The following is a 72,089-nucleotide window of genomic DNA, read 5'->3' on the forward strand; positions in this document are numbered from 1 at the left end:
ATCCATTTATCAGTTGATGGACACATAGGCTCTTTCCATGCTTTGGCTATCGTTGAGAGCCACTCTATCATGTTCTCAGGCCTTGGGACCAGGGGAGCTCAGAGGGGGAGACACGACCGCCTACTTCCTCAGGTGGACCCCCCTCAGCCCCTTCCCCCCGGTTCTCACCACACCCCCTGCTTTAATAAGGATTCTTAGGCGACAGAAAAGCCCCTTGGATCCCGGCTTCTCCCAGACTGTGCCCACTTCAAGGTATTTTTGTCCTCGGCCCACCTGCCCTGGTTTGAAAACCCAGCCTGCCCGCCCCCTCCCCCAAGCTCCCCACAGCTGGTGGCCTGAATTCGGGGTATGGCATCTCTGCCATCAGCCCATATTTAAGTAGCGCCCCTACCAGATATAAAGGCCTCGGGGCTTTATTTTAGTCCCCTTTCCAAAGGGACGCGAGGGAGGGGCTCTTGGTGCTACAGCCCTCCCCCCTCCCATCTAAAAAGGCCGCTCACGCCGGCCCCGCCTTTCTGTGCCTTCACCACACACTAGTGCTTGACCCTGGTGGGGGACCCCATGGGAAACATGGGTCGGCTGGCGTAGGTGGGGACGATGCCCCCCTCCAGGGTGCTCGCTGGGATTCCCACCCTCCCCGTCGCCCCCCACCCCATGCCTGGGAGGGGCCTGTGACCCGAACAGCGACCGGCGTCCCCACAGAGCAAATAAAGCCAAGGCTTCTTTCCACGAGGGTGTCAGGCTGTCTTGGGAAGAACTGGGGCGGGGGGCAGATCGCTCCCCACCCCCCGAGTCCCGTGGAAGGAGAGCCCTGGGTGGGACTTCAGCNCTCTGTGTCTTCAGTCTGTGCATTGGATGCCTCCATTTTATTATGTATCTAATTTATAGCATTTTTTGACACATCACAACTATTTTTTAAGCTCCATAGTCTGTAGCAATAGTTTCTCTGATGTCTTCCATGCCTTTTCCAAGCCCAGCGATTAATTTTCTGACTATTGTTCTAAATTCTTGTTCAGTTATGTTGCTTATATTTGTTTTGAGCAGTTCTTTAGCTGTCACTTCTTCCCAGAATTTCTTTGGAGGAGAGTTCTTCCATTTTGTCATTTTGGTTAGCTTTCTATCTCTTGCTAGTTTTAAAAGCTGTTATGCACTCTGTACCTGAGAGTTCTGCTGTACCAAAGAAGGCTCTTTGTCCAGGGTCTATCCATTCAGGAAGTGTTCTTTGAATGATGTTTCTTGGTCTCTCTTGTTGAGACTTGGTTATTTTATTTCCCTACTCATAGTTGTATTTGGGACTCTCCACCATGTGTACTTTGGCTTGTTTCTTGAGGTAGCCCTCTGGCTTCCAGAATGAGCTAGGTTTCAACTTGCAAGTCTCTAGAAAAGATAATCTTGTAAATCATTAAATAACTGTTTTTTTGAGAAATTCCATCATTTCAGGAAATTTCTAAAAATTCATCTGAGAATATACCTTAGCGAGGACCTAACTAATGAATCACAGTTCAATTAATAGGACTTGCTTTAAGACTATTGCTTTGTTTTGCCACAATCCTAAATGATTTAAACTAAATTATTAAATCCTATTAAAACCATTAAAAACTATTTTAAACTAAAATCCTAAATTTTTCCTACTTCAATCCAATCCCTCCCTTGAAAGGCATTGTTTATAGTACCTGAGTACAGATCACAAAACCCAATAAATAGCCCACTTCCAATAAGAATCTGTTAAGGTGGTGTTCTCCTAAATTTCATAAATTAAAATAAACTTAATTTTAATTTATTAATAAATTGTCTGCTGATATTTTGGCATACACACACACCATACCCATATTTATATCTGCACTAATTTATCTATTTCTGTTTAATTATATATTTATGTATCTGCATAGTTATATCTATATTTACACCTATATCTAAATCTCTATGTGTATATATATTAACGTACATATGTATATAGGTGTGTTATGCCTGTACACATATGTACAAGTACTTATAGTCATAGTAACACATGATTCCTCAGGATGTAGAAATAGAAATTTTCTAACCAAATTGCTGGGACTGCAGTAACTCCTGTATGAGATTTCTATATCCTCATTAAGTGCCAAGACAGTGAGGCACAGATGATGTATTCCTGAAGGTTCATCCAGTACCAGTACATCAGAAACACTTTGTCAAGCAAAGGAGATCAAAACACATATCTTGTTTTTAATTTTCATATTGAATTAAGAAATGGGAATTTCAAATAACATATTAAATGTATATAACTACACACTCATTTAAAAATATATAATTATAAAATACATAAAGTTATATAATTATTCATTTATTTAATGTGTACTAGTATATCCATTTATTCTTCGTACCTTGCTCTTCTTAGGACAAATTACGTCTCTATTCTGCAGATATGAAATCTAGGCTCTTGAATACTAATTGACTCTTACCTAGGAAGTGATGTAATTGGTAATTTATCTGTATCAAATGAGTTCTTTTCAGCCAAGCTATACTTTTCTATAATATTGGGCTGCAAACTTTATCATGCTTTTATGGTTGGGCACTCAAAGTTTATACTGTTTTGTTTGTTTTTGTTTAGATTCTAAGAATTACAAATGCCTAATCAAAGTTTAGGAGCATTTAAATTTTCATAAATTTTTCTGATGTATTTATATAACAATTATTTTAAACTTTTTTTCATAAATAAGTCATGAATATGAAGAAAATGATGACACATTCAAGTTCTTCAAAACTAAATGTTCACTGTATATTTTGTGCTTGTCAAGGGTTATGGGGTATAAAAATAATAAAATCAAGAACTCACTTCTCTAGAAAATTGCCTGTTAAATTAAGATTTAATATTTGCAAACATATGTTTAATTCATATTACAATTCTACAAATAATGAGTAAAAATGTAGGACAAAAGTGGTTTTCAAGAAGTTTCCTCAGCCAAGAGGTTTTGAAGGAGATGGGTTTTCAGCTACTTTTAGCAGGAGAAGAGGAGAAAGGACTGTTGGAAATCAGTCATAGGAAGATATTTTCTTGTTACCTGCCAGTTAAGATGGTACAAAATCCCACCAATTCTAAAACATATGTTCCTTGTTGGGGCACCTGGTTGACTCAGTCAGTTGAGTGTCCGACTTCAGCTCAGGTCATGATCTCACGGTTCGTGGGTTCGAGCCCCGCCTCGGGCTCTGTGCTGACAGCTAGTTCAGAGCCTGGAGCCTGCTTCCGATTCTGTGTCTCCCTCTCTCTCTGACACTCCCCTGCTCATGCTCTCTCTCTCTCTCTTTCAGAAATAAATTAAAAAATGTTAAAAATTAAAAAATATTTTCTTTGTATATATTTTCTCAACATTTATGAATATTTAATTTTTAAACGTTATTATTTATTACCATGGATCATTTCTTGCATGATTTTTGGGCAATGCTTTCATGGATAAATTTAACCATAGTTACAGTAGTTCTTTGTCCTAGGCTATATTTGGAGCTTCCACTCATTTGAAGCACATAATTTTTTATAAAAGATTGCAGCTATGAAATAGCCTCCTGTTATAAGCAAATCATAATGATGAAAAATATCACCTCTATTTTGGTACCTGTGTGAAATTGCCAGCAGTATTTCATCTAGATGAAAAAGTATACATGGACATTTAAATCTATTACATATTATGCCTCTTTCTGTATTTTTGATTTAGTGATGTAAATCTTCATATAACTTTGTTTTTTAACACTACATATTATGATTATAGAGAATAAATTTTGTAGAATCAATTGAGCGCTTAGGGAAATTATATTACTGGAAACATCTTCTGGGAGAGAATAAAGATTATATATTCTCATAACCACATAAAAAGATTCAAATTTTCAATCGCTCTCAGTTGTTTTTTTTTTTTTAAAAGAAAAGCCTCTCCAAAAAATAAATAATCATACTTGCCCTTTGGGCCAAACTAAGGTTATACTCTCAGAGGCTGTGGTTAAACTCAGGCTCTGAGTGTCATCTGTAGTTAAAACTCCCAGCAAGCCCTGTACTGCTGTTCTTCTGTTAAGTGTCCAGGTGAAAGAACTTACTGGTTCTCTACAGTTATCATGATAAAGAGGTCAACATCACCTTTAGATCTAACCCTCTGTTTGGCAGTACTTGTTATGTAGGCTTTGGGAATAGACTGGTTTCTCTGTAGAATGTTTGGAGTCTGCAACTGAATAAACGAAACAAACATGATCTTCAATAGGAGCTGTGCTTGTGTGTAGAATAAGATAGGAGTTGGCCTTCTTTGTGGTTGATTTCTTCAAGGCTTGTTTTAAAAAGCCTGAATCCTGTTCTGCTTTTTCAGGTAGTCCTGTGAAAGTTTAATAAGCAATTCATGGAATCCTTAAGGAATGTGAGCCTTTTTGTGTTCTGCTGTTGAATTATAGAACTGATTCTCACTTGATGTCAGAAGTGCTACCTCTATTAATAAGTTGACAACTGTTCCAAATACATCTTTGAAGAACATTTTTGAATTGGAGAAATAGACCAGAATAGAAATATAAACAAAAAGTAGGACATTAGCCATTTTCTAATTTTTCTACTTTTTGCCTGGTGGCAATATGACACTAGGCAGCAGGTTTTTTTTTTTTTTTTTCCTAATACCCTTCTCAAAATTCTTTTTTTTCTTCCATAAAGTTTATTTCTTGGGGCAGTTTCGGGTTTATAGAAAAACAGTAAGTACAGAGAGTTTTCATACATCCCTTCCTCCCTCCTGCCTGTTGCCTCTCCTCAACAGTTTTTTCTTTTATTAACATCTTGCATTGATGTGATACATTTACAATTGATGAACTGATATGATACCTCATATTTCACTAAAGTTGTAGTTTACATTAGGGTTCACTCTTTGTGTTGTAAATTTCAATAGGTTTTTTACAAAGAGCTAATGGTACATATTCAACAGGAAAGGACTGTACAGAGTAATTGGTTCTAAACATGAGATGTACTCCACCTATATATTCTTCTCTTCCCTTCCTAACTCCTGGCAACTACTAATTTTTTTTTACTATATAGTTTTTCCCTTTCTATTATCTCATATAGTTAAAATCATATTGTGTGCAGCTTTGTCAGACTGGCTTCTTTCACTGAACAATATATTTTTAAGTTTTCTCCATGTCTTTTTGTGGCTTGATAGGTCATTTGCTTTTATCATGGAATAATATTTCATTGTATGGATGTATCACAGATTATCCATTCACCTATTGAAAGACATCTTGGTTGCATACAATTTTGCATAAAATTTGCATACTTTTTTGGATATAGACACTTATGTAGAGGTTTTTATGTAGATGTAAGTTTTTAACCTGGGCAAATATTTATGAATGTAATTGTTGGAATATATGATAAAACTACATTTAGCTTTGTAAAACAAACAGACAAACAAAAATTCACCAAACTGTCTTTCAAGGCAGCAGTTCCATTTGTCATTACCACCAGTAGTGAATGAGAGTTCCTACTGGTCCATGTCCTTGCCATCATTTGGTGGTGTCAGCATTTGGGATTCTAGCCATTCTTATAGGTATGTACTGCCATCTTCTTTTAATTTGCAATTCCCTAATGATATATGAAGTTGCACACCTTTTTACATGCTCATTTGCCATCCGTATCTTCTTTAGTGAACTATTCTTTTGGATTTTCTTCCTACCTTGTTTTTTTTCTTTTTTGTATTGGGTTCTTTGAAAACTTAGTATTTAGTTTCAGGTGTTCTTGCATATTTGGGGGATACAAGTTCTTTACAGATATCTGTTCTGCAAATATTTATTTCCTAATCTGTGGTTTGTTTCTTCATGTTCTTATCAGTGTTCTTTGTAGAGTAGTTTTAAATTTTAATGAAATATACCTTATCAAGTTTTTCTTTCATATATCATGCTTTTGATGCTGTTATCTAGAAACTCATTGCCAAATTCAATGCCACCTCTATTTTTTTCTTCTATAAGTTTTTTGTTTTTTATATATAGATAATGATGTCATCTGTAAACAAAGACAGTATTATTTCTTATTTTTTCACAACATATCTGCTTTTAAATGTACTTTTCTTGTCTTATTGCATTAGGTAGGGCATCCAGTATGTAAACAGAAGATATAAGAAGATGTAAGAAGAAATATCTTTGCCTTATTCCTGGTCTTAGGAAAAGACCTAATTTCTTAGGAGAAAATATCTAATTTCTCACCATCAAGTGACTTTAGGGTATGTATGTATGTATGTATGTATGTATTTATGCTCTTTATCAAGTTGAGGAATTTCCCTTCTATTCCTTCTGGAGGCTTCAGGAAATGGGGATATATTTTCTTGCTTTTTCCAGCTTCAAAAGCCTTTTGCGTTTCTTTGATTTCCTCCATCTTTAAAGTCCATCACTCAAAACCCCTATGTTCATTGTTGCATCTACTTTTTCTGAATTTGACCCTCTCACCTTTCTCTTAATAAGGCCCTTGTAGTTACATTGGGCCCACGTAAATAATCTAGGTTAATCTACCTATCTCAAGATTGCTTCACTTAATCACACCTACAAATCCCCTTTTGCCATATTTACACATAACATATTTACTACTTTGGAGGATTAGAGCCTAAACATCTTTGGAGACCTTTATTCTGTCTACCATAGTAACATTCCTTCCTATTTTTTTTTCCATTTAAACACTTCACATTCCTTTAAACTTTTTTTTTTTTTTATGTTTTATTTATTTCTAGGGGAGAGAGAGAGAGACAGCGTGAGCAGGGGAGGGTCAGAAAGAGAGGGAGTCACAGACTGAAACAGGCTCCAGGATCTGAGCTGGCAGTCAGCACAGAGCCCGACGCAGACTACATTACCCCTGCCCCTGACCCCCATCCCAGACTTATTTATGATTTATATTTGCTTGGAATCACTAAAAAGTCTTTTAACTGTTTTTGTTGTCTTTAGTATCACTTCTTCTTAATCAAATTGCTTCTTTATTATCACTATAAGAGTTTGAAACTACTTATTCATTCAACAAATATTTATTGTGCCCTTATTAAATGTCAAGCACTGTGATAGACATTATAACTAATGTAAGCAAAAGAAACACTTTTCTTAATAAGTTTACCAAAAAAGTAATTAAAATATGGAATAAATTTAATGGAAGCAAGATTATATAGTGGAACTGAGCTGGTCTGGTGGAGACAGGAATAGTGGTAGTGATAATGATGGTGTAGGTTAAGGAGAGTTTGGATTTTTGCCAGGATATTAAGTGATACTTGAAGTTTGGGGAATATTCTAAGCAGAGAGAACAGCAGATGCAGAGACTTTGGGGCAGAACGAATACTAAAGGAACTGACAGAAAGTTGGAGTTAACAGCTATGGAGAAAGAGAGAAAGGCATGGAATGGGACTTTAGATGCAGGTAAGGGCTGGAATCTCAAAGGGCTTTCTAAACCATATTACCAGTTCTCACTAGTAACTGTGGGTTCTAAGCAGTGAATTACCATGATTACATCTGAGTTCTACAGGGATCATTGCGATGATTACATTTATTTAAAATTTTTTTTATGTTTTATTTATTTCTGAGAGAGAGAGAGAGAACAGGGGAGGGTCAGAGAGACAGGGAGACACAGAATCTGAAGCAGGCTCCAGGCTCTGAGCTAGCTGTCAGCACAGAGCCTGATGCTGGGCTCCAACCCACGCCCGTGAGATCATGACCTGAGTCAAAGCCGGATACCCAACCGACTAAGCCACCTAGGCGCCCCTACATTTGTTTTTTTAAAAATATGTGATAGTTTCTCATAGTCTGTTTATGTCTTAAAATAATTTTTCATAGTACCTTCTATGCATTCCTTTTGGTTAAGAAGATTTTGTCAAGATTTTCTTCTTACAGTTTACATTTTAGGAAAAATAGCATATATATCATAAATATGCTTTTTCATACTTGAAGAGCTTCTAAATCAGGAATATGACCCTAACCTCCCTTTCTCTTGTTCTACACATGTACACAGAGCCTCAGTTTCTCTCACTCTCACACACACGCGCCCACACACAATTGAGAGTCATTAGACTATACAGTAGTGTCTAACCTCATTAGGATTCCATTTCTGGAGATGTTGCTTTATCACTACTCACCTCACTGCACTATTTGCCATTTTCTTGATACATCATAAACCTCAGAATAAGTATTCATGAGTTTTCAACGACATTATGCTATCAGCCTACATTAAAGGTTAAATAACCTTACTAAATTCACTATTGTATAAATACTTGATTCCCATGCATCATCTTTATATTGAGAGTATATAAAAACATTTGTCTCATGATCTTCTGCTGAATAACTAGTTGTTGTTACCTCAGAGACTTTGTATTTATCATTACAGATTGTTCTTTCCTTTTTAACTTTGTCCTTAGGAAGCTTATACCTGTATTTAAAACCCAATTCAGGGGCACCTGGGTGGCTTAGTTTAGTGTTCAACTCCAGCTCAGGTCATGATCTTATGGTTCATGAGTTCGAGACCCACATGCGGCTCACTGCTGTCAGCCTATCAGTCCAGAGCCTGCTTCAGATCCTATTTCCCTCTGTCTCTGCCCTTCTGCAGCTTGTGGTTTCTCACAAATAAATTTAAAAAATAAAATAAAACCCAGTTCAAATACATTGATCTATCCACTAGGGAATATTATTACGTGAGCTACTCTTAACCACTGAAATTATTTTCCTATCCATTTTTTTTCTAGGATCACCTGAGCCATTATTTTAATCATCTTATATACTTCATACATATTTATGTTCATTTTTTTATTGTGAAGTATAAGATTAAGAGGAGTACATAAAGCAGCTAAATCAACAAATTGTTATATAAACACCAATATAACCACCTTATGAGAATAAAAACTACAGCATCAGACCACCAGTAACCCTTTACATGATATTTCTTAATGACAACTGTTCCTTTCCACCTAAAGATAAACAATATTCTCATAGTTAAGTAATAATCTCATCATTATGGTAATCATTCCATTGCTTTTACTTGTATTTTTCTTTTAATATTATGCTGTGTCTGTTTTTTTTATCCAAAGTATATTTTGTGACTTTTCCATGTTATTTTATTTAATATTTCTATAGTTTCTATAACAGTTTTCATTGCTAATGTGTTTTCTATTACTTTTGACAAACTATACCTTTAAATTTTATTGTGAAAGTTTCTTATATGTTCTTATCTTTTAATTTCTTAGGATATATAGTCATATTAACCTTGATCTGTTTCTAATACTGATTTTATATTTTACTTTCCTCTTTCTTTTGAAAGTCATTGTGCTAGAAATTTATCAATTTCATTTTTTCAAAGAAGCTATTGGCCTTTCTATTGCATGGTTACATTCCATTAAAACAATTTTCATTCTTATTTTGATTTCTTTCTGTTTTATAGTTTGTTTTGTAGTAACTTTAGGTTGATCCTTAGCTGCTTATTTTGCTGACATTTCAGTTTTCTCAAATGTTGTATTTAGGTGATAAATTTTCATATAGGCACTGTTCAATTTCTACTGTAATTTCGTCTTGTCGCATGGATTACTTAAGAGTGTTTTTCTTAATTTCCAAATATGTGAAGTTTATTAACTTCTAGCTTTATTGTCTAGTAAAATACATTCATTGGCTACACTATTTCAGTTTTATAAAACTTTTTTTTTTACATTTGCACCAGTATATTGTCAAATTTGCAAATAATCCTTATACAATGGAAGACAATGTAAATTCTGCAAAACTGGCAATACCCTATATATGTGCCTTTTGTTAAGTTTGTTCAGTGTTTTACAAAATCTCCTAAATCATTACTTTTTCTGTGAATATTGTGTTAAAGTTCTCTCATTGTAACTATACATTTGTCTATGTCTCTTCATAGTTCTGCCAATTCTTCCTTTTGTATTTTGAGGACGTGATTAGGTGAAAATTTATTTATTAAATGTTTCTAGAATTTTAAACCTTCAACTCCATTATAAAAATTCTCAAAATGGCTTAGAATGCTTCTGGACTTGAAGTGTATTTTCTCTACTACTTTACTATATTTGTATGCATTGCTTTTAGTAATTGTATGGGATATCTTCTTCCACTTTTTATTTTCAACTTTTCTGTATCATTAGTTTTTCAAAGTATACTTTATAAACAGCACACTTTTGTTTTATTCAGGAAAACAATCTTATCTTTTAATTGAGCATTCATTCCATTTAATGTAATTAATTACATGTTGAGTTTAAATCTACCATCTTAATATTTTCTATCTTTTTTCTTCTACTATCTTTCCATTCTTGCCTTATTTATGAATAATTATGTTATTTTAATTTGGTCCATTTGGAATTACATTAAGAAGTAGGATTTCTGGATCATATTGTAGTTCTATTTTAAAGGTTTTTTTTTTTTTAATGTTTTGCTTATTTCTTAGGAGAGAGAGAGAGACAGCATGAGCAGGGGAGGGTCAGAGAGAGAGGGAGTCACAGACTGAAACAGGCTCCAGGCTCTGAGCTGGCAGTCAGCACAGCGCCCGACGCGGGGCTCGAACCCGCGAACCGCGAGATCATGACCTAAGCGAAAGTCGGACGCCTAACCGACTCAGCCACCTAGGCGCCCCTGTAGTTCTATTTTACATATGAGTGAACTTCATACTACTTCTCCGTAGCAGCTGTACCAGTGTACATTTCCCATACACCAGTGGTATACAAAGTTTCCCTTTTCTGCATTTTTTTGTCTTTCTGATAATAGCTATGTAAACAATATGTGAAGTAATATCTCATCGTGGCCTCAATTTGCTTTTCTCTTGTTGATTTATGAGGTGCAGTATCTTTTCATATATCTGTTGACCATTTGTGTGTCTTCTTTGGAAAAATGTTCAGTTCTTTTGCCGATTATCTATCTATCTATCTATCTATCTATCTATCTATCTATCTATCTATCTATCTTTTATTTTTGCTATTGGCTTATATGAGTTACATAATTTAGTTAATATAATTTTAGATATTAGCCCCTTATCAGATATATAGTTTTCAAAGATTTTCTTCCTTTCTGTAGGATGCCTTTTCATTATGTTAATAGGTCCTTCCTATGCAGCAGTTTTTTGTTGATATGGTCCCACTTGTTTACACTGCTTTTGGTGCTTTTGCTTTAATGTTAAATAAAAAAATAATAATGATTACCCAGACCAATGTCCAGGACCCTATTCTCTATGTTTTCTTCTCTTTTCTTTATGGTTTCAGGTCCTAGGTTCAGGTTTCTAATTCATTTTGAGTTGATTTTGTGTATGGTACAATATCCACTTTTGCATGTGGATATCCAGTTTTCTCAACACCATTTACTGAAGAAACTATCCTTTCCCCATTGTATATTCTTGAGTTCTTTGTCAAAAATTAATTGGCCATATATGCATGGATTTAGTTCTGGGCTCTCTCTTTTTATCTGTTAACAGATGTCTATTTTATGCTAGTGCCATAGTGTTTTGATTCCTATAGTTCTATAGTATAGTTTGAAATTAGTAAGTGAGATGCATCCAGCTTTGTGCTTCTTTCTCAAGATTGTTTTGACTATATCGGACCTTTTGCAGTTTCATATAAATTTTAAGATTGTTTGTCCTACTTCTGTGAGACATGCCACTGGCATTGTAGACTATATGGAATCTATAGGTAATTTTGAGTAATATGGGCATTTTAACAATATTAATTCTTCTAATATATGAACACAAAAATTCTTTCCTTTTTTTTTTTTTGTTTGTATCTTATAGGACTATGGAGCCAAGAGGTTCAGGTTCAAATCCTATTTTTATTATTTACAGGTGATGTGACATTGGGCATGTTACTTAAATTTTGGGTGCTTCAAATGTCCTAACCTGTAAAATAGGGATGGTAATAAATCAGTCAACTTCATAGAACAATATGAATTAACACTGATACAGAACTTAGTGCCTAGCACAGTAGATAAACCATGTATATAATATGTCAAAGAAAATGTTTGTTAAAAACCTTAAAGTTCTTGTGATGGTTAATTTTTTTGTGTCTACTTAATGGGGCCATGTTCCTCAGATATTTGTTCAAACATTATTCATCATTCACACATTATTCTAAGCGTTTCTGTGAGGATTTCTGGGTAGGATTTACTAAAAAGTTATTAAAAATAATATTACAAAAAATTAGTGGCCTTTGAGTAAAGCAGATTGCTCTCATAATGTGAATAGGCCTTATCCAATTAATTGAAGATCTGAAAAGAGCACAAGTTGACCTCCTCCAAGCAAGAGGGGATTCTGATGGGACACTGCCTTAGAACTTCAGCTGCAACCTCTGCTCTTCCCCTGGTCTCTAGTCTGCAGGACCAGTCTATGGAGTTTGAACTTGCAGGCCCCAATAATCATGTGATCCAATTCTTTAATGCTTTCTTTTCTTCCTCTAAAAAAATGTTTGTTTATTTGTTTATTAGAGAGAGTTCAAGAAGGGGAGGGGCAGAGAGAGAGGTTGAGAGAGAATCCCAAGCAGGCTCCACTGTTAGTGCAGAGCCTGATGTGGGGCTAAATCTCATGAGCTGTGAGATCATGACCTGAGCTGAAATCAAGAGTTGATGCTTAACTGACTGAGCTACCCAGGTGTCCCTGTGATCCAGTTCTTTAAATTTAATTCCTCTTTCTCTCTCTGTCTCTCTCAGTAGACCCTTGAATAACACAGGTTTGAAATGTGCAAACATACATGGATATTTTTTTATAAATGCAATACAGTATTGTAAATGTACTTCAATTTTCCTTATGACTTTATTAGTATTTTCTCTAGCTTCATTGTAAGAAGATAGTATATAGTCCATAATATAACATACAAAATACATATTAGTCAACTATTTATGTTATTGGTAAGGCTCCTGGTCAAAAGTAAGCTATTAGTAGTTAAGTTTTGGGTGGAGCCAAAAGTTATACATAGAATTTCGATTGTGTGGGGGGGGGTCAGTACTCCTAACCCCTACATTGTTTAAGGGTTAAGTGTAGTTCTATATCTCTGGAGAACCCTAATAGAGGTGTCTATATTCCACATATTTTCTCATTTTTCTAATCAATATGATGTAACTGATGGTATGAAAATCACCACTATAAAATACAGTACAACATCTTAATTTTTATTAGTTTGAACAGTGGCTCCCCAATTATTTTGATAATAAGAGCTCATCTTATATTTTTCTTTTTTTTAATTTTTAACAATATTTATTTATTTTTGAGAGGGAGAGAGAGAGACAAGAGACAGAGCATGAACGGGGGAGCAGAGAGAGAGGGAGACAGAGAATCCAAAGCAGGCTCCAGGTTCCAAGCTGTCAGCACAGAGCCCGACGCGAGGCTTGAACTCACGTGTTGAACGACGCATCCTGAGCTGAAGTCAGAAGCTTAACCGACTAAGCCACCCAAGTGCCCCTTATATTTTTCTCTATTGATAATAATTGTGGCATAATAAACTCTTGAGATGGACCTATGATTGCTCTTGTGCAATACACTCTCTTTGAATATGAGTGGCGCCATGACATTAACTTCTAACCAGCTGGACAGAGAAAAGGTGATAGGATGTATGTGTTTATGTGCATGTGGTTATGTAACCTGGATTGTAGTTCCTGCCTCTTGTACTCTTTCCTTTCCTTGCTGGCTATGAGTAAGGGAATGGCCATGTTGGGGGCTTCCCACCTGGCAAAAAACCGCAGGTGGCTTCTAGGAGGTGAGAGTTGCCCTAAACAATAGCCTGCAAAGAACTGAAACTCTCAGTCCTACAACTGCGAGCAACTGAATGCTGCTAACAGCCACACGAAAGAGCAAGCACAGATTTTTCCCACTTGACACAACAGATAAGCATCAGTTCTGGCTGACAATTTGTAGCATGGTAGAGCAGCCCACTAAAGCATGTCTGGACTCCAAACCCACAGAAACTGTGAGTCAATTAATGTGTTGTTTTAAGCTCCTACGTTAGTGAGAATCCTGTTACACAGCAATGAGTGACTAATAAAGTAACATTTTTATCTCAACGTCTATAAGAAAGATTAGGCAAGTTTGGAATTATGACATTTTTACTTTGTTTTATGTAATTCTAGTTATCTGTATTTCTCTATGTTCTCAACTTACATTCTTGGGAGCCTTATTTATTTTTTTTTAATGTTTTTCATTTATTTTTGAGACAGGAGACAGAACAAGACAGAGTGCAAGCAGGGGAGGGACAGAGAGAGAGAGGGAGACACAGAATCGCAGGCTCCAGGCTCTGGACTGGGGCCAGACGTGGGTCTCGAACCCACAAACCATGAGATCATGACCTGAGCTGAAATCAGATGCTTAACAGACTGGGCCACCTAGGCGTCCCTATTGGGGCTTTAAATCCTGAATTCCTTTTTCGCCTTCTTTCTTTAACATATCTCCCTCACTACCTGTGGAGGTAGTGGAAGGAGGAGGGGAGGGAGAGGAAGGAGGAGGGAGAGGATGGTGTTAGATGCTCAACTTCCTGTGCAAACCTCTGTTACATACTCATCGCCTTGTGTTGACCTTATTAGTTTCCCAGTTTCCCCAAGTAGGCTGCAGGGAGGTCTGATAAGGTACTTTAGTTATGTTTGTATACCATGCCAGGAATATGACAGATATTCAATACATGCAAATTCAATGGAAATATTTAATTTAAAATGTTGCATGAAGAATATCTGCTTACATCTAAGGCAGAAAATGGCAAAATTTTTTCCCAGAGAGATGGAATTTTACCCCAAAATATGTGTTCATTGGTTCTTCTTTTTATTGCCATAGTAACAATGTGCTTTTCAGTGTGTCCTTATAATATTCATCAGGTTTCCACTTTGCTGTCTTTAAAAATAGGAGGAAAACACACTGTCCATCTGGAAAGAAAAGAATAATAACTGCATTAAATATAAAATAATATATGCAATTATTGTTACTGGGTGTCACCATTTCCAAAAATAGGAAAAGATATATTTTATGGTATAATATCCTTAGTCTGAAAACTCATGGGAAATTTTGTGACCTCCTACATGTATTAACCACTCAACATGATGATTTTGAGGTTATTTTTGTAAGAAACATAAGGATTTAGCTACTGAGCTTTTTTTTTTTTTTTACAATTGCACAAACTTCAGGTTATCTGTAGATTTTAAGTATCCATTTTGTAATATTCTGCCTCACTAGTTTTATTAGACCAATACAGCTCTTCTCTTCAAGACACTTTCAGCAAAAATTACATCAAATAATGTTAATATGTTTGTTGCATCTAATTTGCTATATGTGGTTTGCAAGACTACTTCTTATTTTAGTAACATAAAATCAAATACAAATGGTTTTAATTTATGTAAGAGACTAATTTGGCAGTATGTTTCACAGAGGAAAAAAAGGCAAGTGTCCACAGCATGTGAAGGAAAGGAATGAAACTTTGTTAAGTGTGTGTAAATATGTGTGTGTACATGCACACATGTATATATGTTTATCTATATATACATATAAATGTGCTATACATGTACATATTTACACACAAAATAATAAGATTCATTGACTAAGTTCAAGAGAGAGGTATCAGCACATGTCAGAAAGCCCCCAAGAGAAGGGAGCCAGACGTAGGGCATTTGACCTTCCATAGATTTCATAATTGTTTCTTATATCAAGTGCAAATGATGATGATTGCTACCTTGTAGCATTATTTGTTCTGAAGATCTACTGGAAAAAATGTATATATAGTGATTAGAAGATGCTATGAGGTTAAGGAACATAGAGATTAAGTGATTTGAGAAAACATCGTAATCTCCAATATTGCTGTACCTTTAATGCCATTTTTAATATACACATAAAAGAGTGGCCGACAAAACGTGATTTGAAAGATGCCAAAAATATCTGTCCATGCTTTACAAAATGTTATTCCACAAAAACAGTGATAATGTGAAATTTTCATACATATCAATTAATTTATTGTTTTCAAGGCCTTGTAGGCCCAAGTAAATTGATAATTCCTTACGTTTGTGTCATGTCTTAAAATTTGCAAGACATTTCCATTTCTTATCTGCTTTAATCTTCCTTCTGACCTGTGATTTAGGCACTTAAAAAATAATTACTTCACAGGGTGCCGGGCTGGCTCAATTAGTAGAGCATGTGACTCTCAATCTCACAGTCATGAGTTCAAGTCTCGTGTTGGGTGTGGGGCCTACTTAAAATTTAAAAAAAAATTATTATTTCACAATTGTAAGCCTGGTCCACATCAGACCTGAAAGATGAACTCAGTGCTTTTGACTGCACTGAGTGTTGGCAGTGTTCTCTTCATGGTGCCATGGCTGAGAGAAAATGGTATCTGGAAAGGTTTCCTTCTATGAAAAATTTAAGGCAAATTAAATTAGTTCCTATCAGCAAAGATAAATCCCCAGGCAAATGGACATAGGGAGATTATGATGGGAAATTATATCAAGACAGTTCCACATTATAAGAACAAAGTCCAGAGGACGAGTGTGAATAGGAGAGTTGATTGCTGAAAAGGAGCCCTGTGTTATCACCAGATATCCCACAGCTGGAAGGGCCTAAGTGAAAAGAAGTACAAATTGGGTCATGAAGGAACACTTAAGGACACTGTGTGATCTGGTTCTACTCCAAACTCATGTTTCTCTGTTCCTTGACTTGCATTTTATAATTTAATCATTTATTGAACCAACAGTGATATTGTATCAGGTGCTGTTCTAGATACTGGGAATTGGACTGTGCACAAAAAAGTTGAAAAGTCCTGCTCCTGTGAAGGGAAGATTAAATTGCAGTCAAAAATATTAAAATGCTTAATGAGATGGCATAAACTTTTTTTTCACCTGCACACCCTCTATCTGCAATGCTCTTCCCATCCCTTCTCGAATCTCTCATATTCTGCTCGGTTTTCTTGTCTTTCAGGAAGCTTTTCTGAATTTTGCAATATGGACAATATTCCTAAATCTTATGTGCCTTTAATATTACACATAATATATCTTTTTCACTGTTATCAGTATTTTCTTTTTTACTTAAAGGCAGAGTCCTGGTTGTCCTGGTTGTCTTTGTATGTGTATCACCCTTATGAAACCCAACATCTTACACAACTGTGTGATACAGGGTTTTTCAGTGAAAGGATACCTTCCTTTGCAAACAGGTCCAAAAACTATGCTTGCATTTCTTCTGTTTTGCTGATTGCATTTTGATAAATATTTAGCTGAATTTTCCAGGGTAGTGTTCTTCATTGGCCAAATGATTAGATATCTGCTAAATTTTTTTATTTTATTTTATTTCTTTTATTGCTTTGGTTATTTGTGTTTTTGTTTGTTTGTTTGTTTTTTGGTTGTTTTTTTTTTTACAAATAGTTTATTGTCAAATTAGTTTCCACATAACACCCAGTGCTCATCCCCACGAGTGCCCTTCTCCATGCCCATCCCCGCTCCCCCCTACATCCATCAGTTATCAGTTTTTGTCAGCATTCAAGAGTCTCTCATGGTTTGCCTCTCTCCCTTTCCCCCACCATTTCCCCCCTTCTTCTCCCCCACGGTCCTCTGTTAAGTTCCTCCTAATCCTCCTATACGTGCAAACATATGATATTTGTCCTTCTCTGCCTGACTTATTTCACTCAGCATAACACCCTCAAGGTCCATCCATGTTGCTACACATGGCCAGATATCTGCTAAATTTTGACACAACTTGAATCCATATAGACATGTTTTCCCCTGTCCTTAACGATCCTTGAATAATGAAATATATAAAATAATTATACTAATAGAAACCAAAGAAAGCATACCATTCACAGTTAATATAAATAATTGTCTGTGTATACCTTTTAATTCCCTGTGTAGTAGTAGTAAGGCACTAGTTTATGAATTAAATGCACTTCCACCCTTTTCTCCCCCTACCCAGAGCTAATGACTGACATTCTTCCTAGAATTTTCAAAGATTTTGAGCAGCACATTAGCCCAAAGATAATAATAATAATAAAAGAACAAATTCCAAACCCATTAGGGAGAAAAATTACCTATGGAGCTGGAGCTGATCTGATATATCCAGCAAAATTGGGGATAGCAACTTGAATAATGATCCGGAAGACTGACAGAGTGATGGATAGACTTCTGTAAACCCATGGGGCTCGTAGAGGATTTCTCCGTTCTCTGTCTGCAGTAGCAGCAACTGGCATGGTTTCTGTAATCTGCCGCTGAAGTGTATTAGAATATGTGATGAATTAACATGGACTTTTCTTCCTTTCCTCACTGTCAGTTTTGTAAAAAGAGAAAAAAAAACACTGTTAGACATTTACATGAAAGACATGCTGTATTTAATAATTATCCCTTTCCTATGGTTTGTTTACTTATCATATATTATGTATTATATATAACCCCTCATCAGGTTAATGAGCCACTCATTAGCATCTATTAGCCTCCTCTTCACCTTTACCCTCCTAATTCTTGCTTAAATATCAATAGTCCCTTTCTCTCACTAACAACCTTAGTGCTTCAGAAGTCATGTGTAGAGTGGCTAGGTGAGCACACCAGCACTCACTTTGCTGCTCTGTGACTTAACAGTTGGGTGGCTTAGCCACGTTACTTACCTTTTCAGGGTTTTCTCACTTGTAAAATAACTCACAATATTGTAATGAAGTTGGAATGATACTGCAAACAAATCAGCTAGTTTGCACCCAGAAGTGCTAATTCCTTCCTCTCTATGAGTATAACTTTTTTTGTAGTTGTGTTTTTATGTTACTTATTTTATTACAACACAGAGAGGAGACAAAGCATATATATTAACCATAGTTTAACTCATGAAGAAGAATAGTTACTAGCCCAAGTTACTTCTTAAGTGGGAAGACCTAGAGACAATAATATTTAAATTATAATCTGGGTAATCTGGCTTCTACAGTTCATAGAATTTTGGGGTAATAAAGGAGAATAGGTGGAAATTAATACAGCTTGATGTCTATTATGTGCCAAGTTCTCTGCCAAGGGCTTATTTCCGTTATGTTTTTATAATTCCCACAACAATCCTGATGGTACTTATTCTGAGACTAAATTTAGACTCACGAAGGTTAATTCACTTGCCACTGCTCACGCAACTAATATGTGATGAATTTTAGATTAAAATCCAGGCAATAGTGACCCTAAAATCTGTACTCTTTCTATCTTATCATGATTCCTTATTGAGAGAGACTTTAGACATAATTTATGCTAACTTTTTTTTTTTGGATGAAGTTTGGTCTAAGGAAATTGACTTGTTAAAGGCAAGCCAAACCTTGTCTCCTCAAACTTTGTCTCATAGATGTTCATTAGGATATTTAAAACCTTTATTTGACCTATTGCTTTCTTATATCCATATTTACACATTTCAACAGTTTTTCTTTGTCTTTAAAATCTTTCATTATTGAGACTACATGTCATCAGATTTTATATGAAAAAGAAAACCCTGATGTTTTAGCCCTCCTCACCTGACCTCTTGTGTGATATTTGGTAACAAGTAAATCAGTGTCTTTATCTCTTTGTTCTACATGATTATATGGTGAAGAATGCTAGTGGATGACTTTAAAGCATTCTGCCAAGTATTAAGTGCCAAAAGTGGTCATAACTGAATATATCTAATAAGACCCTTGACACAACCACTTAAAACTACCTTAAGTATCTATATATATATACCAGAGAATCTATATTTCTCAGAGTCTAAATTTTTCTAGTTTCTCCTAAAAAGCATACTCCTTTTTTTTCCATGTTTTTTTGAGTTTTCTTTTTTTTTTTTAGTCCCCAAAGTATCCACCTTTTCAGATCATCTACCCATTGGGCTGACTGCTTTAAGAACACTCTATTTCCTGAAAATAAGAGCTAAGAAGTTTTAATATACCCATCTCCTCAGATTTGTGAAATACAGTCATCATAATGGCTGACCTTTGACACAGATGACATCATTTTAACATCATAATAGAATTTAGAATTCTGCCAATATAGAAGAGATGCTAGAAGTTTCATTACTTATAAGAGGCTCCAAATAGATAAAAACCAAACACGGGAAAAAGCTTATAAAAGATCTTAGAAAGTCTTGTACAATGACATTTTTGGCAATTTCTTTAGCATGATACCTTGTAGAAATATACCTAGCCATGAGTACCAAGAAAATTTTGCTTAAGAATTATCCGCCATTGAGGTTGGAAGCTATCCGCATTAATTCTTTGTATGTACCAACCCAAGACTCACTGTGCCCTGCTATAAAGGCATCTTTGGCTGCATTCTTACTCCTTCGTCCAATTTATTTTTGAGCTGACTGATCCTCCCACTAATGCCACTAGGTAAAGTAAGGTATTTCACTCAATATAACTTTTGAAATTAATGATATAACATAAATTGAAATGCTGAGAACTCAGTAAATGCTGTTATTTTTCTCTGCTTTCTGTATACTTCAGTGCAATGAATTTTTCACTAACATATAGCAATGTCCCAGCACATGGTGAGGGTCCCTAGCTTGGCTAATGTTTAAGGTGTGAGTTCAATATCTGCTGACAGAATCAATCCATGTACACTTATACCACTTTATTCATGCATATGTGACTTTATGAAGATTTAGATATGATTACATGTTCATTATACTGAAAGTCCTTGTATATACCCTCTTTAACACATATGTAGCATATATGTAACACATATGTAAACCCATTCAAAGAAATAATAAATTATGGATTAGTTAGGATAATCACTTTTATTTTCAACTATGATGTTTTATTTGAACAGAGGTCAAAATTGTATACAGTTTTCAAATTTCACAAAACAATTTTTCATTTGATCTTTGTATCTGCAGAAAGGAAAGGAGATATTAGTATTCCTATTTTACAAAAGGAAAAGATTGAAGTTAATTTGAACCAACCAGCTTATGGATGCTGAAGCGGTGAATAGTCACTTTTGCAATGAAATTAACTTGACAAATATTGATGTTTAGAAAAATCATCAAAGCATTTTTATATGTAAACACCTATGCTTATTCTCTATAACGTCGGGTAAGTGTAATGAAAGGTGAATTTTGGATCTTTCCAAAAGGCTCTTCTCTGAATGGATGTGCAATATCATTATTGTTGTAATCAGCAATAATTTTCTTTTCATATAATATTGGTATCTGTCCTTCAGATTCTTTGTGCTGTTGAGATAACACGGCACCCCTCTTGAGCAAGGATACGGTGATTGCATGCTCTATGGAGAAGATATAAGCTGTGGACAAATGAAAACCACTGCTGTGTTTTATCTGGCTTCTTAGAGATAAGCACTCTAAGGTCAAGATAAATTTTTATGCTCTTGTGCTCTTTATTAATTGCTTAAATTATGATAAGAGGTCAAACCACAGGGGTCCTTCTAATTTATTTCCTAATTATTACGTGTGTGTGTGTGTGTCTCTGTGCATTTGTATATGTGAATACACAAATAATGTCTCGGAGGAAAAAGGAGAAAAAGTAGTGTGTAATGGATTTAGAGAAAAAAAATGTGAAAGGAGACATGATACTCTGACAGCCAGAAAAACATGTATTAAAATGTGGTTTGTGGCCATATTGGAGACAGTGTCAGTTTGAAGAGGAAAAACCCAAAATCCATGAAACTATTTTGTTCACAGACTTAAACAAACTTGAAATGTGAGATTAATTTTTATTTGCATAGAAATCCCATTGCTCATACATTTAATGCTAATTATGTCCTCTAAGGTTATACGTGTCCTTTTAAGGACCACATTGGTTTGTTTGTCTGCAAATATCTAGCTAATAGGATACAGTTTGTCTCACCTAATATATTTTCATGCCATTTTCATGCTACTGTTAACATTATTAAATTTGTAATTTTGTTTCTTTATGCTTGTGCTGCATTATATCTTTAGTTCTCAAAAATGGACCCATGACTAAAATGTGGTTTACTGAAGCATAAAAAGTGATGAAAAGAGTAACATAAATAGTACAACCCAAAATAACATCATAAACAAAGAGTGAAGTGGTCTCTAGTGGTGAATATGGAATGCAAATCTGTATAGGCTGGGACACATAAATCTTCGAGTGTCATGATTTCACATATGCGACAGGGAAAGAAAAGTGCAAATAGGAAGTACATTTATGAATATCTTAAAAAATTGAATTATATTTGACTGGAGATTAATTTGCCACAATTCCCCAGTTCATTTTCCATTATACAGCCTTGTCAAACAGGGGCATAAATGTCTGGCAAGGCTGTTTCTTGAAGGATTAATTGATGTGGTCCCTCTGCTTCCTTGTGAAGTTTCCAGCTTGTACCCTGAGAAATATTCCACTCTTCTGAACCACATGAGTTAGAGAAATCACCCATTTNAGGTAGGGAAGAAATTAAGAGGGGAGATAAGAGAAAGAAAGGAGAGGAGAAAAGAGGAAGGTCTTAAAAGCCCCAATCTTGTCTGAAGAGTGGGCAGAAAATACCATCACTTAACCACCAGAAATGCATAGATCCTGGCTATCTGTGCTGCTGTTGTTTTTGTTTCCCATGGAGATGCCCACCAACAAATCAACTGCAGCCCTTTGATTTGAACATCCAGTTGCAATGAAGCTGTCCTAAAATCTAAGGACTCTATGGGGCGCCTGGGTGGCTCAGTCAGTTGAGCGTTCGACTTTCGCTCAGGTCATGATCTTGCAGTTCGTGGGTTCGAGCCCCGCGTCAGGCTCTGTGCTGACTGCCAGTTCGGAGCCTGGAGCCTATTTCAGAGTCTGTGACTCCCTCTCTCTCTGACCCTCCCCTGCTCACGCTCTCTCTCTCTCTCCTAGAAATAAAATAAAAACATTAAAAAAAAAGTTATATAAAATCTAAGGACTCTACATTCATTTTGCCCACTCTTAAACGTCTCATTATCTGTGACTGATCCACCACTCTATAGTTCGGGGGACGTTCTACACTCCCTCAGTGAGGGGAACTTAGACACCAGCTGTCTGATGGGGTGGTAGTGGCAATGTTGAACCTCCCATTGCAAGGTGGCAGTTAGGGGAGCTGGAAAGAATAAGCCAGAAATTGTCACTTCATCAGGGGAATCTATTTTAAAGCCATTGATTTTTCCAATTTTGATACAGTAAACTGAGGGAGATTTTTATATATAACATGCATAAAATAATTTTCATCCAATAAAATTGATTAATTTTGTTGTGGGACATACAGAAGAGACCAAAAATTGGGGAAGCAACTATGGTTCCACTCTTCATAGCAAAAGCAACTTAGAAAACAATAGCCAACTGCAATATTAATGACAAATTTTATACTCAAAGAGAAAGCAGAAGAAGCTATTGTTGAAAATCTTTCTCAAATGACATTTTAGGATGATGCATAATGTTAATTATGTATTAAAGGAAGGAGAATAATTATTATGTAGTAACTGCTGGCAGATATTTTGATAAACAATAGAATGAAACCATTTGTGCAGACTGAATAAATTCTTGGCTTACACATTGTACAGATATGAGAGAATTATACTTGGTGACTTTTTACTCTGTTTATCAATGAATAACTCATGCCATAGGATAAGATATTTTTTATTTGATTGCCACTTATTTTGTGACCTTGGCATTTCTGACTGTGGCCTTGCAAGGGAGTGAGATGAGGGGTTATTGGGGGGCACTTGGGTGGTTCAGCCAGATTGGAGAGCATCCGACTTCAGCTCAGGTCATAATCTTGTGGTCCATGGGCTCAAGCCCTGTGCCGGGCTCTGTACTGACAGCTCGGAGCCTGGAACCTGCTTCGGATTCTGTGTCTCCCTCTCTCTCTGTCCCCTCCCCCCACCCACTGTGTGCTCTCTCTCTCTCTCTCTCTCTCTCTCCGAAATAAACATTAAAAATTTGAAAAAAAAAAAAGGAGGGGTCGTTTTGTGAACCAGTTTGAGTGTACTTTAATACTAATGTACATATGATTTCATTCAAAGTGAGTAATTCATGAATAGTGACATGCTTCTTGACTTTATGTATCAAAAAGTACTAGAAATAGCAAAAATAGTAAGAATGAAATAAGGTAAAACCTCAGGAAAAAAAATAATGAAATAGAGATAAGTAGTTTACCTGACACAGAGTTCAAATTAGTGGCCAAAAGGCTGCTCACCAAATGGGGGAGAAGTGAGAATTTCAACAAGGAGATGGAAAATATAATAAAGTACCAAATGTCACAGAGTAGAAGTATAGTAATTGAACTGAAAAAATACGCTAAAGGAATTGAATAACCTACAAGATGAAACAGAAGAAAAGTTTAGTCAACTTGAAGACAAGGCAGTGATACTCACCCAATCAGAGCACCAGAAAGAAAAAAAAAAGAATGAAAAAAAGTGAAGACAGTTTAAAGGACTTATAGGACAATATCCAAAGAACTAACATTCATATTACAAGGGTTCACATTATAGAGAGAAAGGAGCAGTTATCTTAGTTGAGGAAATAATCAATGAAAGTTTCCCTAACCTAGGAAAGGAAAGAGATATGTAGATCCAGAAGTCCCAGAGAATTCCAAAGAAAATTAATCCAAACACATTATAATTAAAGGAAACTAAAAGACATTATAATTTAAAAGTCATAATTGAAGACAAGGAAAGAATCTAAAAGCAACACGGGAATAACAACTTGTTAGGACCAGGAAACCAGACTGTCAGCAGAGTTTTCACTGGAAACTGCAGGCCAGAAGTGAATGTCATGATATATTCAAGTGCTGAAAGAAAACAACCTTCCAACCAAGAATTGTGTTTAAATACAAGTGTTTGAGAATTGAAGGACAGATAAAGAGTTTTCAGGATAAACAAAAGCTAAAGTAGTTCATCACTATTCAAATTGGAAGGAAAGAAGATTGTCACTATTTGCAGGTGACATGATAGTACACATTGAAAATTCTAAAGACTCCATTGAAAAACTGTTAAAACTAATAAAATTTCATAAAATTTCAAGATACATAATCAATATGCACAAATCTGCATTTCTTTACACTAATAATAATCAGAAAGAGAGATTAAGAAAACTATGCATTTACAACTGGATCAAAAAGAGTAAAATACCTAAGAATAAATAATCCCAGAGATAAAAGACAGGTACACTGAAAACTATAAGATATTAATGAAAGAAAGTAGAGAAGACACAAATAAAAGGAAAGATTTCTGTATTCCAGGGTTGAAAGGCCTGTAGGACTGGCGGTAATGTATTTGTTACTAGTACATGAGCAGAGAAATACCAAAATTGAGAAGAAGTAGGTAGAATTCTTTATAGTAATTTTATGGGAATTTGACAACATGCTGTGTGTAAGCATGAAATCATTTCCTTGAGCAGGTTTAGGCCAGTTTTGGTGAAGTTCATCTTGGGGAAGAAGTTGATGTAGAATGAGATACGCACGTGTAGCAGGATCACAATACAACATGTAGTACTTCAAAGTTAGTTTGTAAAGTATGACTCAAAATGATACATAAATCAGAGATGACATATTGTTTGTTTTTTAATGACTTACTATTTCTGGGTAATTTTATTTTGTATTTTAATTAAAACTGGCCTTAAACTTATAGTTGAACAGCATCGAGTAAAAAGAAGTGACATTTACATAATTTATTTTCACTCCTAATAAGGTGATGATGAAACATTCTTCACTGAACTACTTTTGAAGACAATACAATACTTTTCTGAATGTTGCAGAATAGTAGTGTAAAAATAAATCTGAGCTTAGGTAAAGAAAGGCTTTATTCAAAAGGACAATTGCAATAGAAAGAAGGGCGCTGTTCCAATAGGGTGAGGGATACTTTGACCATAAGATCTTCAAGTTTCCAACATCAGGAAGAAAGGAATTTTCCTTTATAGGGATAAGAAACAAGGCTAGAAAGAACTAAGTGAAGAGGAGGGGAATGAATAGGTGGTGGGATCAAACAGTTGATCAGAAAATATCTTCCCTTGAGGTCAACTTGATCCTCCAGAAATTCTATGTGGAAACATTGGTTCACATTGTAATGATGGCTCAGGCTGAGCATGACTAAAAGTTTGGTTCAGTGTGTTCTGAAGGAAGGAGAGAGATTTAAGTTTATCCACAAGTTAAGTTAGCAGAAATGTGGTCCAGATTGGTCTGTGAATACAAATGGTTCAGCTAATCATGGATGAGACAAAGAATGGGAATTTGGGGGCGCCTGGGTGGCTTAGTCGGTTAAGCGTCCGACTTTCGCTTAGGTCATGATCTCGCGGTTCGTGGGTTCGAGCCCCGCGTCGGGGTCTGTGCTGACTGCCAGCTCAGAGCCTGGAGCCTGTTTCAGTCTGTGAGTCCCTCTCTCTCTGGCCCTCCCCTGCTCACGCTGTCTCTCTCTCTCTCTCCTAGAAATAAATAGAACATTAAAAAAAATAAATAAAGAATGGGAATTTGGTCTGTGTCTGTCCTTGTCATAGGTAAACAAATCGGGGGGCCTCCTTGACTCTTGTCTGAGTCATATGAGGAAGAATAGTGTTTTTCTGTAAGTTGTTTTATAGAACACAAAAGAATCAGTGGTAATTTCTTCACCGTCACTAATTTTTCCAGGAGCACCTGGCTCAAGTAGAGCTTAATATCGTGGGTTCCCCCATTTGCTTAACCCAAATGAATATCATTCATGTCTGAACAATTCAGAGTTGATCAAAAACCAGAGTGGAGCAAGGGAAAGCAGGTTCTAAGAAATCAGCTCCTGAGGACTCTTGCTGGCATTGTTTCTGTAGTCAGTTAAACTATTTGTTGAGAGGTGGTGGCAAAGGACAGTTGCGTTAGGTTTACATGTCTTAAAAGAGGGATGTCTAAATAACAAAAAAGAGAAATATTAATGTAAAGGTTGATTGAAATAAAGAACCAACGTTGAACACTGGAAGGTAACCAGTCCAGTGAGTTCCAAGAATGTGATGGATATAAATCTTTCCATGAGGCAGCACTGCGTATTGAATTTCTCGAAGCTAGTGAGATGCTGATAGTCCTGGAGATATTGTACATTTTCTCTCTTCTAAAAGCCTGCATGATCGACACATTTTATCATACTTCCTTGATGACCTAGACAGCAGATTGGACAGGGCGAAATCTGTCCCATGTTTGGTCTGCTACAGTGATGAGCTCTTCAAGTTTACCAAGTCTTCAGAATTTAGCTCACAATGCTTCTTCAGATGTTGAGAGTAAAGCCCTGCTATAAGACAGCCTAGAGTTCAAATAAGAATCTGGTTAGGCAAGGTTTAGCTTTTGGTGATACCAAGTTAGAACAATTAAAAACATTAGTTGGGGACACAGCCAGATACTGAAGGGAACTGGAAGAATGGAAAATATTATAAGGTTTTGGGCATCTCGGTGGCTCAGTGAATTAAGCTCCTGACTTTGGCTCAGGTCATGATCTCACGGTTTATAAGTTCAAGCCCTGCATTGGGCTCTGTGCTGACAGCTTGGAGTCTGGAGCTTGCTTTGGATTCTGTGTCTTCCTCTCTCCTCTCTGCTCCTCCCCCACTCATACTCTGTCTCTCTCTCAAAAATAAAATTTTAAAAATGTGAAAAATATACGATTTAACAATGCATGCCAGATGAAAGGATTTGGTCCAATTTACATGTAGGTAACAAAATTGGATATCCTTCATACCCAGCAGTTACTTAGAATTTGCAAAGTGGTATAAAATAACACAAAACCTATTAACAGGGCCAGATTATGATAATCTACATGGATGTACTATAGTGTTTCACTGAAACACAGAACTTTATAGTCATCCTTCTTTTGATCAAAGATGTCAAATAAAGATTATTCAGATCATAAATTAAAGCTCCTCTCATTAGATTTGGCTTTATTAATTACACACTTGTAGTAAGAATAGTAACTTGTCTTTATAGGCAGAACTTTTAAAATATTTACTTTGCTGAATATTTTTGTAAGGAACATTAGATCAACATTTTAAAATTCTGTCATGGCCAGAAGCCAAGCCAAAGACCCTTCATCATATTTCACCTGTAGTATCTATAGGTTTTGGGTGAATTTCCCTCTTGTAGAGGTCTCCGAAATATTCTAAGTTTTCCTTGCCTGCAAAGAAAATCTCTTTCTAACTTATCTGTGGGATTGGGATCTCCATAAGCTAGTTACCTCACCAGATTTCCTAATATACTTTATGAGCATTGGTTCCACAAAGGTAAATTTTAGTCCTTAAATAAAAGTGTCTAGTCATGGGGAGTCTGCGTGACTTAGTAGGTAAAGCGTCCAACTCTTGGTTTCAGCTCAGGTCATGATCTCAAGGTTCATGATGGGCCCAAGTCCCATGTTGGGCTCTGTGCCAGCAGTGCGGTGCCTGCGTGAGATTCTTTCCCTCCATCTCTCTCTGCCTCTCCCCCACTCACTCTCTCTGTCTCTCTCTCAAAATAAATAAATAAACTTAAAATATTTTTGTTAAGTGTCTAATCATATGGATTGAAAAAAGGATCATTTTCCAATATGACATTTCAGTCAAAGCTTTGGTTTATTACCAATGTTTCCAATTATGTCCTGTTAATAAAGGAAGAGAGATACTTACCAAATAAGCAAAAATTATATTGCCATGAAATAAGAATATTTAATCCATAAGGGTTTCCAAAATCTGGAGGAATGGGGTAGAGAGCGGTTTCCTTTCTCTTTATAAAAGTACAGTCTAGTAAATTTTTAGGAGTTACAGAGAGCATAAGAGAAAAGACAAAGGGGTTCTTTGTATCTAGAAAACAAGGTATTAAATTAGCAGTATTTCAAGCAAAACCCATAATCTTCCTTTATCAGTTCATTGAGTCCTATACAATTAATTTTGTTCTGATCAATTTGTGGTTAACAGTCTCATGAACCCATCTGCTTCTACACTACCATTTAAGAAATCCTGACTCAATCTAATAGTATAATTTCAAAGTTATTTAGGGAATGCCATCTTAAACCTATGCTCAAGAGTACCTAGCATCAACATTTTCTTAGGGTCTCTGAAAGACTTCTTTTTTTTTTTTTTTTTTTTTTTTTTGTGGAGAAAAATCATTCTGGGCCATAGTTGATTTGCAAGTGCTTTTAGGGAAAGACAAGAGTAAGACAAAAACTATGTGTAAAGGATGAAGGACTTCAAAATAGTTGTGATTAGAATGGATATGGAGGAGGGCACTTGTGGGGATGAGCACTGGATGCTATATGGAAACCAGCTTGACAATAAACTGTTCAAAAAAATAGTTGTGATTAACCTACTTTTCATAATTTTCAAAAGTGAAAGTCTAATGAAAGCACATTTGAAAATGATGCTACTGACAAGGAAATTTGTTCTGTGGCATGCAAAACAAAGTTGATCGAAAATCAACGTGAGGGGTGCCTGGATGGCTCAGTCGGTTAAGCAACAGACTTCGGCTCAGGTCATCATCTCACAGCTTGTGAGGTTGAGCCTCATGTCAGACTCTGTGCTGACAGCTCAGGGCCTGAAGCCTGCTTTCAATTTGTGTCTCTCTCTCTTCCCCTCCCCTGCTTGCACTCTGTCCGTCTCTCTCAGGAAATGAATAAATGTTTAAAAATTTTTTTAGAAAGTGAAAAGAGGTTTTAGAAGTATACACAAAATATAACATGATTGAATAAAAGTGAGTAAACCTTATTTTCTTAAGTAATTAAGGCCATGATAAGGTCAAAGGAAAACACAAGAAATAATTCTTTTTTTAAATTATTTTTTAATGTTTATTTACTTTTTTGGAGGGGAGACCCAGTGGAGGAGGGGTAGAGAGACAGGGAAACACAGAATCCAAATCAGGCTCAATCAGGCTCCAGGCTCTGGCTATCAGCACAGAGCCTGATGCAGGGCTTGAATTCAGGAGTAGTGAGATCATAACCTGAGCCAAAGTCGGCCACTTAACTGACTGAGCCACTCAGGCACCCCAAGAAACAATTCTGATATTATACAGAACTTTTGGCTTCTAGGCAGATTATTTGGAAGGTAAAGATACACCTTTTATAACCTCTTCTTAAGAGCAGACCAGTAATTCAAGAATTTTGTTATTTTAACAGAGGAAAACAGATTCTAGTTTTGTATCAATTTACGGGTGACCCCGAGCACCAGCCCCCAATGTAATCCACAATCCATATATAACTCCCCGGAAACTTAGCTATTCATAGCCTGCTGTTGACCAGAAGCCCTACTGATAACATATTTTGTATGTTCTGTGTATTATGTACTGTACTCTTACAATGAAGTGAGCTAGAGAAAAATGTTATTAGAAAATCATAAAGAAGAGAAAATACATTTATGGTACTCTACTGAATTTATTGAAAAAAAATTTGCATATAAGTGGATCCCTGCAGTTCATACTCATGTTGTTCAAGGGTCAACTGAAACATTTTATACAAAAATCCTTTACAAAAATTTCTTATAAATAAGCCCATCATAGCTTTGATAGCTTTGAGCACAATAAGTAAAATTATTTTTCTGTGGAACTTTACAATTTTCTATACCCATGCAAGTTTTGTCTGACACGTTTCCCTTTCTCCTATGGAACAATGAGTTATTTTACATTGGGCAAAACAATTCTCTCTTCCTTTAACAAAAACACTTCCTGGAAACCTTGTATGGAAAGCTGCTTTTTTCTGTCACTGTTTCTCCTGGCAGAACCTCATTAACATATAGTGATTATAAATTTTAAATACATGAACTTCTATTTCACAGAGAAAAATATAGAGAACATAATTGTGAATGTCTTCAGCCAGGGTTTTGCTGTGGAGCTTAAGAATATACATCTTATCACTTTTAAAACTATATATGTCCTTGCAATGTAATTTGTCAATGTGGTCAAAAATGAATACATTCATTTTTTAAAGTGAATATGTTTTCTTAAGTTTATTTATTTATTCTGAGAGAGAGAAAGTGAGCGAGCAAGCAAGTGAATGAGCATGAGTGGGGGAAGGGCAAAGAGAGACAAAGAGGGAGAGAGAGAATCCCAGGGAGGCTCCACACTGCCAGCTCAGGGCCCAATATGGGGCTCGAACTCATGACTCCTGAGATCATGACCTGAGCTGAAATCAAGAGTCATACACTTAACCAGCTGAGCCACCCAGGAGCCCTTGAATACATTCATTAACAGATCCAAATACATACCACCTTAAGATTAAGCTTAGTAATTTATATTTCAGTATTTTATCTTAGAAATGATTTAGGTATTTAAAGAATAGTCATTAATTAACCTAATTTAACATAAGTCTAAGATTTTAAGTTACCAAAAGATCTTAGAGAGTATATCTTCATATGGACATACGAGAAAACAGAATTATTGTTGAAATAAAGTTTGTTGGAATTATTCAATTTGATTAATCACAAATTTACATTTTCATAATCTTGAACATCTGTAGATATAATTCAAATTTATTTAGTCAGTAACATATAAATTTAGGAAGAACGTCCAAATAGGAAAAAAAGTGTATTATCTTAGATTTCTGACTATTTTAAGAATATTCCATTTATATAAGCACTTATTGATCTCTAAGCCAACTAGAATAGAGTTCCCTGAAGACATTTTGTAACTTAATTTGGTAATCATTTAGAGGTAGGGAAATATTACACATATATAACTTATAAATACATACCATGTCAGTCAGCTTGGGCTAGTCTAATGGGGCTGGCATAACAAAATATCACAGACTGATAGGCTTAAATGACAGAAATATATTTTCTCATAGTTCTGGATGCTAGAAATTTAAGATCAAGGTGCCAGCATGTTCAGGTTCTGGTGAAAGTTCTCTTTCTGGCTTGCAAATTGCTGCCTCTCACATGGCCTTTCTTCTCTGTGTACAGGGGGTAGTGGTGGAGAGACGGAGATCACTTTAGTGTCTCTTCCTCATCTTATAAGGACACCAGCCCTATGAGACTCCCTCCTTATGACTTCTTTTAACCATAATCACCTCTCTAAAGGTCCCATCTCCAAATATAGTCACACTAGGGACCAGAACTTTAATATATGAATTGACAGAGGGAAGAAGCACAATTCAGTTTGTAGCATATATATATTGTATACATATATAATAATCTCCGTATTTGGGTCCATTTGTAATTATAGACCCAAATATAATGTATTATATATGTGTAATACATGTATATATTACAAATAGACCCAAATACAGAGGTTACAGGTTCAATTCTAAAATTTCAGCTATGAGTCAGACATAAACACAGAAATATAAAACTCACTGGTTTATAGGAAAGGACTGGCTCTTATCTTTGCTTCCCTTGTATATCATCAAAATTATGGTTCAGGCTGATGGGACAATTTGAAGTCACTTGCTCAATAGAAGATTTAAAGAATACCCACGAACACTTGTGTGAGAGGGCTTTAAATTCCTTAATCTCTACACCCAACGTAGGACTCTAACAACCCCCAAACCCAGCATTTCATGCTGTACTGACTGAGCCATCCAGACACCACCTTTTAATTTTTTTTAAAAAATCTGATGAGTAACCTTATTTAGTCTGTGGGTTAAATTTTGGACAAGGAGCCAAGGAGAGAGCAAGTGGCCATGGTGCTTCCTAAGCTTTGTTATGAGTGACATTATAACCAGCCTATTTCTAGCTAGCTTTTTCAGTCTTAAGTGGTTGGTTTTGGGGTTCCTGAGCCTCTCAAGAGCCCCCAGTAAGGGGGAGGGGCACCTAAAGCTGGAGTGTGGAGTGGCTATAGGGAGTTAAAGGGCCAGTGAGGGAAAGGAAAGGTCTGGATGAGATAGATAGAAGGGTGGAGAAGTTGGAGATGTTGAAAAAGGGCAGATAAAGGATTTACTGGAGTTTAAGGGAAGATCAAAGTCAGTAAAAAGGAAAAACTAGGAGTGGGTCATGGGAATGGGATATTATAATTGATACAGTTTGAGACAGTCCCAAATTTCCAAGATATCTAGAACAATTGATGTTTTAAATTGTTCTATAATTATATTTTGCCTTTTCTCAAGATACTGAACTGCGTAGGCACTAGCCTATTATGGATTAAATGATTGTGTAACCCCCAAATTCATATGTTAAAGCCCTAACCTCCAAGGCAATGATATTTGAACATGGGACTTTAGTAGGGAATGAAGGTTAGATGAGGTCATGAGAGCAGAGGCCTCATGTTGGGATTAGTGCCCTTATAAGAAGAGATACCAGAGAGCTTTTCTCTCTGAGAAAAGCCATGTGAATACATAGCAAGAAAGCATCCATTTGCAAGCAAGGAAGAGAATTCTTACTAGAACCCGACCATGTTGATACCATGATTTTAGACTTCCAGCTTCCAGAACTATGAGGAAGTAAATTTCTGTTGTTTAAGCTCCCTGATCTATAATATTTTATTATAGAAACCAGAGCAGACTAAGACAGTGACATAATGGTAAATTATGTAGTCAATGGAAAAAGAGGATGCAAAGAGCCTAATAGAGTGAGAGTTGCCCACAGGAATAGATAACTAAATCAGAGATACAACTGAAAGTGAGAAAAGGGGTCCACTTGATTAATTCCTTCACACAATCCCTGAATAACTAAGGAAATTCTTCCAAGCATAAGCCAGTCAAGAAGCTAAGGAAATTCCCTCACACCATCCCTGGCTCCACAGAAGGCCAAAAAAATTCTCAATGCATGAAATAATCAAAGTAACCCCTTACCATGTTACAACAGACAAATGTCCAGAACAAGGGATGAGGAGTCAAGACTTACCACTGTGATGAATTTACCAGCTGGGAAAGGACACAGAGGACCAGAGAAGTTGGAATGAATTCAGATGAAGACAGCAGAGTCTCAGGGTAGTCAATACTCTGAGTTTCAGCACCACAAAATTTTAAAATAAAAACAAATTAGGACCTAGGTAAGGAGAGACTTAATTGAAAAGACTGTTGCAATAGGGTGGGGTAGACCTCCCTATTGGGTTAGGAAGAGCTTTTCAACAATAGGATCTGCAAGTGTCTCACAGTTCAGGCACAAAGGAAATTTTTTTTGTAGGGAAAGGTAAACAAAACTAGACAGAATTCGGTATGGGGATGTAGGTTGAATAGGTGGTATGATCAAACATTTGACCAGAGAACTAATTTTCCAATGTGCTGCTGAAAATTGTGACAGTCTTCTGTGGTGGTTGTTTCACATTTTGAAGATGGCCCAGTCTGAGACTGGGTAAAATTCAGGGTCTTGGAAGTAGGAGAGAAACCTAACTAAAGTTTGTCACGTTGGGCAGGTAGTTTGTCCAGATTGGTCAGTGGATACAAACAGTTCTAACCCACTGACCAATTCGGACAAAGAATGAGTATTTGGAGGCCCTGTATCTGGCCTTCAGATAGGTAAACAAGGACTTTCTTGAGATTAGATCTGAGTACTATGATGAGAATAGGTAGTTCTTTGCAGTAAGCAAAGTGTGTGTGTGTGTGTGTGTGTGTGTGTGTGAGAGAGAGAGAGAGAGAGAGAGAGAGCGAGTGCAAGCAAGCTAGGGGCCAGTTCTTAGCTGTTGCTGTTTCCAGGAGTGCTGGGCCCTATGTAAGGATCCAACTTGTCAATCATAAACTAAATGATGACAATGGCACTAACTTTGCAGAAATCCTAATAGTTACTACTGATTTTACTTAGAAACATGATGTCTTATGTGCCAATTTTGAGTTTATAGCCATAATTGGTGAGGAATTTTAAAATGAGTGTCTTATTTATAGGGTCATGATAGGACTAGTGAAACAACAAAAGCATCAGAATCTTAGGAGGAATTATGAACAAGTCGTAAATAATCTCAAAACTCCCAAAAATTACTTGAAGAAGAGTGTAAGTGTATTGAATTAAAAGCTGATAGATGTTTCATAGTTTACCTATGATTACTGCTAAGTATTCTAATAAAGTAACAGTTAGCCAAAGCTAAAAATATACATATTACCATGTTATTACATTTGCTTAGAAATACTAGGAGAATTTGTAGTAGAGAAGGTAGTAAAAATACCACTTTACACTAATATGTAATGACATATTGCAGAACAGGCTAATCATAAGAAGGACCATATTAGAGCACCAACTATTAAAGTATCTTTCATTGCAACTTGACAAACATCCAGATATGGCTAACATGAAAATTAATATATATGAAAATTAATATATATATACACACACACATATATGTTTTGAACATAATGATGGAAAGGGGGAATACGTTTTTCAGCTTAATTGCTGCAAACACAACAAACTTTTTAAATATCTTATAAAAATATAAAACATTACTTTGTTTAAAAATTAAGTTTCTATAGGAATAGGTTCTGGAGAAACATATCAAAATAACCTTCTGAAGTAGTGACAGAGATGAATGAGCAAGCGTGTGCCAGATTCAAAATTGATACCTTGCTTCCTTCGTGGAGAAAGATTTGCTGTGGAACAAAAAGTGTCTCATGACTGACTAATATTTATTAATTACAACAAAAGGCTAAAATATTAAAGTAGAGATTATTAAGTGATAATATGGAAGCTAATCATAAACAGCAATTAATGCATGTTAGAAATCAAACATTCTTTTCAAAATGTTTAAATTACTGAGCCCACGTTTAGTATTTCTACAAAATAAAAGTCAGTTTGGTCCCAAACTTTTAAAGTTTGAAATTTGACATGTACTTTTCATATTGCATATATTCAGCATTTGTAATCTTTTAAATTTTTTGCACACCAAGGATGGGTGTAATATAGTTTTCAAAGACAGAGAAGACAAAAGGGCAGAAATGAAAGGTAAAAGTCTAGAAGAACCATCTCCACAGATTCTGTAACATGTTCCTTGATTTAAGAATGATTCTCAAAGAACGTTGATTTTGCATATCTGAGAAAAGTTATCACTGCAAAACTTAAGAATTTTGTAGAAAAATTTGATTTGAATTTTCCAACAAAATACAATTCACAAATAGGATATCTATGAATCTGGAATTGTTTTCCTTAATTATAGAATAATTTAATGTTTCTTTATTTTGAGAGAGAGAACAAGAATGAATAGAGCAGGGGCAGAGAGAGAGAGGAAGAGAGAGATTTCTAAGTAGGCTCCATGCTGTCAGTATAGAGCCTGATGCAGAACTCAATTACAGAAACCATGAAATCATGACCTGAGCTAAGATCAAAAGACAGACACTTAACTGACTGAGCCACCCAGGTGTCCCAATCATAAAGTGATTTAAAATTAAGCATAATTTTGCAGAATAAATTGTTGCAATTGCTACTGACATTTAATTGAAGATGAATTTTGAAAATCATCATAACTTTCTTGATTTGGATAAAAGTTAAAAATATACAGATACTGACTAAAATGATTTTAAATTTCATCTTGCATCCAATTCCACAAACCCCTTGGAGAATCTCTACCCATGTTATTAAAACGAAGTATAAACACCATGTAAATATACATTATCCCAGCCAAGCACCGCTGCCATCAATCTCACCTAGATTAGATAAGCTAACAAGCAAGAAGCAAACTCATTCATCCAATTAAATGTACTGATATGCATGTAATTCATCAAAGTTTTTGTAAAAAGGTTTAACACAAAAACCAGCCATTTTCTCATAACTTTTCATTAATTTACTCTTTGAAATGATAGGTAGGAATTTGTCATTTTCTACATTAGCACTTTTGAGGAGTCAGTGGATAACGTTTTTTTTTTTCCTTTTTTCCCTATTTGTAGAATGTGGTCTTTCATACTTATATTTTCACTTTGCTTTTTCTAGTAAGTTATTGTTATATTTTGCAAAGCTCTCTAAACATGACTCATTATCAATTTAAAAATAATGAAAGTAGTCCTTTACTAAATGTAGCTTACAAATCACTTTTCTAAAGTATTCTCTGATTTCCATTCAAATTCTGGAACCTCTTCCCTTTTTACCACTTTACCTATCAGCTTTTATTAATTAAAAGCTAATGTCTCATGTTGCAACTCAGCTTACCTTAGCCTCTTTTAGTGAACTAAAACTACTACTCCTAACTTAAATTCACTTCTGATAACTTGTCCATCCTCTTCATTATGTTTAGATACAACATGGGTTTTCCTACCCTTTTTTCCTCAGAGATGAACTTCAAAAGGTAGGCAGGAGTCTAAAAGTTTGAAAGTGATAAGGAACACAGGTTTCATAAAATATAGCTAAAAATGGTTATTTTTCCCATTTGGAAATATCTTCCAAGCTTCAAAATATAGAAACCATAGTAGTCAAAAAATACCTGCTCTCTATTATATGCCAGACATCTATATTTTCTTCAATGTACTCGCAAGGAATATGGCCAAGATGGACAGTAAATATTAAACAAATTATAATAAATAATTCTGATTATGCAAAGAATTACAAGATGCTTTTGACTTTAAAAATAATTACAGGGTATCTTGTGGAGTATATAATGGGAGGCAATGATAGGATGAATAATGGCCTCCCAAAGATGTCCAGATCCTAACTCCCAGAATCTATGAATGTTACTTTTTTTGGTAAAGTTGACTTTGTAGTTGTTATTAAGTTAAGAATCTGGATCCGGCTCCCTATTCAATATCCTGGATTATCCTGGTAATCTTATAAGAGCCCTTATAAGAGGAGATCAAGAGTTATTCATAGGAGATGTGACTATGGAAATAAGAGATTGAAATGAAGGGAGAAATAAACAAACCATTAACCAAGGAATTCAGAAGACCTATAAAAGCCAGAAAAAAACCAAGGAAATCAGACCCTTCTCTAAAGTCTCAAGCAGGAACCAGCCCTGCCAATGCCTTGATTTTAGCCCAGTCAAAATGATTTTGGACTTCTGATTTCCAGAACTGTAAGATAATGACTGTGTATTGTTTTAGCCACTAAGTGAATGATAAATAGGAAACTGATACAGAGGCCTAATATTGTAGGAGAGAGGCATTGAAGTTTTGTATATGAAATGATATTTAATCTGACACATAAGAAAAAGCAGGATTTAGCCAGGTAAAGAGGATCAAAAACTACCCAGGTAAGGTGAATACAGTGCATGTAAAGTACTTGAGGCAAGAGAGAACATGAAGAATTATTTATTACATCTGTAACAGATTCCACATACTTAGTGACTTAAAACAACACAAATTTATTATATAACAGTTCTGAAGGTCAGAGGTTCAAAATCAGCCTCACTAGGCTAAGATCAAGGTAGTGACTGAGCTGTGTTCCTTCTGGAGAATTAAGACGAAACTCTGTGTCTCTGCCTTTTTGGCTTCTAGGTGTTGTCTGTATTATTTCTTGGCTTGTGGCTCTCTCCTAACCAGTGATAATATTACCTCAAAGTCTTCTCTGACTCCTCTGCCTCCCTGTTTTACTTTATAAGGACCCCTGTGCTTACATTGGGTCCACTGGGATAATGCAGGATTGCCTCCCCATCTCAAAACCCTCAACTTAGTCACATTTGTAAAGTCCTTTTTATCATGTAAGATAATACATTCACAGGTTTCAAGGATTATAATGTGGACACTTTAGGTGTGTGTGTGCGTGTGTGTGTGTCTGTGTGTCTGTGTGTGTGTGGTGAGGTTATTCTGCCTACCACAGTGAGTTTAAGAAATGGAAATGATAGTAATGTCTAGAGAACAAGTGTTAAGAGGAAAGAATGGTATGATTCTTCTTAAAAGAATCTTAAAAGATAGACAGCAATGAAGAGCATCTTACACTATGTAAAAGGTTTCAAATTTTACCGAAAAGGAAGTCATTGTAATCTACCCTAGAACACAGAAGAATTCCTAGAAATTCACTGGTTTTCCTTCCTTCCTTCCTTCCTTCCTTCCTTCCTTCCTTCCTTCCTTCCTTCCTTCCTTCCTTCCTTCCTTCCTTCCCTTCTGTCTCTCTGTCTCTCTGTCTCTCTCTCTAGGTATTACTAGCCTCTATATGAGGAAGTGACAGGGAGTAAGTGAATAGGAGGTCAGTGCAGAGCCTCGGAGAAATGGTGGGCCCAAGGTGGTAGAATAGAGATGAAAATGAATGGATAGATTTAAGAAAAATTTCAGAGGGAAAAATGAAAAGAGCTGGTAAATTACTGGAATGATAGATGACCAAGCAAGCATGGGTGTATCATGATTCCTCTAAAACCCTGGTATAGACGAAGGCCATGTAAGCCATAAACTGAGAGAACAAATTGGATAAGGGACAAATTAGGAGTGGGGAAATCATGGATTTAATTTTAAAAATACTGTGTTCTGGTATCACAGATACTTTCAGGTAAAGATCATTGTTTTCACAGTTGAATAGCACAGATGGGAGGACTAGAGTGTTTGTGATTCCTAGACATTAACACATTGTAATTCAAACCAATGGGGGTGGAGAACATGGTTCAATGTAGAATGGGCTAAGAATTGAGCAATTCTGATATTTAATGCAGTAGGAGAAGGTAGTACAAAGGTGATAAAATATTGTCTTAGAGAATCATGGCAAGAAGCCTGGATGGTGACATGTCTTGGAAACCAAGAGATGAGAGTATTTTAAAAATGATATTTTCAGCTGAGATGAAAGTTGGTAAGAGTTTAATGAATAAAGACCCAAAATATCCACTGGATTTTTTAATGTCAAATTTCTTGACAAATTTAAAAATCGTAACTTCTGTGGAGTTCTTCAGGGCAAAAGTTGTCAGATTTTTCTGGATTGAGGAAGTGAAATCCCCAATTGTTGACAACTCTGTTCTGAAGTATGACTGTGAAGAGGAGTAGGGAGATGATGGAGAACATTGGAATTTGGTGTATAGTCTGGAGATTTTTTTTTTTTGAATGATAGAAGAAACTAAATCATATTTCAGTGCAGATACAAAGTGCAGGATGGAGGTACAGAAGTGAGGAAAGTCTAGTTTAATATACCTGAGACTTCACTCACAAAGTGCTTTACAGCTTCAAGGAAAGACTTTTGACCAACAATAGTACAGGATTTAACCACAATTTATTTCGAAATTTTCTCATTTTAGAGGTCTGTTTCTTATCTAACCTCTGACCAAGACATTTATTTTCTTTTTAAAATAATTTCTGCAATTTCTTTTATTTTTAAAAGATATCTTTTTCTTTTAGTTTCATGTTGTTAGGCTTTGATTACATGATTATATTTGTGCCGTGACTGCATTTTATGTTTATAAATTCTTGTTTATTTAATCTATCTTAAACCTTCAACTCTTTTCCTTTTATAAAGTTACCTTGTGCTTCTCATCTTTATTTTTTCCTAGAGTTTTAGGGTTTTTTAATTTTTTTTTTACTTCTAGCTGTGTCTACCTTTGTTGGAATTTTAATTTTCTTTCAATTTTCACTCTTTTTCTTTCAATATAATTTTTTTCTTAGTTTCAGTATATAACCACTTTTTGTTGTTCTTTTCATGTTAATGTTAAAGCAAAATTAGACGCTCTGAATTACTTTTTAAAAAAAACACACTTCTCTATTTCAAAATATTAATGTAAATATTTTCTGCTTTTAATGATTATTAATAAATATGATAGAGGTCTTTTTCTATATTTTCCAAATGAGATTTTGTTGGTTTTGTTTGTTTGTTTGACACTGCTGCAAACCACACCTTTTTTCCCAGTGGATGTCTTCATTTAATAATCTTATGAACAACAACAACAAAAAACAAAACCTATAATTAAGATTAAGATTAAGATTAATGGGTTAATTACTACCTAAAATTCTTTACTGGCAGATCAAATATTTGATATACTGAAATGATTTTTTCCTGGATGTTCACACTACGTAGCAGTTAAAATAGAGATATGTGTTTTAAAATGCATGTCTATGATATCTTAAAGCACTCGATTGAAAGCAAGCTGACATAGCACATCATAAGAGTACTGATCACTCTGACAGATACTTATACAAATAGGCATCATAAAACTCAATGATACTACATAAATAATATTCCTTTCTTGTGCTTTAAACTTCTGTATTATGATATTCTAAAAAAGGATTAGGCTCATACCCCATACGCTATTTTGCCTTTATTTTGCTTTTTTAATTTAATATTGTACTGAGAGCATTTTGCCATTTAAAATATTTTTAAATGAATGATATTTCATCATATGGGTGATTTGTGGTTTAAACATTTTCGTATTATAGGACTCTTACATTGCTTCAAAACCTTACATATAATTAATTTTTTCTGTTTATTACCTTCAGATACATACCAAACAATGAAGTTATTGGATGAAATGATGTGATCATTTTTAAAGCTCTTGCTCCTTATTACCAAAATGCATTACCATACCACACAATGAATACGTGGCTGTTGTTTCATCTGTACCATTATCAATTAGCCTCTGGTTCTGGTCCCTGGGATTGGCTTCCTAGTCCATTGTGCAAGAAAATGGTGGCAGGAGGGGTCAAATTTACCTTCTATATAAGGCTCCATGTATTCTACATAGTTACTCAAGCTCATGAGTGGTGTGTCACCCTTTAAAATTAGGTTTATCTTACTACCTGGTAACCTCAACTCCTTGATGAGTTAAATAAAATATGGTGTTACAGATGATCCAGACTTTTCTCATTGTTCAGCTTTGAATGGCATTCTGCTGCAGATCTACATATCATAAGTGTTGGGAGAACTCGATCTAACCATTTCTTGAATTATTCTCCCATCCAATATCCCTGGTACAATCTTCAGAAGTACCTATACTTTTTATATTAGATTTCCATTTTCTGTCTTTCATAGTTCTTATATTTTCCTTTATAAGTTCTTGTTCTTATTTATTTCCTCTATCTTATCTATGCTAGATCTCTGACGATGATTTGCTATCAAATTTTCTTAATGCCTCAATAGGTATTTTAGAATTTAATTATAATTCTCCCTGAAGACAATTAGCTAGGTTTTTAGTCCAGAAAATCTCACATGCTTTTTCATTTTATATATATATATATAGTATTATATATATGTGTATATATGTAACATATATATGTATATATTTTGTATTACTATGTATATTTAGAGTCTTGGAAAACATTCTTTGAAATGAAATCACGATAAATTTATAATCTCTTTGTTATGACTAGAAGGCACAATACAAATTCCTTCATAATTTCTTTTTTTTTTAAATTTTTTTAATGTTTTATTTATTTCTAGGAGAGAGAGAGAGAGACAGCGTGAGCAGGGGAGGGTCAGAGAGAGAGGGAGTCACAGATTGAAACAGGCTCCAGGCTCTGAGCCGGCGGTCAGCACAGAGCCTGACGCGGGACTCGAACCCACGAACCGCGAGATCATGACCTAAGCGAAAGTCGGACGCTTAACCGACTAAGCCACCCAGGCGCCCCATAAATTCCTTCATAATTTCTAATAAGATCCTGATAATAGTTAGGAAATGGGTGTGAAATATTCTATCCAATGCCAAAAACCCATCCACTCTGAGGAGTACAGATATGTTGCCTTTTGGTCAAGAAATTGATTATGAACTGGAGCCACTTTCTACCTACGTCCAACAACAGCAAATTTCCTTTATTTCACTGCTGCAAACATGGTTTCATTAATTGGTTTCCAGTATAACTCCATGGCTTTTCTCACTCAAAGTTCCTCTTTATTTTCAACAGTAAGTTAGGTGACTTGTGTTTTTTTTACGTTTATTTTTATTTATTTTGAGAGAGAGAGATAGCGAGCTGCAGAGGGGTAGAGAGAGGGGGACAGAATCCCAAGGAAGCTCCACGATGTCAGAGCACAGCCTGATGCAGGCCTTGAACTCACAAACCATGAAATCATGACCTGAACTGAAATCAAGAGTCAGATACTTAATCAACTGAGCCACCCAGGCACCCTGAGTGACTTGGTTTTAACATTATTATATGAAACTATATTCTCCTCTCCATTTATGGGTAACTAGGAGAAAGCTAAAAAAGTTGAAAATGATTTTACCAGTCAGGCCATTTTTAAACTAAAACCTAACACAAAGTTTTCAGACAATGACACATATTTTATGGTCATCATATTAATGCTAAGTTGGTGATATTTGATAAAGTACATAAACAGCTGTTTATTACAGATATGGCATAAGAGGTATGTGGTGCTTAATCATTAAAATGCATCTGTGGCTTAATCAATTGTTGTCATATATTTATTGAGTGCCTAGCAGGCAGTCTGGGCTATCAAAGCTCCATAATGGCATCACTCTATGAATATCAGAGCTTTGCAAGTTGGTAGAGCATTGTTAGAGCAGCCCTATTTAAACTTCTTTCAGGCTGTTACCTAGTTAGATAAAATACAACTTTTGTCAATTTTAATCTATGTGAGGAAAGAACATCTAAATTAAAATCAAACAAAAATGGTATGTTCATTTCCCTTTCAGTTTTTCTCCCAATTTAACAGATACTTTACCCTCTAAGTCTGGAAGATACATAGCATAGTTCTTTGCTGTGATGCAAGTGTTATCTCGTCTGCATTTCTAGGTACAGTCCAATTGGATCTGAATTCTTTGATTTCTGGTTGGAATTTGTTAGAGATAGCAATGGGATACTGAAATCCTGGTGAAAAGAAGTACTGGAACAATTATGAACAATTTAGGCTCTTAATCATAAACTAGAGCAACTTGGTAGATATGGGGCTCCCAGAAAGCACCAGACCTGTCAGGTGAAAAACTTCATCCATTTTAGAGTTTGAGGCAAGTGAAGTGGGATTGGTAACTAAGAGTTGTTAATCAAATACCTTGTCCCAAATGTATCAGGTATTAGTACCTGCACATCTCTCCACTTCCCACACTTTCAAATATGATGAATTTGGGGTTTGGAGGTTTTAAATAACCTGTATTACTGTATGACTAGTACAGCTATCAGAGTTGGTAGATTCACATTTTGCACTTAGGTCTTTGTGGGTACAAATCGTACAACTTCTCTCTTCTGATATTCTGCCTGTAATACGTAGGATATCATTTAGGTTTTGGAGTTACCAAAGACCAGTATGACTCTAAGTTTTAATGTCTAGCCAGGGGATTCAGATTTGTCCATTTAAATAGCGAGTTTGTTTAAAATAGCTTCATTTCAATAAGGAAGAAAACAGCATAGGATAGAATATTCATGTCTGGAGCAGTTGGATATATCTGTGATTTTGCAGAAAGCAATTAAGATATGTACTATCAGGCCATCCTGACAATCTCAAGAGTGGGTTCAAACACTAAGAAACAACAACAAAAAGATGTATAAATATGATTATAGTTCAAGACAGAAGCAAATAATATCATGGTAATTTATTAGGACTGAGGAAAAATGAACATTTTGTATCTTCTGTTTTATTTCTGTTTTCACGTGAGATGCATGGTCATGTGATTACTTTTTAAACATATAGGTGACATGGTCAACATAGTTATGACAATGGTGTACATCTGGAACAGCCCTAAAGTGCTATGTATTTGGGAGTTACTTAAACTATATTAAAAGGTCACTCAGAATCTGGCTTATAGGATTTCAGAAGTGACCAGCAAAGGGTGCCACCTTCACTTGCGATTTATATGGACATCAGCAGTCTAATCCTTCTTCAAGGCCACAAAGTACCTTTGATGTTCTGCATAAGAAGCAACTATCTAGAAATATTTTAATACTTTAAGATATTTATTGCTTGAGAGAAGACAAGAAAGAAAGGAAGTGAGTACCAAGCTATAAACAAGGATATAAGTTAACAAATGCTTTGGGGGAAACAAATCCATCAGTGTACTAGAATGAATAGGTTCATTTTTTGGTGCATTTGGAGATCTGACAGGAAATTCAAGTAGTAGCCAGGTGGTGAACGATCAGGTTAAAACATTTGGATTTTTCATTAGGGGATTGGGAACAATAAAACATTTAAACAGTAGACAGGAGAGTTCCAGTTGTATTATAGGGTGTTAAAACTGGCAGAGTTACCTTTTATCAAACAGAGCGAAGAGTGCCTAAAGGCAGAGTATTAGGCTTTGTTTTACAACAAAAAGCCTCAAAATATCAGTGGCTCACAACAATAAACATTTGTAGCTTCTTTCTCATAGTTTTACAGGTCAGCTGAAGCACTTTGGCTTTGAGCTGCAAATTGTCTAGGTGTGCTACAGACTGCAGGTTGGGTTCAGATGTGCCCCACACATGTCTCAGCCTGGTTTTAGGGTCAATCAGAGATATTTCTTTTCTCTTCACAATAACAAAGGCATGAGCAGAAACATCTTCTGACTCTTAAAGCCTCAGCTCAGAACCAGTTACTGTCACTTCCTAACTTGTTCCATTGATCAAAGTGAGTAAATGACCATGCTCATCATAAATGGGGTAGGAAAATATAGTTTGCCAATTCTAGTAGTACCACAATGACACATGGCAAAGGGTGTGGCATTATAATTGTATTTCAGGGAATTGAAGAACTTGGTCCAAGGACCACATCTACCACCTAGAGATTGGTTGAGGGACCTAGTATAGTAAACTAGACTTATTTTGACAAAAGCCTTGATCATTAACAGAAAAAAATTATAATTATAGAAAGAATTCAAGAGACATTACTAATGAAAAAGGAAGAGAATTTACTGACTGATCTGATATCAGGAATCCTGGGAAAAGATTCAAAATCAGTACCAAGTTTGAAGTTTAGGGAATTAAGTGGATGACACAGAATAAGTAGTCTGTCTTAAAGACAAGGAATTTGAAAGTTGTGGAGACTCTGAAAATCAAGTATGGCCAGTTCAAATTTTTTTTAATCTCAACCACCATACTGTATTGCCATCAGTCATATTATTGCCAGAAATAAGGCACAGTATAACTGGATCAATGAGTCAGTCCCCCCTTACACCTACTGGGATCTAAGTATGTCAATCTTTATTTTTATGAGTCAAATTCACACATTCTTTTCAGAAATGACTGGAGTCAGAGATATTGCAAAATAGCTAGAGGCTATGAGACCTTACCCAGGAAAATTTTAGCTTGCTCTATTTTGGCCCATTTCTATGGGATTGGTTTAGAATTCAACAGCTTAACTCATTTATCAGTGGTGTGGATTATTCTTATTTTATAGTTCTTTTAAATTGATTTCTAGTGTACCAATTTTCTCATGATTCCAGGCTAATTTCTTCATGTGTATACATGGGAAAATATTAAGGAAGATGACCGTATGTGGTTTGAAAACTTGTGGAAAAGATTAACGCAAATATGAGAATAATTACCTTTTATTTAAAATGGTCTTAGAGGGGCGCCTGCTTGGGTGTCTAACTTCAGCTCAGGTCATGATCTCACAGTTCCTGAGTTCGAGCCCCGCGTCAGGCTCTGTACTGACTGCCAGCTCAGAGCCTGGAGCCTGTTTCAGATTCTGTGTGTCCCTCTCTCTCTGACCCTCCCCNGTAAATAAATAAATAAATAAAATTATCTTAGACTATGATAATGTCTATATGAAATAATGTCTATAAATTAAAGTAAATGGTAGATGTATCTTTAGTCTTTATAATGTTTGATAAGCTTTTAAAGAAAAATGAAATTGATTTGATTGAACTTTCATTATATGTAGACATAATTATTAATGGTTAAGTAAATTTATAACAGTTCTTTATATCATAGAAGCTACTATGCCTATGAACCAGAAACCAGATAATTTAGTGGAAAAAAGATCCATCAATATCATCACTTGGCATCATGTGGAGAGATCAATAGGTTTCTTCAATGTGTTTGTCAATACTTATTTTGGTGTTGTATTGCTATAGTTTAGCAATTTAGCAAAAACTCTTTCTGTATTTTCTTTCTTTCAAGCCAGCAAGTATGCATTGATCTATTTTCCAATTATTAAAATATAATAAAATAGAAAAGGGAGAACATCATAGCTTTTTCCCAGAGTATCACATCTATGACCACTTTATATTTTACCTCTTCTACTTCACATTAGGGAAGACTGCACATATGAGAAGCATGAATAAACCATCTAAAAAGGTAAAATCATATATTAGAATAAAGGAGTAGTTTAGAAAAGTACTTTACTTGGACAATATAATCAAATTAAACATGTTTACTATTATTTATATTATTGCTATTAGGTCAAAATGTGGAAGAATGAAACACAATGATATTATAACTGGAAATCTAAATATTTTCCCAGATCATAGAAATCTTAATATATCTTAGCTTAATTTATGTCTACTAAAGCATAAATACTAGGAGGGGGTAGACATACCAGCCACCCATTTCTGTGCTGTTGTCCAAGTCATGGCTGCCTTGAGTTTCAAAGAATTTGTCCCACCTGACATTAACTGACTCTGTCTTAGCTTTCACCCATTTTCACACAAACTGACATTCATTTCAAAAACTGCTCTTCTGACCTTTTGGACTTTTGATCCTTTGGGCTTTTGACTGCTCCATAGGTTTGGTTGACAAAGTATGGTAGCTTCTCCTCTCCAAGGGACCCAGATAACCACTCTGGTCAGTTCTCTCAGTGTGAGAGCATCGTGGTGCTAGAGCAGACAACAGGGCCTGGGGACAGTCAGCAGGTGAGAGGCCTTGCTGTGTCAGCCTGCCTCCACCTCTGAACCCACCTTCCTCGGAAGGCTTGAAGCCAAACAGACTCTTCATGCGAAACATCTTCAAGGTGGAAAAGGGCCTTCTCTGCCTTTACCAGCAATAACTGACCTTCAATTTACCCTTCTGAAGGAGCAGGGACTTGGCACAGAATTCACTTTAAATGGGGCCGAGGAAGTGTCCTTCCTCTATGTGAAAAGAAATTTGTTTTATTCTTCATTCCAACTTTTAACTGTTTGGCTCACTTACAGTTAATTTGGATGAAAGTAATAATTTTCTACGTAGAGTCAAGGAGGGCAGGACATCAGATCTCATTGGCAAGATGCCTGTTATGTCTGCCCTCTGATTGGACATCATTGCAATGAAGTTTCTTCTGGGCTTCAAGGAAACTTTCTTGTTATGTTCCAATAATACTCAGAATTTAGAAGCCGAGGTGACCATGTAGCAAAATCTCCTTTAAGTTTTATGCTTAAGGACAAATGGTTGATCGTTAAGGTTGTATTCCTTCACAGTAAATTAATTTAGGAAAAAATGTTATTCAGAAACTGAAAAACAGGGAAAGGTTGAGAAGAAGGAAGATCATTTTCCCATTTCATTGTATCTAGTTCAAATCTTCCTTTTTTACATTTAAACTATATCCATGTATATCAACCTGTTTAAATTTTTAACCCTTCCGAGTTGTTGAAGAGCAGTGACAGTTACTAAGTGGCTTAGATTTAAATTCTAAAGTCAAATTCAGGAGGTTTGAACCCTTCACACCGAAGATGAATTAATAGCTTAACCTTTGATATTTTCTTATAAGGACGGAGGGCTGACTGCAAAAGGGTTGAAGCAGAAGAGCAGAAATTGTCATCAGAATGTCAATAAGCATTATGTTTACACAACACTAAAAGGGCCTGTAAATTCTTAGAACTCACTATGGATCAAAATATGAAGTTGGGGGTTAAGAAGAAAGAAATAAAAAGGAATACTACATTTTAAAAACTATATATTGGGGAGCCTAGGTGTTTAGTCAGTTAAGTGTCCAACTCAGTTTTGGCTCAGGTAATGATCTCATGGTTCATGAGTTTGAGCCCCACATCGGGCTCTGTGCTGACAATGCAGAGCTTGCTTGGGATTCTCTCTCTCTCCTCTCTCTGCCCTTCTCTTGCTTGTGTTCTCTTTCTCACTCAAAAGTAAATAAATAAACTTTAAAAAATAAAAGCAGTTATATATATATTTTTATTCACCGGCAACTTCAGTGGTCACCAATAGAAAGAATAGATATACTCTCAGAACCTGCAAAACTTCTGTACTTCTAAGGTGGTCAGACATTGAATTCTTTAAAAAAAAAATGTGAAAGCCATAGATGTTTTGTTTTACATAGATTTTATTTGTTCCTATAAATTCTCCCCATTCATATAAATGAATACAACAGACTAACTCAGCTGGTGTGGTGGTTGAGTATCAAACATGCCAGATCATAAATTGCTTGTCCTATTTCACAGCACTATATTCTTCTTCATATTTTACAATTTCTACCATTGTTAAATGCTCATATTTACCAAATATAATGTTATATTTTATACTTGAAGCAATTAAGGAGAAATGCAATATAATATCAGAGAAAAATAATAGTGTTTTTATTACTTATTGTTTATAAAATGCCTATGTATTCTTTTCAAACTTCATTGTTTCAAAATTAAAACAAAAAGTTAGTAAGAAAAGTCAAATTCCAGAATGATGAATCAATTGTGAGAAAATGAAAATTCAGCAGTCTCTGAGCAGTCTATAGGATAAAAAATATTTTAAAATATCTTTTCAATCTTTTGTAATATGAACATCCAATATATGAAATTTATGGAGTAAAAGACTATGTACTGATAGAGACAATAGGAAAACCATTTTAGATATGAACATATGAAAACTTTTATGTGTTTAAAAGTTTAGCTGGAGTCACATGGAATTAAGCCAAAATTGAGTGAGTTTTTGCCAGTCACTGCTTACATGACCATGAGTGGGTTGGTTACAATCCTCTCTTAGACTTAATTCCCACATCTCTTAAATGAGGGAGATTAAAACAAAGAAATTTCAGTTTTTGATGATCATTATGATTGAATTGATAAATAGAATGCAATGGAAAGTTTACTCATCCAATTAGATCATACATATGTTGTAACACAGCAATAGAATATAAGTACTTGACATGTAAACTAAATGATTTCTGTTCTTATTTTTGTTATATTATTCTCATGGCAGAATAATATTGAGTGCCAGTACATGATACTTGAGTCTTGATAGTTTGAGGGCCATAGCATTGATGATTTACAACAATTTTTTTGTGTAACTTTTTTGGCTACTTCTAAAAAGTCATTTTATATACACTATGTCTACATGATTTTATTTATAATCTATGCTAATGCTTTTATATTGATATTTGAAGTAAAGTTTTCCCTTGATTTCCAAACTTACATCCTACTGCATATTTGACATATCAGCCTGCACATCTCTCAGGTACATGATCAAGATTGATCAGATGCATTAATTGCCTTCCCCCCAAAGCACTTGTACGTGTATGTGTGTGCGCGCGCGCACACACACACACACACACACACAAATGATGTCAAAAACATTTACCAACCAACTGTTCCATCTACTGTGGATCCATAACAAATTACCCCAAAACTTATTGGTTTAAAGCAAAATTTCATTTATTCTGCTCACAAGTCTGCCATTTGAGCCAGGCTTAGTAATGATATCTCATGTGTGCTGCACTTGGTGTCAGCTGGGATCACTCCAAAGGCTGGGATCTGGAATCATCTGAATTCCCATTCACTCTATCCCAGGTGGTTGATTCTGGCTTTTAGCTGAGAACTTAACCAATCCTACATATACACGTGCATGTACACAGTCCTTTCCATGTAACCTTAGCTTCCTTACAACCTGATGGCTCAGCGACCTTTCCATTGCATATTTGTGAATGCAGTCATAATGATCCAACCAGGTACAAAAGAGGGAAAAAATCTCTACCTCTAGCTTGGGAATTGCAAGTCTCTAGAAGTGCATGTGGGATCAAAAATGTTGCTATGGCCAATTTTAGAGAATACAATCTGCCACACCAACCAAGAACACAAAATCCAATACCTTATAATCGCCATAAATGTCACTATCATTTTCCTGTTTGCTCAGATCAAAATCTAGGAATCAACTTTAATTTTTTTCTTTGTGTTAATTCCTCACATTAGTAAATCCAGCTGGTATTATCACTGATATTATATATCTTGAATCCTTTTACAGAATATTTTAATCTTAGTGTTCTTATATAGAAGTATTATAAGGGTGTATGAAACATTCTAGTGGTGGGAGTTATGTACAATGGAAAACCATAACAAAACCATCAGGCACCTTTGATTTAAAGATCAGTAGAGTTACATTCAGTTTTTGCCTTGAAATGACATTAAAAAACATATTATATGTGATTTTTTAAACATCAAGAGTGTCATGTTTTATTGTGATTTCTCAGAATGTCTATTATTTTCTTCTATAAATAAATATAAAGATCTTAAACATCTTTTTCTCCTCTAACCACTATTTACATATTATAGATAACAACCATTATATAATATATAAGCAAACTTTATATTTTGTTTTCTATATATATGTACATATAGTTATAAATATTTTTATGCAATGCACTTTACACAAAATTTTATTTTTTGTTTAATTTTCTGAGTATGGTAGAGTTCTAGAATACCATGAACGTTATGTTTCTGCAGTTGTAAAGGAAGGGAATCCTTAAAATATGGGGAATTTTGCAGAAATATGAAGAATGTAATATTGACAATTATAGCTGCTTTATTTGGCATCATAATTCAGTAGTAAATATGAACTTGGACATATTTGTTGAACTAAAAATTAACTTTTAACAAAGTCTCTTAAAAATAAATGTAGCCCATTAACTTAAGTAGTTGGACGATGATATAAGACATTGAATAATTTGAGGTAGAGATTAGAGCTGAAAGGAAATGTGAATTGCTATAATATTTCAGAGACAGGAGTCAAAAACACACTCAACTTATGAACTAGGAAAAAAGGCAATCTATTCTAAGAAGATTTAGATAAATGAATGATCCCACTGAGCAGTTTTACTTTGTAGATAGGCATTATGAACTTTTATATAGTTTTAATGGTACCTAATTCTAGAAAATAAAGAGTAAATAAATACCAGCCAAGAATCATTTCTAGTTTATTCAGTACCATTCCTAGAATTGAATATACCTTACAACTTTCAATTTATATTAATAAAATTTATGTAAAAACATTCTGAAACACCCCTAATGTACATGAAATAAAACTTGGAAATAAGAACTAAATAATAATACTTTACTGAAAATATGCATGGCTATATGTATATATATATATATACCACTTCCTTATTAGACAGCAAACTTTTTTTCAAACTTCCAGGTATTTTCTAAGAATTTTATTTTATTTTAAATTTTATTTTTAAGTAATCTCTATACCCAATGTGGGGCTTGAACTCACAACCCCAAGATCAAGTCATGTGCTCTACCAATTGGGCCAGCCAGTTGTCCCCTTTCTAAGCATTTTAAATATATTACCTTGGTAATACAGTAACCTACAAATTTCTAGCCACATTATGGATTGAGTCCTAGAGCTCTACTTTTTTCTCTATTAAATGTTTCCAGCATATAACAAAATTTTTTTTAATGCTTTATTTATTTTTGGGAGAAAGAGACAGCATGAGCAGGGGAGGGTCAGAGAGAGATGGAGACACAGAATCTGAAGACAGGCTCCAGGGTCTTAGCTAGCTGTCAGCGCATAGCCCTACGCGGGGCTCGAACCCACAAACCGTGAGATCATGACCTGAGCCAAAGTCGTATGCTTAACTGACTGAGCCACCCAGGCGCCCCAAAATGTTTCCAGCATATAATTGAATGAGGCAGCAGCCATCTTGAAAAGACACAGACTGTTTATATACTATTTACTTTTTCTTTTGTGCTGCTTCATGTTCATATAAAATACATTTATTTTTATGTCAACTGAGAATAAAAAGTAATAAGACTTTAGATAAATGAAAAACATTTCTCAATATCTTCTGTATTTTATCTGCTTTCCATGCTTGATTTTCCTTATGCTCAAAAGTACATTAATACATGATTTCTTCAAATATAATCTATAATCTGTAATCTATAATACAAAGTATATAACATTTATAAATATATATTTATCTACACAGTCCTTCAGCAAGCATGTAGTGTTACATTTTCTTTTTTTTTAGCCATTTCATATTTTATGTAATGTAATTCACACAAGAAGGAAAACAGTGTCTAATTTATATTTTATAAAGGCATATTTTTCTTTTCTTTTTTCTTTTGCTAGTGGCAGTCTTCATAGTGACAGTTTTTATTTTTCTTTCAAACTGTGAAATAGCATGTATTGTGTATGCCTGGGGCATGCATGTTTGCCTCTAAGCAATATGTGGACTACTCTGGCTTGATCAAAAACTGGACAGATGTACTAAATTTACTAGTAGGATTTTACTTCTTTTCAATTCATAATCGTCTAATGATTTTTTAGCTACATTAGGAATTTGAGTATTGTTTTCATTTAATAGAGAGCATTTTATATTAAAAAAAATTTTTAATGTTTTATTTTTGAGTGAGAGAGAGGCAAAGTATAAACAGGGGAGGGGCAGGGAGAAAGGGGGACAGAGAATCCAAAGCAGGCTCCAGGCTCCGAGCTGTCAGCACAGAGCCCGATGCGGGGCTCAAATTCACAAACCGTGAGATCACGACCTGAGCTGAAGTCAGAAGCTTAATCGACTGAGCCACCCAGGTGCCCCAGAGGGCATTTTACATTCACGTTATTGCCACAATAATCAACTTTTGGAGAAGTGCTCTTTGATAAATTTGCAATATATTACAAAACTTTTGACTTAAAAAATGAGATGTGTTTCATTCAGTGCTTTTCAAATTTTTTTCTAATCACCTCAACTCTGAACCATTTTTTTCTTAATTTTTAATGTTTTTTAAATTTATTTCTGAAAGAGAGAGAGACAGCATGAGCAGGGGAGGGTCAGAGAGAGAGTGAGACACAGAATCTGAAACAGGCTCCAGGCTCTGAGCTAGCTGTCAGCACAGAGCCCAACATGGGGCTCCAACCCACAAACTGTGAGATCATGACCTGAGCCAAAGTCAGACGCATAACCAACTGAGCCACCCAGGTGCCCCTGAACCATTATTTTTCAAGTTTGTTTGCATTTACAAATGATCATAGCAAAACTTTACATTTCCTAGAAACTGTTTTAAGTCACAAAAATTTCTCCCAAGAGTTAACTTGCTTAATTTGTTAGAAAAAAATTGGTAATCCACAGTACAGAATTCAAATTATATAATGACATGTGTGAAAAAACTTTCACTGATGCAGTCATTCAAGATCTCTACTTTAGATTTGTGGTTATAATAGTATCTATTGCTTAGTAACAAACTACCACAGTTTTATCTTTTCAAACACATTGATTATTTTACTATTTCTGTGTATCAGAAACCTAGCCATGGTTTAGTTGGGTCCTCACTTTCAGGATCTCTCTCTCACAAGGCTGAAATCAAGATGTTCTGGAGGACCAGAGTCTCCTCTACAGGTTTGAACTGCGGTCTGCTTCTAAGTGAGTCTTAACAAAATTCAATCTCTTGTGGTTAGATGGGTTTCAGTTCCCTGCTTCCTTTTGCCTTGAGACTTTCTCTGTTGCTTGCTTCATCAAAGTGTGCAAACTGAGAGTGCAACAGAGAATACCAGCAAGATGGAAGTTACAATCCTATGTAACTGTTGGATTTTTTAAAATATCATCTTTATTGATTTCATCTTAAATGCACACTTTAGGTGTTCTGAATCAGAGACAGATTTTTTAAATTAAATATTTCACAGTAAATGATAGTGTTATCATTCATGTATCCTAATCCCTATCTCTAGGACTATAGAAATGGAGCATGTCAATTGTCTCAAGGGAACAAGAGCTTGACATTCCCTCCTCTCCACATAGGGGGGAGGGATGAGGGGAAAATATTATCTATGTTGATAAAGGGCAAAGAGGCACTTGCCCATCCTGTTTTCTTTTCCTTCCTGAAAGGATATCTTCCTCACTCCAGACCTTTGTTATATAAATAAAATCTCTCTTGAAGATAGATGATCCCTGTATTTGGTATACAACCTAGAGAAGTCTCCAAGTTACTGAGCCTCATTCCTCCTTGAAATGTAAATCTTTAGGAAGATACCCTTTGCAGTCTTTCTGGCACCTTCTAGACTTAATCCAAAGTCTGTAGACATACACACCATTTAACCTTCTAAAGAGATAAGAGAAGTTTCATTATACTTTTGAATTGGAACAACTAACTGGACAAAATGACTACATATCTATTATCATGATGTGTGAACAAGTTCTAGGAGGTTAGGGCTTTTTACCTGAACGTTGAAAAATCCAGGAACATTTCATCTTCCCTCATTAACCAAATCATGGCAATATCTCATCACTTGTGCCACGGTCTTCTGGTTAGAAATAAATCACAGGTCCCACCCACACTCAATTACACAGGGCATGGATACTGGAAAGTAGAAGGTGGAGATATATTTGGGAGCCATCTTAAAGCCTACCCACCACAGCTACCATTGAGGACATCAAATATTTTGAAAATAAATATAGCTAAAAATAGTCATGTCAGCGTCTATTTGTAACAACAAACTTTAAAAATCTAGTTTCATATTAACATTGAATGAAACAAATTTTTTGTATTTAAAAAAATCTTAGATTGTTGAGAATCCATTAAACCAATAATGAATCCACATGAAATATTTTGTATTTGGGCTACCTCAAATTTAGTTTTAACTGGTTTGCTTTAAAAAGTCTTATTATCATCTTTCTAAAGTCAATAGAAAGTTTTAAATAATTACTAGTAAGCTGTAGTTTATATAAACATAAAGCTTATGAGAGGTTTTTTCTCCTCATAACAATGTAAAGAACATAAGAATTTTTAATAAAGTTTGCCTTCAAAAAAACTAAATTTAAGGAGGTTTTTCTAATTTGCTCAAGGTTATCCAGATAGCACGGTAGAGCCAAGTCCATTAACCTGGGTTTCCAAGGCATATAATCAAGATTACTTCATATGTATCTAATAGCTTTATCTTTTTCATTTAGTTTAGTTTAGTTTTACATTAAAAAGATCAATAAGGAATAGGCACTGGAAAGAGTTTTCTGAGAAATATATATTTTTCACACTGGGTATTTCTTTCCTCCTATCTTCCTTCCTATCTCAATAAAAGAGTCTTTCTAAATCTATGAAAATTAACCTCTGTGGAAACTGTGTTACTTCTTGCCCTTAATATTGATAGGCTTATTTGTTAGTCCCTTTTTCTTAAAACTTCCAAGTACATGCTAGAAAATTAGAATTTTACTGAGATTCCCTAAAATATTAAAGTTAAAAGTAATGCATAGCCATGATAACATGTTTTACCAGGCCAGATATGTGTTTTTCCATAAATTATCTCCTTTGGTTATCAAGAATTCACCTAAGAAATCTTCAAAATGTGGATACAAATCTTGTTGATAGTGGTGAGAACAGATAAGTAGAGCACAGAGCCAGATCTTATTTAAAACCGAAGCATACTTTATTGAAAAGCTATAGTACATAGAATTGTCATCAGATGCCACCAGTATTCTGGTGGTCAATGAATGAAAATCAGAAAAGAGTATTCCTGCCTAGTCAGCTAGTGAATTCCAGGTCACCAACTGACCATGAAATTTCACCGAAATGTGAAAGAATATGTTATTTTTCTTTTAGTCCACTAGACAAAGAGATAATTGCTCCCTGTGGTAGGCCAACCTTGAAATAAGCATTTTAAGAAATTTTATTGTTATTTTATTATTTTTAAAAAATTTTAATGTTTATTTATTCTTGAGAGAGAGAGAGATAGAGCGTGCACAGGGGATGGGCAGAGAAAGAGACACAGAATCCTAAGCAGGCTCCAGGCTCTGAGCTAGCTGTCAGCACAGAGCCTAGTGCGGGGCTTGAACCCACAAACCATGACATCGTGATCTGAGCCGAAGCTGGACGCTCAACCAACTGACCCACCCAAGTGCCCCTAAGAAGTGTTTTAGATGGTGTGTTGTTATTTTTCATTTTTTGTAGAACTGCAGAAGTATAATTTCTGGGCAATATTATTATTATTTATTGAATTCAGAGCATGTTATTTTACTATTTTTGTTCAATATCCTAGACTGATAAAGGGCTGTCCTTTTGGTGTCTTAATTTCCTTATCTCTAAAATACTTCTTCAAAATGTCTAAAAAGTAGCTTTTAGTTCAAATATTTATTGACTTTCATTCTATTTACTTTTTGAAATCAGAATTTGGTAGGTTTGTATTATCTTCATTTTCTTTCCCTCTGTGATTACTGGAATGCTGATAATTGTGTTTTTCAAGGACAATATAAGGCAATGTAAAATGAAAAACAGGCTGAATTTTTAAAATATGACATTAGGCATAAAAGTTTAATAAAAGTAAACCAGGTAGAGGCTAATTTCAAATGATTTATTAAGTAAAGCATTAAATGCCTTAACATCTTTTATATATGTAAAAGTATATAATTCATTTTTGCCTATAATTCAAGGATGTATGTTGCTCCCTCGCTTTATAGAAATATACAGTAAGTTTTATTGGCTCCAACTTCATTTGTCCTATGATCTTGCTGAAGTTATCAGTAATTCTTCCATATTGTCAAATACATGGGCTTTTCTCATTCTTAGCTTACTTGACTTCTTAGCAATGTTTGATTTACTTGTGTTAGAAATAGTCTTTAATTCCATTTCATAATATCATATTCTTTGGCTCTGTTTCTCCTATCTTCATTATATATTCTTCTATTTCTTCTTTGCTTGCGATTTCCCTTTTATACCACCTCAGGTCTTTATATTGGGCGTTTATCCCCTTTGTGCTATACACAATTATATAACTCACGTATTCTCACGCTCATATATTCTCATGCCGTCAGCAACCATTTATATGCTGACATTTCCCCAAAATTTATCATTAGTCCTAGTTTCACTTTTGAGTTTTGGGACACAAAACCAACAATTTCTTATATATCTATATTTGGATATACCAGGCATTCAGTACTAACATGACCAAAGTATATTCTGTCTTAACCCTGGATAGGGGAGGAAAACTATTTTCTATACCTTTCTAAATTCTTTTGGCTGGCCTATTAAATTGACACAAGACATAGAAATATGAAAAAAAAAATCTAACTACGTATGTGAGAGGCACAAAGATAGGCAATTGAGACTCATATGCCATTCTGATCTAAGAAGAAGGGGGTAGGTATCAGGGACTACATAGGGGAGAAAGATGATTCACAAGAAGATGGAAAGATCAAATGTTTGGTAAACAAATAGTTGCCATGCCATGCCATCTAGAGACAAGGGGACACAGACAAGAATTGAACAGGCCCTGCTGAGATCCCATCAACTTACCACATGTGGCCCATACCTTTTGTAGTTATCTCTGGGGATAGCTTTCTGTCCGGACCAGATACCCTATTTAAACTCTTTCAGGCAGTTAAGGGGGAGGCAAAAAGATCCTTTTGAATCTTTTGAGTTCAGATTGTCTTCAGCTCAATACAATCCATATATACAAGTGGCACACTCTGTGCTGGCCTGCCCTGAGCCCCATCACCTGCAGACAAACCTACTTCTCTTCCAGTCTTCAATAAATAATAGTAATAACTATTTCTCGATAAATAACACCATCATTCCCAGTTACCCACAGAAGAAAGTAGAACAATCATCACATATAGTTGAACACCAACCAATCCTACCAGTTTTATCTCAAAAACATTATCTCAAACTTAAGGATCTATTTTGATCTTCAGCCCACCATCTTTTCTTAGTCATTCTTGGCTTACTTTCTAGAATAATTCTTTTCCACTCTTTCTCCTAACCAGTCTAATCTGCTAACAACAGCCAAAATAATTATAAAATATAAATCACATAATATCATTTTTTAATTAAACCTTTTCAATGGCATTGCATTGCATTCATGATAAAATTAAAAATCTATGACCTTTCCCACATGACATCCTTCTAGCTTTATCTCCTCTCTTATTATCACCCACCCACAATTTCCCATCCAGCCACCTTGGCTTTCAGTCAGGGTCTGGACAATTCTTTTAGGCCTTTATAATTTCATCTCTCTTTGTTGGAAGCATACCTCTTCATTACTTTACACCCTCTACTCTGTGCTCCAAATTCTTTTGTCCAGCTAGCTAATTCATACTCATTAATGAAGATTTGGCCTAAAAATCAATTTCTCAGAACACACACACGAACACACACACACACACACACACACACACACACCAAAAACAAAACAAAACAAAAAAACCTTTCCATGATTCTCTAATCTAAATAACTTCATTTTTCTTCTTCTTTTTAAAAATAATCTTAGAGAACCAGTGTCCTTTACTTTGTAGACAGTATTAGTTTCTAAACATGACTATTTCTGTGACTATCGGCTTTCTCCTCTCACTGGACAAAGAATAGTGAGCTTTCTTTCTTTTTTGGCCCACAATTTACCACTAAGGTTTAGTATGGTAAATAGTACATAATAGATAATAGCTTTAGTATGGTAAATAGTACATAATAGATAATAGCTTTGATGTAACATTCTCCCTAAATTTAAGTTTTCTCTAAAACCCTAAATCATGTGTCTTTTTCTTTGCATAGTGCTTATTCTCTTCAGGATCATCTTTTTTACGTTCTGTTCTTCTACATTCTTCACATCTCACTGAATGTGCTTATTATTTCTTCAGGGTACTTTAAAGCAATTTGGTGACCCTTTTATTGTGAAGATATGCATTGCTTGTGCAATACCACTGTCAAGCTTCATGACTTTATAATTTATTTTTTTTTACTTATTTTCCCTACTTTATCTATAACAAATCAAACACGTATCCTCAAACCTTTTCTGTAATTTCTTCCTAGACTTTTTATAAACTTGATTCCCATGGTTTTTGAATTTACCTATTATTTCCTATTTCTAAATATTTTTAATTAATAACTTTAATAATGGCCATAATAGTACAATAATAACTGTTAAAAATTCCATGATAGTTTTACATTTCAATGACTTCCTAAATTGTACTTAAAGAGAATGCCTTTCATAAAACTGCAGGAGGTCCAAACTCAGCTTTTGTGTATCCTGTGGGGGAGAAATATAATTTTCCCCCAATTCTTCCAGGTTTCCGGTTGAGACATCATCTGTAATAAAAGATTAACATGAGAAAAAAAAAACAGATTATTAATAGCATCTATACTTCTTATATACATTGGAGTTAACCAGAAAAACAGTAATTTCCTGAAATAGCCCAAACCACTGCCTTAAATAACATTTTCAGCTAAAGACAAAACATGTTTGGTGGGAGGAAAAGGCTGATTATAGTGGGTTACTGGGAAAGGCACAGCAAGTAAGGGTAAGGTTGTTAGCAGATTTAAGTCCTTTGCTTCTCCATTGATAAAGAATTTTGAGAGATTTAGAGTCATCTATCTCTTCTTGGTGCAGAGGACACCCTTACAAATGGCAATTTCCCTGATACATGTAAATGTCTCTGACAAAAGGATAACTTCTACTTGGCTTTTAGAGTTTCTCCCATGTCTGCTACTTCTCAAAAATAATCACTCTAAATAATCCTTATGCCAAGGCATATTTTGGGGTAGCAAATTCTGCCCCCCTACTCTTTTTGTCAGGAAAAGAGAGCAAAAGTTATTAAAAGATGTTAACTTCACTTTGCCTGAGTGGGAGCTTGTTGCAAATGAGAATTTATAAGAAGTTGACTATCAGAGATAAACACTAGGCTTGATTTTCTTTCCTATAGCGAGGGGAAAGAAAACTTACTTGGGGGAAGAACGGAGCATTTAATTAGCTTCATTAAATGCTAGATATGCATCAGGTCTTTTTCTTGATACAATATTATTTACTTTCAGGAAGGCATCAGGAATCCTGATTACTAAGCCATCAAATATTATGGGCAAAGAACTGTAAGTGAACTGCTTCCTTTATATCACCTAACACAATATATTTGGTCAGTTCGTATCTGGTGACTTTGTCAATAGTTACTTAAAAGTAGATAATTCGCAGTCATAGAAGGCAGATTTCTTAAACTTTTTCTCCTTTTCACAGACGGTTTTGTGTAATGTGGTGTCACCCGTAAGATCAATTTGGAGAGACTAAGTAGGAAGAAAGAAAAAGAATACCATTACTTTGGGGGGAGCAGAGACAGAAATAATTAGGCTTGAGTATAATTATACATTTTTTATCAGTGTCTATACACATTTCCTCTTTAACTTATTACTTGCACAGTGCTGTTGTTGTTTCTTAAACAAAATCAATCATATTCTTTAAATAGGCACTGTAAGGGATCCAAACAGACATGAATCTTGTGGTGACAGAGTTTTGTAAGTGATGCCACTTATTTCCTTTTTCACATGACTTAAAAACTCATAATAAATTTAACCTAATTTCCTATACAGAGTGTTCCCCACTTATGATGTTTCCACTTATGATTTTTTGGTTTTACAATGGTATGAAAACAATACACATTACATAGAAACTATACTTTGAATTTGCAATTTTGATCTTTTCCTGGGCTAGCAATATGCGGTACAATACTCTCTTATGATACTGCGCAGGGACGGCGAGCTGCAGCTCCCAGTCAGCCACGTGATCGTGGAGGTGAACAACCAATATACTTACAACTAATCTTGTAACTGAACCAAACGAGTTTGTCCACCTGATGCATAGCAAGTCATTAAAGACCGGCAATGAAATTTTGCAAGGAAGAAAGGCCTTTTGTTGGTGTGTGGCACCACCCATGAGAATGGAGAACATTGGAGATAACCAGGGAAGACCTAAATTCCTTGATGACTTGCAAACGAAGGTTTTTATGGGCAGAATTTGGGGCAGGTATGTCCCGAGAAAGTAGATGCTGTTGAGTGGAGTCCCAGGAGGCCATGTTAGCAGAGGTCTCCTGAGAAGGTGAACACTGTTGATTGGAGGCCTAGGAGTTCACGCTAGCAGGTGCTCTGGTGCTGCTTTATCTGGTCCCCTGGAAGTCTTTTCCATCTCAAGAGACTTGGAATCTGAAAGTCCATTGACTTTCCATTATTCTTTATGTTAGATATTTTATGAGGTACATCGGGTGATTATATCTATAGGCTAGTGCTGATTAACTACTTGTAAGCTAATAAGGTTGCATTCCTACAGGTTCCTTGGCTGGTCCATTCATGCCTGGGAGCAATATAACTTCTTGTGTTCATTCTTTCATCTGAACTGACAAAATGGATGCGAGCTTCATTATTTGTCCATACAGCCATTGTCTTTCACTTTCAGTACAGTATTTAACATGTTACATGAGATATTCAACATAGTATGATAAATAGACTTTGTATTAGGTGATTTTGCCTAACTATTTGCTAATAATCTAAGTGTTCTGAGCATGTTTTTAAAGTTTATCTGAGAGAGAGAGAGAGAGAGAGAGAACAAGCATGGGCAGGGGAGGAGCAGAGAGAGAAAGAGAGAGAGAATCCCAACCAGGCTCTGCACTGACAGCATGGAGCTCGATCCCACAAACCATGAGATCATTACCTGAGCCAAAATCAAGAGTGGACGATTAACCAACTGATCCATCCAGGCACACCCTGAGCACATTTAAGTTAGGCTAAGCTGAGCTATCACATTAAAAGCATTTTCAATTTAATATAGTTTCAACTTATGACTTGAATTTGGATTTATAGAGTGTAACCCCATAAGTCAAAGATCTTTATACTAAATATTTGTAATGCTTATAGGAACATTATCTACAATAGCTAAATTAGAGAAACAGCCCAAGTGTCCATTGACTGATGAATAGATAAAGAAGACGTGATGTGTGTGTGTGTGTGTGTGTGTGTGTTTACTCAACCATAAGAAAAGAATGAAATCTTGCTACTTGTAACGATGTGGATGGAACTAGATTCTTATGCTAAGCAAAGTAAGTCAGTCATTTAAAGTCTATTTATTTTGAGAGAGAGAGGGCGCAAGCAAGGGAGGGGTAGAGAGAGAGGGAGAGAGAGAGAGAATCTCAAACAGGTTCTAATCTGTTAGCAAAGAGCCTGATGTGGGGCTCAAACCCATGAAACTGAGATCATGACTTGAGCCAAAACCAAGAGTCAGACACTTAACAACCTGAGCCACCCAAGCATCTCAATCAACTTACAATTTTTAATAAATGAAGGAAAATAGATTTTATTCTGATTTAGTCAAGATTGTGCATGTTTTTGCTGAATATATTTCAGTTATGACCACTCATTCTGAATTTAGGCAGTTATCTCACTCTCTTCATGCATGTCCACACAGTTCTGTCTAGTAGGGCCTCTCATGTCTATCCTGTCCATTATGCTATGTAAGGCTGTATGCTTGATTCAGTTTGGGGAGTGTCAATATTACCAAATATGTTGATTTGTGAGAGTGTTGATGCCATTCAAAGGGCTCAGGACAGGCGACCCAAAGATAGGCCACTTAGCATAGTGGCTATTTTGAATTAAAAAGCATCAAAATCCAGCATATTTAGAAAAAGCTCTTTTGCTCTCCCTCAACTACCTCAAAAGAATTTAGATAGAGGAACTGGTCCAGGAAGAGAGATTTCATTATTAATAACTTCATTATCCTATAAACTAGACATGGTAAACAGCGAGGAACCAGCAAGGCCTATTTGATCAAAGTCCTATATATCTCATTGTTTCTGAGTGGCCCAGCAAACATTTATTTCCCAAACATTTAATTTTTTTTATTTTCCTGAGTATTGAATTCCTTCCCTTTTGAGTCCCAGACCACCCCCCTCATTTTGCCTGTCTTTGCAGTTTCCATGTCTGTATGGATTCCCCAGATGTACACTATGAAATTAGATTTCCTCCTATTAATCTCTAGCCAATTTAATTCTTAGTCCAAGAGAAGGACTTTGAAGGGGGCAGGAAGTTCTTGCTCTGTGACAGCAACAAATAGTTTAGACTTTTGATCCTATATTCTTAGTTATCTTTGTTTTTCTATGCTTATCTCTTCTTTCTGGCCATAGTAATAGTCTTCTCTTTGGAAACAGGGGCAAAACATCTGAAATCCCCTTGAATATGAAGCATTAACTTGCTACTTGGATTTTAGGCTGAATATGAATCATTCATACTACTGAGTCATTATTATTTTGTTTTATATCTTCCTATTGGAAACAAAGCCCAAGCATTAACTATTCTGTCATCTTTTATCCAGTAAAATAAAAGCAATAGATATACATGTTTTGTCTAAGTTTTCTTTTAATTTATAAAAATATGTGCTGCACAGACATGACAAAGCCTTTAGCAATTTTTAATTAGTAGTAGAGAAATAACATCTTAGTTCTAGTTTAACATTTTTTGCTTATATTTTCTATGAAATGACATCTTTTTGTGAGATGCATACCCATGTATGTGTATGATATAGAGTTAATTAAACCTCATAGGGAATTGAGCACTTTAATGTCATAGAACAATCAAAGAGTTCTAGTATACTAAAAATAAAGTCACAGTAGTTGCAAATATAATTTATATTAAATATTTCTAAAGAAATACTGATTATTAGAAGTTAATTCTAATAGATAACTGGTGTCTTATCAGAGTAACTTTTTTGTATCCCATGCCAAAATAATTTAGTAGTTTATCCTCAAATAGCAAAAAATCTTAAAATGGATAAATAGACTAAAGTCCACTTTTATCTAATTTTAGTAACCAAAGAGCATGTGAATTGTGGTGAAAAGTCAATGCATAATTGATATATTAAATATCCTACTTTTGAAAAAGGAAATTATCTTAGGAGGAAGTAGAGTTTCAATATTAATTAGTGTGAGCACAGATTATTATTTTTTAATGTTTACATCTTTGTTAACCCTAATTTTATAAGGAAATACATGTTTAATATTGGCATTATAGGTATGATCATGTAGGACTTAGGACACTTAGGAACACATAATAAAAATAATAAATGAATATAATTCATCTTTTAAGAAGATAAAAGAGTTGTTTTACAATATGAAATAAATGTATTTGCTATACCAAGTATATAACTTGTCATAATTTTACTAATATGTTTTGCATTACTTTTGAATTCCTATAATATACTTCATTATTGAATTCCAATATCAAAACATAAAAAGTGTAATGGAAGGCATTTAGATACATGTCATAGTTTGGGGAGAAAATAATTATGAAGAGTATATTTTGACATAGTTTTACAAGGTAAATATATTTTATCAGCACTAATAATGGGAAAAAAAGAGTCAAATAGAACAAAGGTATGTGGATGCAATAATTTATCAACCTGATTGGAACACAGGGTGTCCAGATTATACATTATTTCTGGGTCTCTCTGTGAGGATATTTCTGGATGAGATTAGCATTAAAATCAGTAGACTGAATAAAATAGTTTGCCCTCCCCATTGTGGGTGGGTATCATCCAATCCATTGAGGGAATGAACAGAACAGCAACAGTAACAAGCAGAGGAAATGAGAATTTGTCTTTGCTTGACCATGGATTGGAACATCAGTCTTTTTCCTGTTCTTGGCCTGGGACTCTTATCATCAGCTCTCTTGCATCTCAGTTCTTCAGTCCTGGACTAGAATTTTCACTATTGGTTCTCCTGGTTCTCAGGCTTTCTGACTTGGACTAGTACTATACCACCAGCTTCTCCGAGTCTCCAACTTGCAGACAACATATTGTGTGACTTATCCTTGCTAATTATGGGAAACAATTTTTTGTAATAAATCTCTTTAGATAGATGGATGGATAGATAGAGATATAAAGGTATATATGTTATTAGTTCTATATTTCTGGTGATTCCCTGAGTAATAGAGTGGGTAAACTTAAGTATAATATTACTATTAATGCCTATTATACTTATACATAAAGGGCCATTTACTTAAAGAACTTTATAGAAAGCTATATAAATAGTATTTTCACACGGAGTCGTTAATATAGTGAACTAATATGTGACACGCTTATTCACAGCTTCTGTGAAGGTTTTGTCAGAAAAGAAGGCAGGCAGGCAGGAAAGAAGGAAGGAAGGAAGAGAGAGAAAGAAAGAAGAAGAAATAAAGAAAGAAAGATTTAATGTGTAGAAATAGAGAAGGAAGGAAAAGGAAAATAGATACCTATAAACTGTAATTCCATTTGGAAAAAAACATAAAGTTCTTATGCTCTTACAGAAGGAATTGTTTTTTTTTACAAGCATCCAAATACCTAAACTGTATAACAAAGAACTCATGACAAAATAAATCACAAAAATGAAAACTATTAAAATGTCACATTAGTAAGAAAATAACTCGATATGGTTCAAGGCATACCATGATGATGTGAACTACAGTGTTGCCTTTAAAAGGATCATGCTGTCACAATGACCACATTAAGCAAATGGCCAGAGAGGAGTAGATCATAATGGCTCATAGTGATTTAGGAATTGTGAACATTCTTACCTTTTTATAATTTGGCAGGCAACTGTTTTTAGAATGCTGAATTGGAAAATGCAAATATATGTTACATATCTCCTTCCTTTATATAACAGAAGGAAGAAAATAAGGTAATGTTAATAATACGCTAAAGGTAAATCAAGAAACAGAAAGATAAAAGTCTCTATTGTGGATGTCTAATTTCCAGACATATTAATCTGGGGACAGTTTTTTCTGCATAGAAGAAGTTTCAAATTTAGACCATTGGGAAATTCTATATAATGCAAGTATTTTTAAAGAATATATTTTTTTCACACAAAAATATAATCTTAATAGTGTAAAAACTAAAGTCACTGTAATTTGCTTAAATCACAGAAGGCTAACTAGAGTACCATTATTATATGAACATTTTCTAGCAGTATTATTTTTCCTGTGGTTAAGAGTGAAGTACACAATATCAATAAAGTGATTTAAAATTGATCTTAGGTAGTATATTCCTTCAGTAATATATTATCATATTTATAGTATCAACCAAGGCAATTAAGTTAAAATCACAGTTTGATATGTTCCCTGTTTAAGCCTAATGCATTTTTTAAATGTGCAATTTATTAGAAGAGACTTATAATGAATATTTTGATCATGTTGTTGCAAGATCTGATGATCTTTCAACTGTGCATCAATGAAACCTAAGAAAAAATTAACCTTATAATATTGAGCTTACTTTGATCCTTTCTGGGATTTCAATAACATTCTACACCCTAAGAGAGTATTCCAGACACTGCCTTAAACTGTGTGTGCACTATCTACTACTAAGAGAGAACTAGTCTGTGTAGACTTTAATAAAAGATGATTACTTTCATATTGAAAATGACTTTACCGACAATTTATAGGATGGTAATTATTCTTTGTGTCCTCACTAGTGGTGAATGTATTAACCATTGTATAGAAATCAGCTAATAAATCAGTGAGGCTGAAATCTGCAGGAAATCCTGTACTGCTCTCTTTCATAAACAGGCTTTACAACATGCTATGGAGACGAATGCAAAACAGGTCTGAAATACCAGGATCTGCTGTAGCATTAGAAGGAGATGGCTATTGCTGTACTTGCCAGGCCTTGCTGGTTTCCCATGCCACGGGAATTGTTAAGTCTGTAAAAATTCTTAGTAAAATCTTTGGATTTTATAAAAGCCAGCCTAATAATCCAAATATTATCCTTTTATGGAAGCACAGGTCTGAGAAGCAAGATAAAGGCACATTCCAAATTATTGGTTTCTAAGCTTCTTGCAGAAGAAATGATAATCTTCTTCCTTCACTGGAAAGTCAAAAGCCATTCGTCCTTTTATTTCTCTACGTCCTTTATCATTATGATCATGTTTATATTTTCTCCATTTTATCAGTGATTTGTATATTATGACTGACCCCTAGGCTATTATTGTTACAAGGCCGATAGACATTATTATTAACACTGTTGATTGACATTTTTGAAGGTTCTTTTCTATTTCCCTTGAGACCCAGATTACTGAAAGCAAAGGGAAAAAGAGATAAAGATATTTTCTGCTGATTTTTGCAAAGTGCCCACTAGGGACTTTATGAATTAGCAGGAGACCCAGCTGCCAGTGCCTGGCACTTTTCATTTGGATCGTGACCAGGACATGGGTCCCTAATTTCAGAGTAAGAGAATATTTATGAGGAGCAAGGGCTCAAGGAGGTACTGATTACCAGTTGAATTGAATTGAAAGTTACTGAATTATAGAAAGGATATGAAATTGGTGACCAAAGAATTGTAGTCATTGCTATGTTTCTCAAAGTTTTTGCAGAAGTATTTCTTGTTATTTTAATTTCTTTTTTAAATTTACATCCAAGTTAGTTAGCATATAGTGCAACAATGATTTCAGGAGTAGATTCCTAAATGTCCCTTACCCATTTAGCCCATCCCCCTCCCACAACCCCTCCAGTAACCCTCTGTTTGTTCTCCATATTTAAGAGGCTCTTTATTTGTAATGACATGGATAATAAACCAGGGACACCTAGTGGACTGTTGGTGTCCCATTGCCCCCTTTCTAAAATTTCATAAAAATTTCACATCCAACTCTACAAAACATCAGTACTTTATCATAGAAAATGCTACTGTATGTTACATACCATGTGAGATTCTTTTATTTCCCTTTTTCTAAATGGCAAAAATAAATACTTATTAAAAATCTAGGTTGAATGAAGAAGCATTCCTTGTCTGGGCAATTTCCTTTCATGGAAAAAATACTTAGACATATAAGTATATAGATATAAGTGTGAACCAAAATTCTCTCACTTAATGAGCAATGGAAGAGGAATTCCTGGAGAGAAGAGCTAGGATGATGTTTATAGAGAGACGGTGCCATCCAACGTTAAATTTTCCATAAATGAATCATATTCTTAGGAAATTTAGTTAATTGTGTCTTATGTCAAAGAATGGTTCACTAACTCACTCCTCAGTCTTTTTTACTAGACTAGACACATTCAATGAAGAAGGATAACTCATACAGTTTTTTTCTTAACCACTAATACTATAGGTTTTGTTATACGCATTGAAAGGGAAAAAAACTATAATATTACCAATGATCGATTCTCTTTCTCAGAGTTTTAAGCTTAATTTTATTATATGGATATTGTCAACTACATTATAACAATTCACAACTAACTTACAGTTGTTGAATGTAAATGCTCAGCCTTGAAAGATATCTCTAAATAATCTGAATTGTGAGCAACTTGTTAAGTAAACAATGAATCCTTTTACCTTATCCTTGTGTTTACTGTTTGCTAGAATATCATTATTTTTCTCTTTGAAGAGAAACAGCAAATAAATTTTGGGTAATGCATTCTACACGCCAAGTAAGGATTTATCTCTGTATGTAAAGAAAGCTTATAAGTCACTTCATAATTCCATCATAAATATGGCCAAAAAAGTATTTAAATTATTATTTTAATTTACCACTTTACTACCCAATTGAAGATATTGAGAAAATGAGGATGAAATAATTTGAAACTGAGGAATCTCACTCAATTAAAGATTGAGTCACTGAGTGTAGGCTGCAGAATGGACCTACATGGTGTGAACTCCTGCTCTTGCATTTTACTGTTACAGTTTTGAGCCCATATAAATATATATCTCTGTTTTTCCCCATTGAAAATACATAAATATTTGAAAAATTCTTTACCATAAAATGTTTTTAAAATTTTTTTAATGTTTTATTTATTTTTGAGAGAGACAGAGAAAGAGAGACAGAGTATGGGTGGGGGACGGACAGAAAGAAAGAGAGACACAGAATCTGAAGCAGGCTCTTGGCTCTGAGCTGTCAGCACAGAGCCTGATGTGGGGCTTGAACACAGGAACCATGAGATCATGACCTGAGCCAAAGTGGGACGCTTAACCGACTGAGTCACCAAAGCACCGCCAATAAAATCTGTCTTAATAGATGTTTTATATGTGGGGAAACAAAACAACAAAATGACCAAAATGCTACATGTTCATTCATACAAGTCCAAGGTAATATTTTGGTTGATTTCAGCCTTTCAACCAACTAATGAAAATATTCTCTCAGCATTTTATTGATTGATTGATTTATAATTTTTTTAATGTTTATTCAGTTTTGAGAGAGCATGAGTAGGGGAGGGGCAGAGTGAAAGGGAGACACAGCATCTGAAGCAAGCTCCAGGCTCTGAGCTGTCACCACAGAGCCTGACACAAACCCATGAACTGTGAGATCATGATCTGAGCTGAAGTCAGGCGCTTAACCGACTAAGCCACCCAGGTGCCCCTCTTTCAGCGTTTTAAAATAAGAATATATCTTTTTTTCTATCTTGGCTTTCTCTTTTTTGACCAAAAATAGATCATTGGTATCTTCATTGCAGTACTTCACAAAACGTCCTATTATTATAAGAGCTTAGGCCTCTGACATGAGTTTAAAACTCATCTGTAAGAGCCTCCAGCTATTTGTATTTGCTATCACAGGTAGAAACTTCATTCAGATGTATAATCAATAGACATTTATTTTTCTAAAACCATATTTTGTATTTTGAGCCCTATTTCATCAGAGTGTCAACATTCGTAATCCAAATGATTTCACATTTTCCCCATTCCTTTTCTAGGGACTATGTAAAGATTCCATGGGTCATATCTAGTCCCAAAACACTGAGGGTATGATGGACATCTAGTTCCAACTGCTCTGTTCACACTGACTTCTATGGAGTCCCTCATTGTCTAGCTTATTTCTCAGAGGTCATTCCATCCTGATTCTTACTACATTATTCCCGTTCTCATCAGGTCCATTAAGTTTAGCAAATCTCTTTTCTTCAGTAGTACCATGCTAAGAACAAGAAAAATAATTTTGTTGTTGCTCCCACGGTGTTGTACTGGGGAATTTTTGAGTCTAATTAAGCCCTAATCTGCCTGGAAATTATATGAAGCTGTTTTTATTTTTTGCCCCATTTTGTGTCGCATGCATCTTCTGCTGTTGCTGTGCACTCTGGGACCGGAAGAGCTCTCTTACACTTTCTAAGGATCTATCTGCATAAACATACACTTATGCCATCTTTTCCTGAAGACTCACTACCTTGCTTAACATGTTAGTAGGAGGTAAGATGAAATTACAGTCTGGTCTCAGTTGCCTCAAATATGTGCAGATGAATGGATTATGTAAAAATAACGAAAGGTAATACAGAATGAACTAGACTGACTATTTACCTGGTTCTATATTCCTGTTTTCCTTCTTTTCCTCTTTTAATAGGGAGATATTTTTCTTCTTCCAGTTGCAGTCTTCTCCTCTTTCCCAGGCTTTGAACTCCATCTTGACTTTCTGAGGCACTTGTTTCTGCAGGTGACCAATTCCCATTTACTGACTCATTCTGATGACAATGATGATGATGTCATGTGTCAGGGTAAAGTCAATAAATGATAAGGGGTATCAAGATACTGGAGGGTGGCACAGGAAGATAACATATGTTTTAGATAGCATTAATTCCTTCAGAAGAAGGTGAGGGGTTAATTACCTGACTTGGCATTAAGGGGGAAGGAGGACATCTAAGTCCTGGTGATGAGGTTTATGGACTGAGAAAGAAAAAAAAAAAAGACTTTCTCTTAAGAATAGTTCAATAGAAGGACTTCCACAAGAGAGGGCCAGGTTTTAATGATTGGACAGCCAGTTACGAGAACATTCAGAGAAAAGATGGCAGCTATAGAGGAATTGCTGATCGCATACTAGATGGTGGAAATGGGTAAAGGACAAAGGCAGACAATTTGGTAGGTAAGAGTCTATAGACAACAGACTGGAAACTGGTGATTGGTGGCACAAATAGACACATGGGGTAACACAGCCTCAGATCTCAGAGTCCAGACTGAGGGTGAGCCAAATATCTGTTTTCCTGGGCCTTTCTGCTTTTCCGGTGATTTACAAAAGGGGAGCTCCTTGAAGGTTCCATTTTTCTAATAGTTAAGGAAGGAACTCTATTGTAATTGCCTGCTTAACTTTATTAAAATTCCTAATAGTTTTCTCCCTACTAGATTATAAACTCTGTGAGATCAAGGACCCTTCAATATTGCTAACAATTACATTCCCAGGAATTAGCATAGTACCTGGCTTTGTATACCTGGAGCTTCTAATGCAAAAGTTTGCAGGGGCCAGGATGATAATATAAACAATTGAAGTAGACTGGGTTTTGTCTTTTGTGTTACAGAAATTGTTTGCATATTTAATTGTGAAAATAGCCTTATTCCTACAAGTAAATATGTTTTCCCTTTATCTTAAAATGTGATACTTTATTGGTCTAGCTTTTGCTTTTCAATTTTTATAGAGGCACTGGTATAAAGACGTATATCTGCAGATAAAAATGACAGCAAGTCTCTGATAAAAGAAATTGAGAGAGGTAGAGATTCACTGGGGAATGGTCAGAACTGTATGAGGATTACATACTCGGTCTAAAGGAAGCAGCCCTTTCTCTGTTCCAGCCGATTGTCAGGCCTGCATAAATATAGGTTCCAGTTTCTCAAGTCAAGAAGACAGAAATCTAGATTTGTATATGAAATGTCCTGATTTTTAAATATTGGTTCAACTTTTAAAACCACAGTACAGGAAAAAGATGCCAGAACGCCATATTTGAACTCACATCCTCAGTGTAGATTTCCATGTACTTAGTAGTGTTTGTTTAAAAAAATGTGAATGAACGAAGAAGATAATTTTCTTTAATTTATGTAAAGCATTTGGTTATTTTTT

At 35.2% G+C, this 72,089-nt stretch overlaps 1 long non-coding RNA gene across 2 annotated transcripts; it reads right to left on the minus strand.

Moving 5' to 3' along the window:
* Window positions 1-14,707: 14,707 nt before the first annotated feature.
* Window positions 14,708-19,789, minus strand: LOC144216786 (uncharacterized). 2 transcript variants are annotated; one of them, XR_013330756.1, is made up of 3 exons: window positions 19,727-19,789; window positions 17,964-18,195; window positions 14,708-14,829 (listed from the first exon to the last, which is right to left on the minus strand). It is a non-coding gene; the product is annotated as an uncharacterized LOC144216786 (long non-coding RNA). The 2 variants fall into 2 exon arrangements; XR_013330755.1 differs by lacking the exon at window positions 19,727-19,789 and adding an exon at window positions 18,430-18,482.
* Window positions 19,790-72,089: the final 52,300 nt, after the last annotated feature.

This window comes from Crocuta crocuta, unplaced genomic scaffold (genome assembly GCF_008692635.1).
Source record: "Crocuta crocuta isolate KB4526 unplaced genomic scaffold, BGI_CrCroc_1.0 scaffold566, whole genome shotgun sequence".
In the NCBI taxonomy this organism is placed as follows: Eukaryota; Metazoa; Chordata; class Mammalia; order Carnivora; family Hyaenidae; genus Crocuta; species Crocuta crocuta.